This window comes from Eschscholzia californica, unplaced genomic scaffold, assembly GCF_041429995.1.
Source record: "Eschscholzia californica isolate CP2 unplaced genomic scaffold, dmEscCali1.0.p SCAF_2, whole genome shotgun sequence".
NCBI classification, from domain to species: Eukaryota; Viridiplantae; Streptophyta; class Magnoliopsida; order Ranunculales; family Papaveraceae; genus Eschscholzia; species Eschscholzia californica.
In genome coordinates, this window is record NW_028238309.1 from 45564783 (window position 1) to 45635541 (window position 70759).

A 70759-nucleotide genomic window follows, 5' to 3' on the forward strand; every position below is an offset into this window, starting at 1 on the left:
CTTTTCCTCTCTTTTTTTCATTCATACTTTTTAGGGTTGTCAGTCTCAAATTGTTAAATCACAGTGAAGTTGTTTCCCTGTTGGATGATAATATAACTCAAATGATGGGGCCTAATTTAAGGATTAGGTTAATCCCACTATTTAGTTTTCTGTTACACTGTCGGACTTGGACAACAAAAATTTTTATTATTGTGACCTAAAATTAGTTAGTACTATTCAATTATAGAACTTTTATCATTTTTATTTATATAACAAACGGAAATGCTAAGTTCACAGCAAAATTCGACAAAATTTTTGTCGAAATGATGTGGCAATCAGTCTCTTTTGAAAGTTTGACTGAATCTTAATAGTTAAAACATGAACGGCTCATAAAGAGAACGATCCAGATTCAGTCAAACTTTGAAAGGAATCTTGTCACGTCATTTTGACAAAAAAAGTACATCAAATTTTTTTGTGAACCTAGCGTCTCCGTATTATAAATCTTATGCGTCAAGTATCCATTGTTAAGTTTTTACTACCGAATATCTTTCCACTTATTTAACAATTTCTCATGGTAAACTCTGCACTTATAAAGTTAAGCAACTCCTAACGCAACTATGTACTATTCTCTTCTTAAATCTTTCTATATAAGGTGTTTTCAATGCGAAAGAAAGCAATAGAGAGAATTGAGTCTCCAATTTCGGATGCAAAATTTCTTCTTCTCTCCTCTCTTTTCTTCATTTTGTCTGTATTCTATCTTTCTAAAACAAGAGTCAATTTATCTTTAATATTCGTAGATATTTATCAAGTCAATTTTTATACTGTGATTTTATTTTCATGATTATAAATGTTGATGTGAGACAAATTTAGTAGAATTTTGTAGTAGAACGATAGCGTGTGTTCAGATCAAGATCGAGTACCAGTTGTTGTTTCACCGGTGGATACAGATCAAGTAGTTGATCGAGCATCGAGAACAAAGCCTTTTCGAGAGACACCACTTAGCTCAAATCAAGATCCAAAGCTAGATATTTAATGAGAGCTCCTACGTAACATAATCAATAAATTACGCCGTGCAACGGTGCAAGAGGACAAGCTATACTCTAGTAACTTCTACAATTCAGCATGACCAACTTTAACAGTTTACAACTATAATTGAAATGCATAGAAGCAAATTCTATCATGTTGTTCTTCCTCATGATCGTTTTTTATTGTCATTGTCATACCACTTTGGGACCTTGAAGATGATGAGTTAGTGGTTGTTGTTTTTTATTTGGTTTAGGTATTATTGCTTTGTCCATAGGATGCCTCTTCAAATTGCTTTTGCTTTACTTTCTCTGGTAGTGCTGGTGTTTAGTATGTGCTGCTACCAATTGAGCTTATCTATCATGTACAATGTTACCTATGCCGATGTTATCAGATATTGAGGTATAGATGCATTAATATTGATTCTATATAATAATTTCTAGAGGATTATTTCAACAAAAAGGAAAAAATTTGTTGAGGACCAATGGCAAGGTGAGTTTCTTCTCCCACTATGTGCCAATACATTTTTCCCCATATTATGTGAAAACAATTCCTTTTCCCACTACCAATAATGAGATTGTAGCTAAAGGATGAATATGAAGCATAGGATGTAGCAAATATATTCGTGAGAGAGTTTAGCCTAACTTCCAATTGCAGTTTGTCATTCTCTTAAACTTCCGATGAAAATCTTTTGAAATTCTTTTTTATAAGAATCTATTGCAACTTAGGAATTTGCTCGAGAAGACTGTCACGCCAAAAAATGATGCAATCGTCAACAAACAAAAATGTTTTATGACTACATTGGGATAACAAGTCGAAAAACGTCCAAAGGAGGTTGAAAAAGTTGTAGAACTGAGATGTCAAATCTAACGTGTTTGCTTGGAACATGTCAAACGGGATACTTAAGAAAAAAATCTAAAAGTTCTAGTTGTCAAAGTGTCAATTAAAATTCTCTTTCTTAAGTGGCAATACTCTAAATTTTTTGTGTCTCCAGTAATTTGATAAAATGATACTTCGAAAACTCAAGAAGATGTTCTAATTGAGTCTTTATAACAAGGTAGGGGCTAAAGACGCCCATCAGTTTACACGCAATACCTCTTCAAATTTTGGTTGTAAGTGCACCTACAACAATCTTACTTGACGCCTTTAGCCCTCCCCTTGCAATAAATACCCCAACATTTTTTTTTGATGAAAGAAATACCCCAACATTATTATTGAGTGTTTCATCCGAGAAATTATTTTTAACAAAAATTCTAAAAATTGCAAGTGACATTCTAAGTTTTAGAGATTCAGTCTGTGACCCATGGAATGCTTTCAGTGTATATGCCCGAGAATTTATTTTTGAATTCGCGTATTTCGTTTTAATAAAGGACACAATATTAATTCATTTAGCTTCCCTTTTTTGCTTAATAAAAGAGAGGAAAATTATAAGACCCAAAATTCGGGTCAGAATATCAAATGAAGTCCAACCCAGAATAATAATGCAAAAAAAATCTAAAAGTTGAAATTACAAAACATTTTTGCAAATTTCTGAACAAAACACAGTTTGTTCTCAACAATTTTTGTATTTGCTCTCAATAATTTTGTATTGTATGAACAAATTTGTTTTTGTTCACACATAATTATATATGTTGTCACAGTTTCAAAAGTGTTGTCAACAGTTTCAAAAGTGTTGCCAACAGTTTCAAAAGTGTTGCCAACAGTTTAAAAATTGAGTTTTTTTTACATTATTATTCCCGAGTGGGTTTTTTTTTCGTATTTGGGCCCAAATCTTAGAGTTTTCTTATATAATTTCTTAATGAAATAAAGAGAGAACAGGCCACAATTTTAAATCTATTCCAAAGGATGAATTTCCTCAAGACACTCATGCAAAAAAACAATGTAGAAATTGCCAGAACTGGGAAGTCAAACTTGATATTTTTTCATAGAACATTTTCAATGGGGCACTTAGAAAAATCTCTAATAATCCTAATTATAGGTGTCAATCAAGATTTTCTTTCCTATGTGCCAAAAATTGTGGGCATCCAATAAAGATCTCTAAAATAACTTTATTTGATATACGTATCACTCCCAAATTTAACGAAAAAAAAAACAGTTAAAAAAGACAGTTTCTTGTTTAAATTTAAGTTAATGAAAATGACATTTCTTGTTTAAATATACGTATCCCTCCCAAATAAGCGCCCATGATTTCGAAATATCCCAAGGAAATCACAATTGATGGTATTCTTATTTTCCTGCACTGCAACAGAGTAATTCAAACATAAAACCCCAAAAAAAAAAATCAAAATTTTGAACTGTTTACAAATGTATATAGTAATCAAGCACGCACAATCGAAACAAACCCAACCAGAATCTGTAACAATTTCGTCACCTTTTCAGACATTATAGAATGCGATAACAGTATAAAAGGAAGTGGTAAAAACTAAAAGAAATTTCTATTTTCTAACAAACTGTGCATGATTTGCTTACCAAATCGAACCCACCAGTTCCTCGACATTTAGCAGTTTAAGTTCAGGAATGTACAGCAGACCCGGTTGATTAGTTTCGTAAAAGAGCCATTCTGTAACGAAGATCCGAACACCTGATAAAATTTACATGGTTCAGTCTTTAAGAGAAATAAAAACCTCAGAAGTCATAAATGGAGATGTGATTCCATGAAAAAAGTCCAAAGACCATATTTCTGATCACTGCCTGAATTATGGGTTTTAACAGGAACTGCCAATGTTTCCTGACAAGGGAGATTTCTCCTTTAAACTGTTATCTATCACAGTTTCCGAGTTCGTGGAATTGTTTTCATCATCAACCAATGGCCTCATCCAGATCTTCACACGTCCTTCTCGACAAACAGTGAGAACGGAGTCTTGACTAAAAATCAAGCCAGAGAGAGGATCAGTATGAGCTCGATGCACGACTAAAGGGGAGAGCTTCGGCACATTCCGGATGCTTGGGGAAGGTTGGAGAGTTCCCACTGGACAAATGTTGTCCCAGTGAGAAGATTGACTTCCAGTACTAAAAGTGGGGGATCCACCAAGTGGATTTCGACGAAGTGGTGCAACTATCTCATCCATTACCAAGTCCCATAAAAGCAACTGTGTGTCCTGTTGAGGAACAGATAAAGAAACAATCAGATGTTGCAGGAAAGCATAATCCGTACCACTGATTCAAGAACTTAATTGTTGTTTCTACATGAATCTACTCTTTAGTTGTCAAGATCAATTAATCGTCAAAGAAATGGAAGGGATGCAACTTTCTTTCTAACTATATCAAATAATATTACTTTTCTGAGGAGAAATTGTGTTATCTTTCCGGTTTCGATAATGGGAGCTCAAGTGGAAACAGGAAATTAACCAAAGATGGACATAAACTCGTCAACTATGTACTCCTGTTCTTAAGTTCTCTCCAGTTTTCACGAGAGACATAAGATTCTGAATAGAGGATCAAATCTTAGCTCTCAATATACCATAGCTACATTCTTTTCACTGTGGAGATGCTATGAGTATGACTAATGTCACCTTTCTTCTTTGTAGACCTCGTATAAATAACATAAAGAGGTATCTCAAATTTGTTCGAGTACATCCATCTCTTTGATCCTTCCAATGAAAGATACATTTGGTGGAAACTAACATAACAAGTAAACATCTTTAAAAAAACGGGAGAGAAGGCTATGAAAGCGTTTTATGTCATAACGAAACAGGCCCCGGAGAGACGAAAGAAATAAAGAGACAAGTTCGATGAACCAGGTCTCAACTAAACCAAGGAATATATAAAGTTTTAGATTCTTCCTCTACATCCTCTTCAGAGGTGTTTTGATCATGGGCATACAACTAGATGCATATTACATCTTATATTACACAGTTAGATCTGAATTGGTTGATCGGGAGCGGCAAACGAATGGAATATATAACTTGGAGGCATTACTTGACACAATCTACAAGCTTGGAAACATAACAAGAAAGTAGAGAAGTAATAAATACCTGACCAACAGAACCAAACCGATACATATTTTCCCCTGTATCATCTGAACTTGGTGGTGACCAATAAGAGTCAAATGCAACTCCACTAACCTGCCACCAACCCTCTCTCAGATTCAATAAATGATATTGTGAATGAACTAAAATGCATCAGAATGAACTTTCTTACCCATGATCCATGACCCTCGCCCCATGCAACTACTTTACGTTCATCCATACTCCATACAAGTACTAGATCGTCTTCTCCTCCAGCTAAAATATATTTTCCATCCATGCTGAGAAAATAGAAATTTGAGATTGGGACAGTTATTTTTAATTACGCTATCAGTTTTGAAAATAATATGGGGACTCCATTATGATCTGAACTTCTTGATGTTTTATATTACCTCCAAGCGCAACATAGTAGAGCACCATAATAGCTTTTGCCACCACAGATCAGCTGTTCTTTCGAGTAGTCAAACACCCGTAAATAACCTATAAAGAAATTGAAATAAATATCATCTGTGAATTAACAATTAATAAGATGTACTAGTACAGCCGTACAGGCATAACGTCCACGGGTATAAGATCAATGTTGTACCATCTCTACCAACGGTAGCCAAATAAGTCCCATCTTTCGAGAAGGCTATAGAATTAATTGAACCTTGACAAATATGCCATCTAGCAATTGGATTACTCTGCACATAAATCATGAAAAGTCAACCACCTAATGGTAGGACAAAGCCTCCAATTTAAACAGCATATGCTCCTCTAACTTACAAAGTAAAATCTGCAATTTACGTAACAGAACATCTAAGGCATAAATAACATCTAAAATTGATTAATATCATCAGAAAGTCGATGTAATGATACAACAAGATGTAAATTATATCAAAATTGATCAATATCATCCTAAAAATTCCACCTTTCAATATTATGACCAATACAATATTTGGCTTGTGTTGATGCAACTTGTAGGACACCATAAAAATCTCGTACGCGATAAACAAGCAGAAGAGTTCAATCGAGCAAAGGAGTTTTACATATCAATTAGGTCATTGTGCATTACCTTACTGGACCGTGTGTGCGCAACAGAAAACTGAGTTTGATCCTTGATAACGGGGAATGCTGTATCAGCAGAACCATCCTTGCTCTAAAACAAAGAAATACCAAATATGACCAAGGCCTATTTTTTCGGCACAAGATGTTATAAAAGGAAGGAAAAACGTGTCTAACTATTTGAGTCTTACCTTTTCATATATATACAAGTTCCCATCGGCATGCGCAACAACAAAGGTACCATCACCTTCAGGCACCCATGCAACACTAGTGCATCGACTGTTGCAACAACTAGTCAGTTGCATTCTGAAGGCTAGCAACTGAATATAAAAACCAAAAGTACAGACTAGTAAAGATATCTAGACATTTCCAGTGTTGTAACTAGTAGCTAATTTTGTATATCATTAACACGTTATCGGTTTACATCTTTTCGGGATAATGGTACATTTAAGGGAATAATAACACAACAAATCAACCATAAAAGAGTAAATGAATTCTAAAACACATAGAAGCGCAAAGGTTTGATAAGAATATAAACATGGAAGCAGTAGCGAGAGAAATAAGAATCACCTGTTATTAACTAAACCATCTTTATTGTAATGATGTGCACCTATAAGCCTCTTCCCAAAATCTTGCAGCTGTTGTCGTAATGATACAGAGTAAACTAGAAAACACAAGACAGAACAAACCGAACTTATATGAATCAAATTCCTCAAAAAAATACATCAAAATTCAATTGTAGGGGATTTACTTACCATCTCCGGAGTACATTCCGATAAGCAAATCATGCCCATCTCTAGCTTCAGGATCAAACGCATGGCACATGGGATTCGAATTCCCGAAATGTACAGCTTTTATAGGATCCTACAGCCAAAAACTAAACTTCTTAATAACAATTTTCATCAACCGAAATTCATAATCTTTTTGTAACAAACTTTGTTGAATTAACCTTATCTTGGGAATTGAGATCACTAACGAAAATAGTATCTCCAACATTGAAAATCAAATAGGTTCCTTTTCCATCAAAATTTGAAATAATGGGAGAGTTAGTTGTTGATGAAGCACCAAATGAACCAATCCTACCAGTTCCAGAAACAGCTTTACTTGACCCATTATTTCCCCCAACAAAACTAAGCGTACGGCTTCCACTTCCTGTACCTAAGAATTTAGATGCTACTAATCTAACACTATTACTAGCATTATAACTACTAGAAGTTGGGGCAGGTTGAGATTGTGCTGGTTTCTCTTTCAGATGAGCTAGGGTTAACTGATAATCAAATAAAGGAATTAAAATTAGGTAATCAGAATTAATAATACTCTGGTGTCAATTGAACAATATAAAGGGTAATAATTTTTGTATTACCTGAGTTATGGATTTGCTGTTGTTATAATGAATGAAACTAGAAGGATGGGTTTTTTCGAATTGGAGTTTATACCTTCCTTCTGCTGTTTTGAAATAGGTTTTCAAACCTGGTAATTGAGGGTTTGTAGAAGATGAAGAAGACATCATCCCGTTGCTGTTGCTATTGTAGTTGTTGTTGTTAATCATAACGAAGATGACAGGTGCAACCGAACATAAGAACAAAACCTAATTCTCTCTATCTCTCTCTCTATAGCCCTGATGTTTCTATGGATGAGAAATGAAAATTAAGGTTTTGTGAAAAGGGTGATTGAGTTTGTCACTGTAGAATTCGTCAGGTTGACAATCGAAGATTAGGGTTTTTTTTTTTTTTGTTTTAGGTAAGAGAGTTGGAAGAGGAGAAGGAAGATTTCTGTTTCTCTCTGATGAGTTTTTATTTGGGTTGGGGGTTCGTTCGTTCGTCTGGTTAACTACTTTTCCTTCTTTTTCGTGTTCTTACTTTTTTTTCTCAATCCAGGAAATAATTGTAGCTAAAACGGAAACACACAAGATATACTAATTTGATTAAAAAAAAATCAACATCCTTAAATATATAATTTAAGGTCAAATTATGACATTTAATTTGATTTTAAGATGCTTATCCACACTTTAGATTATGATATTGCCTAATGTGCATCCCTCTCTTTATGACCTAATCAGATTTCATTATTATATAATCCCAGTCAGATTGTGTGACACTCTCCTGTCTGGTTTAAAAAACGTCTCAGGTTTGGGCTATAAGTATATACTCAAACTTAATAGGTGTTAGAAGTTTTTTTACTGGTCTCATCAAGTTTTTGCCACGACTAATATTATGTATTTTTGGGTTAGTGTATCTAAAAACATGGACAATATTAGTAAGAGTTAGGGCTTGAGGGGATACACATAGATTTAGAGATGAGGATGCCGCTGCTCTAAGGGCAATTGTTGTAGTCCCACATTACTTAGGTGATACTGATAGCAACCAAGGCGAGGCCTTATACGCTCTATAACTAAGGCGGGGGCAATATCAATAGCAACCAAGGTTTGTGACTTCAATCACACTCACCGCCTCCAAAAGACTGGCGTGATGAAGAAATCATCCTCCTTAAAAAAATAAAAAATCTAATCTAATATAACGCCTGAGACGATAAGTACAAGTTTCCCATAACAAAGGAGATAAGAATGTAAGAAAAACGAGGGTTACAATAACAGGCTCAGAGGGAAACATTCACAGAAAAATGTGAAAAAGAAACAAAACTGTGAATATCAAGAACAGGTTTAAGAGATCAAATTTAAAGCCTCTTGTTCAGTGACAAACTTTTCCAAGAACGAAGCAAAAAAATCTTTTGTTTAGATAACCCACTAATGGAAGTGAAAATGAAATCTATATAATCAATTCTTACATTATGCTGGCAAATGAGGCAATGATTTCTGAAGAAAACTGCTGTTACAGTAAGATAAAAGCCTAATCTAGTAACCTCTGTTATCGGTAGCCGATCATCAATTGCCTGATACTCTGATAATAGTCAGAGGCGGATAGGGTTTTATTTCTTTGCACCTCTGCCACCATTGAAGATAATACTATACTTCTCTGTTTTCTACTCAGTTCTCTATCAGTTTGTTATAGTCTCACCCATTCATTGGGATCAAAAATTGAATCCGCCAAATCCTCCGCCAGGGAAGCCTCCATCGAAGTGGAAAGTATACTGTTGTCCACCGCCACCAAAGGGGTTGAAACCACCGCCACCACCACCCATTCCCATGTCTTCCATATCTTCACCTCTATCAAATCTCACCCGTTTCTCCTCATCCCCAAGTACCTGTTCATAAGGAGATACCAACATCGACAGGTTATTTACTTATTTCCAAGATCAGAAGATTATATTTCTAAATGAAACTCAACACTTTAAAATAATAGTCTATTATGATAAAATCAGCCGTAAAAGTTAAAATTATGCTGACGGAGGAGACAATGAATCACGAAAATTAAAAGATAATCTAACAGAATTGAATCAGACCTCATATGCAGCAGCAATCTCTCGGAACTTCTCTTCTGCTTCTTCTCTATTATCGACATTTTTATCTGGGTGCCACTGTAAGGCAAGCTTTTTGTAAGCACGCTTAATCTCTGATATAGATGCATGCTTGGAAATTCCTAGAATCTTGTACCAGTCTTTGCGCTTGCTCATCTTTAATGCTTTCTCAGCCTTCATCAGTGCTTCCCGAATATTCATATCCTGAACATTCAACAGAGTTTAGAACAATCACATGGAAGAGAGTTTATGTATAGTTAAGATTAAGGAAATCACAAGAAGGTATAAGATTTATGACAAACCTGAGGGGACTTTTGGGCGGCTGCTTTCAGATCTTCAACAGCTCCCTCCCAATCTTCTGTCAAAAGCTTCGCTTCACCTCTCTAAAAGATAAATTATCCCACCCTTTTAGAAATCAACATTATTATGAAAACCAAATAGTAAGTTAAGATCTAAGAATCTAAAGTGTTAAATGTCATTTGGTTGAATCAAAGCTAATGTAATTTAAATGTACATTCTCAAGGTAGTAATAATAGAAAGGTAACTTGCAAATTTGTTGGACTTAGCAATAAAGGATTGTCCAGATAAATTTAAACTTTAGACCACATGGGCATGTTAGCTTTGATCTCAGATAAGTGGAAGACTGTGAGTGCAAATCATACTAGACAAGCTCTGAATTGAGCAAGTAGAAGCGAGGGCTAACCTGAGCTAAAGCTTCTATTAACTCTTCATCAATCTTAAGTGCTTCAGTGCAACTATCCAATGCCTCTTTCCCACGGCCGAGCTTGACCAACACTTTACATAGGCCAAGATGAAGATGCACATTATAAGCTATGTGGTTGGGGTCCATCTTTAGAGCTGCTTTAAAGTCCTCCACTGCCATTCGCAGCTTACCCTTCCCCGCATTATCTTCTGCCTGTAAGTTACATGCTGATTTAGACATCTAGGTCAAGTTGTATGATACTATTTCCTCAAATGATTATTCTTATTCATAATTTCACCTATACATGAATTCCCGTGGAACTTACACTCTTTGTCTTTTTCAATAGATTTTTCAAAGCAAAATATGCTTTCTTGAGTTCACTGTGTTCCGGGTCTAGCCTTAGACCTTTCTGATAATGCCTGAAGATGATATAAACAACATTACAACCTTAACAAAATAAGATTGATGGTAAAACGGGGAGTAACCATAGCAAATATGATTAGAAGATGATTGCAATACCTTAAGGAAACATCATGATCTGCAAGATAATAGTATGCACGTCCACGGACCAATAGCGCTTCCAGATTGTTCTCATCTTCTTTAAGTATAAATCCAGTCTCTGAGATGGCTCCAGCATAGTCTTTTAATTCTACCAACAGTTTCACTTTTAGCAGTTTAGCCTGCAACAAGTAGAGTTTGGAATTGGGATTACTGCATATGAAAGGGTCAACTGATTCAGCAAACACGAAATTGCCATGAGCAAATAGTACCTTCATGCACGAAGATGAGAAAACAAGAACTACTTTATCAACATATTCCAAAGCTTTGGCAAATTCCTTTGAATCAAAAAGATTGAGTGATGTGGATAAGGCAGTTTGAGCTTGCACCAATTGAGAAAGTTCCTTCTCTGCAGCAGGATTTCCTGGTTTCAGCTCCAGATACTTTTTGTAGTTTTCCTCAGATTCATCATATCTACATCATCCAAAAATCGCCTGAATCAAATAATTTTTCAATCAGAAATTTAAAAATGTGGGATATATCACTCTGTTCTTAATGACTACTACCAAGTGGGAAATTGTGGTATTCTAGTTTGAGATTTAAAGGAAAATCAGTGATGCGTACTTAAGCTAGTAAGTCGTGGGTTAGTTGCAACTTGCAACTACTTAGTTAGGTTGAGAATAGATAGAGCAGGTTACATTACTGCATGGAGTTATTTGTTAGGTTGCATGTTTAAGTTACTTACCATTAAGTTAAGGGGTGCATTAAGTTAGTAGGTATGTTTGTTTAGTTATTATTGAACAATGTGAAGAGGGTAGAGCATATTATCCAGATAGTCTATTCTTCTTGTCTCTAGTCTCCGTTTCTTCTCCATCCTGATTTTTCCCATAATAACCAGTTCTCTAGTTCCAGGCTTCAATCACATAAAAGTGGTGTTTTTCAAATGACACAAATTATGTCATCGAGGTGCTATATAATTCAATGAAGCTAACCCATTGTCCACTCATTTCATTTCTAGCATAGTAGTACACACTAGTTGCAAACACAGCCCATTGGTTTTGTTAAGTCTACAAGGTATCCAAAAATAGCGAAATGATGGTCATTTTTGCTAAAGTAGCAGCACATTAAAAGTCATACTATCACAAGACTGATAAGTTAATCTAGATTAGCATGTATAGACAGGTATTGGATGATCTACTCGCTAAATTTTTTTTAACTAACCATAGTAACATTTTATCACGTTATACTTAAGTTCTGATTATGATTTTACATGTAATTGTTTCACTTGTTTCAGGAATGGAAAATGCTGTTCAAGAAGTTAAAATAAATAATATCATTTTTATAGAAAAAGAAACCTGCACAACTGACGGAGAATGGATGCTCGACGTAAATATGCTTCTGAGAGAGTTGGATCTGCCTCCAGAGCACTATTGAGATCATTTAGTGCCTCACTGTAACGTTTCAATTGTACATTTTCCGCAACTCTCTTAAACAAGTCTGCATCAAATAAACATTATAGCTCATGAAGGGGATCAAATTGATATCTACATAAGTACCACAAAATTAAAATATCAAGTTTCATTTAACTCTACTTTCTTCACCTTTGATACCACTATAACACCCCGTGCCCTGAAAAAGGGCACCAGAGGCGTCCTGGCAATTCACACACGAGACTAAAATCCGGCAGAGTCTCGTCTGTAAATCGAACTGGACACATTCTATCTAAATGTGATATAAGTTTACTTGTTTCAACAACATTCAACCTGAATCAGCTTAGTGCAGATTAAAATAACCACCAACCCTAAATTCCTACCCATTTTAGGAAAGTATAATGAAATTCTTCAGCTAAATTAGCTCAATATTGGGGACCCAAACTACACCACAATCTACTTCCCGTAATCAAGAGTAAAACTAGGTCAAAATCAGATTTTTTTTTTTTTTTTTTTTTTATTTATTCCTGCGGATCCAGATTTCTCAAAATGGAACCAAATTTATAAAACTAAATCACAAAACTGTTAATTCTAAAAAGAATTCAGTCTTCGAATCTGAAGGAAAACCATAGAATAATGCATTTGATGCTGAAGCAATTAAAATAACAGAAAATTAATGGAGGCTAGATCACTGAGGATTGTTAAGATGGATAGGTTTACCTTGACTAGAAACTAAAGGTTGACAGAGGAAGAAGATGAGTACATGATAAATGAGAACCCTCGGATTGAAGAGATCCATTGCCGAAGAACAGCAACCTTCTCACCAAATTCGTAGTATGTTACAAGACAATATCACAATAGAGAGAGAGAAAATGTGAAGGAATTCGATTTTAGAGAGAGAGAGAGAGAAAAAGAGAGATGGTCGAGTTTAGAGAGAGAGGAATTCGATTTTGGGGGTACTCATACTCACGAGTTGGGCGAGTTAAGTAGTTCCACGTTGATTTAACAAATAGGAGATAGCCATGTGGCAGGGTTGGTTGTCCAATGTTTACGTATACCATTTTCCAACGTGGGTTAAAGAAACCTACAGGTTTGAGTCATACTGAGAAAAGGAGGGAAGAAAGAATATATATAAGCACCATTTTTTTAACAAAAAGAATATATAAGCACCACCGTTTTACAAAGAACTCCTTAATTCCGCCTGTTCACTTACAAAATTGGAAAGAAATACTAAAAATAACAGCTTTCAAAACTTTCTTCCTCTCCGTTTTTTTTTCCGGTCATCGTTGAGATTGAACCCTCGCCAGTTCTGGCGAGGGTTCTCCTCTCCCTCTTTCTTCTATGTTTTATTCTCTTCTTGAGCAAAATCAACTTCCACTGAGTAGGGTCTGTTGCAGTTATCTCTATTTCTCCCATTTCATCAAACCCTAGAGAGAGAGACGAGGGTTGAATCCGGTCGACTTATTCTCTCAATCCACCGGTTTCATCTCTAAATCCCAAACCATTTATCACAAATTTACATTTAGTGAGAGAGAGACTGGATTGTACTCCAAAGATTTGGATCTTGGTTCATCTCATACAACCGATTTTGCTATTCAAACAATCAATCATGGTTTATCTCATACAACCGATTTTTCCATTCAAAGAATCGATCACGGTTCATCTCATACAACCAATTTTTCTATTCAAACAATCGATCATGGTTCATCTCATACAACCGATTTTGCTTTTCAACAATCGATCATGATTAGGTGTTAACAGGAAGGGGGTGGTGGTGGTGGTGATGGTGGTGGTGGTGTGGCGACTGCGGCGGTTTTCCGGCGACGCGGCGGTTATACGGTAACGGCGACGGTTATCCGGCAACAAGGCGATTTTCTCCGGTGATGACGGCGGTTTTCCGGCGACAATGGCAGTTTTCCAGCGAAAACAAATGGGGTGGAAATTTAGTATTTTCTTAATTTGTATTTTCAATTATTATTGCTGTACTTTGTCGACCTTTAGGGTCTTTTCATTCACGACCTTTAGGGTCTTTTCATTCTCGACCTTTAGGGTCTTTTTATCGAGTCGGTGTCTAGTCCAATTTCTTTCTCTTCATGAGGTACTTTGCATTTAAAGGTATGTAACTCTCATTAAGTTTTCAGAGGAGAGAAATAAGAATTATCATCCATGTAAATTGTGATTTTTATCACTTATGAAATGAAATGTTTCGCTTGGATTCAAAAAAAAAAAAAAAAAAAAGACTTACAAAATTGGCAGGTCAGTGTTTTGGGGAAGGGAAATTTTATAGCCAATGCCCTATATTGTTATAGGCAATGTTGACAAAGGCAATCCCTAATTTAGGGATAGGCAATGTAGGTTGAGGCAATGCTCCTACCTATGGATAAGTTATCCGCCGGAAATACGTGAAGTTGCCGGCCGATAATTCTGACCGGCAACATTGGAAAATTTTTTTCTCTCTTCCTCTTTGATTGTGTTGAACAGTTTCTACTTTTTGGTGGATTAGATTGAAAATTATATTCTTTTTACCTGTTTAGTCAAGGTGAGATTTGAAGTTATTTGATGATTTGCTCTTGGTTAATGGAATTTGCAGATAAAGAGTTAGAGAGAGAAAATAGGTGAACATCTATCCATGAGGTATTGGTGTTATGAGTGTTCCCAAGTGGTGAATCCAGCAATGGGGTTAGAGATCAAATGTCCATCTTGTGATGGTGGTTTTGTTGAAGAAATGGGTAATACAAATGATGAAGATATAGATCTGGGTAATGACAGAGCTCTCTCACTCTTTGGGTTAGGATCTTGCTTGGAATGTTGGGTATTAGTTCTAGACGCCGTAGATCCAGAAGAGATGATGATGATGATGATGATGATGATGATGATGATGATGAAGAACAAGAGGAAGAAGTAGAAATATTAGGAGAAGCAACCAAACTAAAGAGAGATCTTAGAATGGTTCGACGAAGAAGGAGAAGCTCAGGTGGAAGAAGAAGAGAGAAGATAAAGAAATACAGATGGTTTTTTTTAACTTACCGTCGTCGGCCGGAAATTGTCGTCGGTTGGCACTACCTTGGCCGGAGAAGAAGGGGAGGCATTGCTTCTAACAAAATGTAGTCAATTTGATTTGAATAAATCTTGAAGGCAACATACATTGCCTCTAACAACTGTGGGCATTGCCTATAAAATCACCCTTTGGGGAAATATGCGAAGTTTCTAAGACAATAAGTTTTGAGTGGGAACAATTTTTTTTTGTTTCTTCCAAACGTCGCCCTTTCAATTGTTATTCTTTCTTCTTCTCCTCTCACCTCAACTAGAACTCAGTCAACCTCCACCGAATTCCGACGACTTCCGCCATTAATGTCGGCGATCACCATCAACAAAGTTATTTCTTCTCTCTCCTCTCTCCCTCTCTCACTATCTCACGAAAGTTCCGGCGAAGGGGATCTCCCTTCGCCGGAACTCGTATGGTTTCCAGACGAAGGGTTCCGACCGGAACTGTAACAAAGAAAGAAGGATAAGAAAAGAAGGGAGAGGGAAAGAAGTGAGAAAGAGAGAGAGAGGCAGATAGAGGAGAGAGGAGAGAGGAGAAGAGAGAAAGAGAGAGAGAGAGAGAGAGAGAGAGAGAGAGAGAGAGAGAGAAGAGAGAGCGAGAGAGAAACGACCATTACCGACCGGCACCTTCATTCCGGCGACTCGGGGGGGAGTATTTGATTTGAGTTTTTTTGGTTTTCACCGTCTTCCCCGGAAACTTTTCTGTTTTTTCCAAAACGGTGGCCATTGGTACTCAGGTGTTCTTTGGAAACACGAAAAATTAAAGTAATTTACCTTGTAGTAAAACAAAAATTTGCTTCTAAAAAACAAGACAATAAAATAAAGTTAGTTCGGCAAGACACTTACTTAGAAGTCATTAAGTGGTTAATGTTGTAATGGTAATAATATTGTCCACTTCTTTTTTATCTTCATGGCATTTGATTATCATATAATTATATATCATCCATTAAGTGAAGCTATATTTTATTATAACATCCCAAAGATCAAACTAACCCTCCTGGAGAAAAATAAAAATATAGTTTTACTATAAGCATTATAAGCATCAAAATAACGTATAAATATTGTTTTATCTATATAGGTAACCCACAATGTGTAGTCACACTATGGCGTGTCATATCTCTCGTGACACCTATTGCTCTTCGTGCTTCTTGAGTTGGATCTCAAATTTTGACTTTCATTTTCTCAGCTTCAATCAGAAACAGAAAATCTTCATTTCCATAGGTGTTGAACATATCGTCATTCAATGCATGTTTTCTGATAAAATTATGTAGTGCACGCAGTGTTATAACTATGTTTCTATACTTTCGAAGACTTCGTGACATCATCTTTAAAATTGGGAATCAAGATTTCAGTACACAAAAGCATCTTTCAATAACATTATGTAATGATGAATTTGCGTACTTTAACTGCTCTCTAGCATATCGAGGTACTCTACTACTTCCTCTATAATCATTAAGACGTTATCTTTCTCCCTTGTATATGCTAAGAAACCAGTTGTGTTGAAGTATCCCGAATCAACCAGATAATATTTGGGTTATTTCCCTAATGGCCCCCAACTTTGTGACCAGCTTCCCGCCTGGCCCCCTACTTTACGAGAAATACCCATATGGCCCCCTTCCGTTATAACACCGTCACTCTCTCTCCTCCATCATGTTTTCTCTCTCTGCCAAATCACGCCACATCATCTGTTACGCCACCTCATCACCTTCTCCGACAGAGGTCGCCGGCCGGCCAAATTTCCGGCCGGCGACCTTCAAATATTAAAAAAAAAATATATATATTTTCTCTCTCCTCTCTCTCTCTAGAATTTTTTTTTCCTCACCCTCTCTCTCTCTCTAAAACTCCGGTGAAGGGGTTTCCCTTCGCCGGAGCAAGGTCTGTTCGTGAACAGAACAGCAAGGTCTGTTCGTGAACAGAACAGCAAGGTCTGTTCGTGAACAGAACAGCAAGGTCTGTTCGTGAACAGAACAGCAAGGTCTGTTCGTGAACAGAACAGCAAGGTCTGTTCGTGAACAGAACAGCAAGGTCTGTTCGTGAACAGAACAGCAAGGTCTGTTCGTGAACAGAACATACCTTGCCACGCCTGTTCGTGAACAGTTAATACCTTCAAGGTCGGTTCGTGAACAGAACAGACCTTCAAGGTCGGTTCGTGAACATAACAGATCTGTTCAAGGTCGGTTCGTGAACAGAACAGATTTGTTCACGAACAGACCTAGCTCCGACGAAGGGAAACCCCTTCGCCGGAGTTTTAGAGAGAGAGAGAGGGTGAGAAAAAAAAAGATTTTTTTTTTAATATTTGAAGGTCGCCGGCCGGAAATTTGGCCGGCCGACGACCTCTGCCGGAGAAGGTGATGAAGTGGTGTAACAGATGATGTGGCGTGAGTTGGCAGAGAGAGAAAACATGATGGAGGAGAGAGAGTGACGGTGTTATAACGGAAGGGGGTCATATGGGTATTTCTCGTAAAGTAGGGGGCCAAGCGGGAAGCTGGTCACAAAGTTGTGGGCCATTAGGGAAATAACCCACAATATTTTCTTGTTTAATGATAATCAATTAGAAACTACATAAATATATAAGAAGACATTGCTGATTAATTTAAATTTACCGGTAAGATGATGGGAAAACTTCATTCTTTGATCAGTAATTGTTTTCCTAAACACTCTTGAATCATTGGTCGTGCATTCCCAGCCAGCAACGACATGCGTAAAACATATATCAAATCACATGCACACATGACGCTTTGGGTAGGTAAAGTTTTTCTACCCCAGTATGGTATTTGTGCTTTACTAGCTGGCACTGATGCACTCACATATGTCTCGTCAATTGCACTAATACGATTCTAAAAAAAACAATTTGTCATTAGTATCTAATACTCATAAAACTCATACACATTGTTATATAAGAGATTACCTTAAACCAAGGCCAATACTTCGACACCTTTGTTCCTGATGTGAGGATGTATATTTTGGAAGCAGGATGCACGATAACATATTTCACAAAAACTTACAAATGTCGTTTGTAAGTTTCTTGAGAGGGTTGAAACTTATCTGCAACATTTCGATTGCATTCATTATGTCCCATCGGATATAAGAATATACATAACTGTTCTGCAACACTAACATAACGAGTATCTCTTAAGAGATCATGAAATTTAAGAGCGTCACACAAATCATACAATACATTCGTTTTAATCCTACAAATCATGCAAATTGCTGCCATGATCGACTGGTTTTTTCCTTCTTCTTGTATTTGAGATCGGTCTAAAATCGTCAGATGTACACTTCGATAACAATATTCCAAGACTAAAACCCTTCTTCGCGGGCACTAGATTTGGCTTGCCACAAAGAAGACGAACATCCCTTCTTTTTAAAAAAGAAGGTCATTGGTGTTCTTGAGACCAAATCTGGTCTAGTCCATTATTTATCCATAGAGGACCTTAATGGATGTCCAAAGAAAGAGAGAAAAGATAGATAGAGAAAGTTTGAGGTGATTTTTTTAAAATTTTAATAGACTTGTTATTTGGAGATGTTTTTAAAGAACAAGGTGGTCGATTGTTATTTATTTAAATTTTTGAAATTTGTTATAGGTATCTGGTTGAAAGAGAAAGAAAATAGAGAGGGGAAAGAAATAAAATGGATGTTATTAAAAATATTATAAATTTTAAAAAAATATTAAGAACCTCCTTTAATGGAGGCCCTTTAAAGCTAGAAAGAATAGAATAAGAAGACGATCACGGAGGTAAAGATGAATTATGAATATATACAAAGACAATAGGGACTAAACTAGAAATAAGATAGGAAAAAAGACAAAATGGTAATAGTGGGAAGTTACAATTTAACTTTTTAGTCATGCATAGAAAAACACTAATGGTGTGTTTGGTTGCAGGATTCCTAAGTAGGATTCCTATCAAAAGTGGAATTTGGTAGGAATTATGAATCCTAGGACTCTTGAATCCTAAGGATTCCTAATTCCAAAATTTGTATTTGACCAAAATCCCACCATACCCCCTAGGATTTGCTAGGATTTTGGATTAATGAACCTAAATTTCAAACTTAAAATAAACAAAAAAAATATTTCCTTCTATAAAATCATTATTTTTTTCAAAATCATTATTTTTTTTAAAAATTATATTTTTTCTAAAGACGTTTAAAAATACTCAAATAATAATAAATCATAGGATTCTTAGTTGCCAAACAAACCAAAAAATATTACTTGGATTCATGAATCCCAAGGACTCGTGAATCCGCGGATTCATGATTTCGCCATCCAAACACACCATAAAAAGGGTCATCTCGGTGTTTCTCCTACTTTAGGCGGTCACACAAGAAACTGACTCAACTTTAGGGGCGCCAATTGGGAAACAAACCATAAGATCAATAGAGTTGGCCTTTAAAAAGTCACTTCAATGTTAAACTTATTAAGTTGGATCTCTAAGATGATGTGGCGGTAGTTAAAGATGTTGGGATTTTTCATCATTTATAAACATGAATCAAACATATTATCAAGTCTAAACAATGAAAACATTGCAGGAGTCATATTTGATGAATAGAGAGATGAAACTTAAATAAGTTATTTACTTGAATCATTCGAAGTCATGATGATGATGATGAAGTAAATTCTTCTAAACCTAGAGAGATCTCTTTTGTAACTTTGTCTGAACGAGAAGAGAACAAAATCAGAGTCGTGTCTCTCTGGTTCAGGAATTTGTCTATTTATTCACGAGAACTTCCAATCAGTTATTGGAAGTTACCAAACTTATTACTATTGGAAGTTCCCAAAATTATTACTAAAGAGCCTATCATTCTTTAGTAATAATACTTAAGGGCTTTCCACAATACATATCTACAATATGCCCCCCACACAATGTAGCTAATATTAAATAGGTCTATATGATAATTAATTAGACCACTAAGGACCCTTGATCGAAATAACCAATGTATTATATATTATAAGTCTCCATATTAAGTCCACATAATCATTAGTGTTGAAAAATACTAACAAAATAACCATGTTTGAACTTACAAGATGAAACTTACAAATAAGGTGTCTTCTCGAACTATGTTTAATTTTCAAACTTATCGTTTTTACTATTTAAACCAATAGAAATCAAACCCTCTGTATCTTTATAACTAATTATTTTTTTAATAAAATAACAATGTCATATAAGTAAGCATAATTACTGTTGATTTTTGCAGTGGAGATACAAAATAATATGATTCATGGAAGAGTATATATAAAAACTCTTTTATTTTTATGGAATTATTTTGATACCAAATACAACCGTAGCTTATTATAGTTGATGGGGCTGGATTTAAGATCACGTTTAGATAATTTCCGTTTTCTTTAATATGACCATCTTATTAGGAGCATCTTCAATTCAATACTAAAAAAAAAACTCAAATTGTACTGTGTGTCAAGTTTCGATTATAATTCTATTTCTTATATGACACTCTTGAGATTCTCAATTCAAATAGCATCTCCAATGCAACACTCTAAAAACTTACACATTACTTAGTTGTCAATGCAACACTCTAAAAACTTACACATTACTTAGTTGTCATTTCCTAGATGTGTAGTTTTCGTATATAATATTGAGAAGACAATTGTGATCATCACACAAAATCTCAAATATTGAATTTCGTCTAGAGACACCTTAGAGTATCTTCAATGCAACACTAGTGCCACATATGGTTTTTAGAGTTTTCCCTTAAAAACTCTCTCACTCAATTTGGATCTCTAATATGATGTGACGGTAGTTAAATAGAGATCAGAAAATTAGGCCAAATACCCAATTTTAAACTATTTTTAGTTTAAGACCCAAAATTTGTTTTTGCTAAAAACTCAAATATTTGTAATTTATTTGGTTAGAAACCCTATATTTTTTGTAAAGGGGTCGCAAGATGTTGCGAAGTTGTTGCGGGCTTTGCCAAGATATTGTAAGGTGTTGCAAGGCGCTCCAAAGCTGTTGTACATCGGTTGCAAAGTTGTTGCAAGGAGCTCCAAAGTTGTCGCAAGGCATTGCAAGGCGCTCCAAAGTTGTCGCAAGGCGTTGCAAAGTTGTCGCAAAATGTTGCAAAGTTGTCGCAAGGCGTTCCAAAGCTGTCGCAAAGTGTTGCAAAATAAAAAAAAAGTACTCAAGGAGCTGAAGACTAAAAAAAAGTGACTGGTCTTTTTTAACCAAATTCCAAATTTTTAAGGAGTTTTGGCCAAATTTCCCACATTAAAAATTTAGGCTTTGGTTAAAAGGATTTTTTAACTTTTTATAGGCTTCAGCTCCCTGTGGCATTTTTATAAATTATCGAACAGAGTAAAAAGATGAAACCGACCTTATTGGCCAAAACACAATAGTTTGCATTGCTTTGCAATCTGGTTTGCAAAACTTTGCAACTTCGTTGCAAATATTTTTTTGAAAAATAATCACAACATATTCACATGTTTGGTTAAATCTTTTTAATAGGCGTCGAAGATGACCGAAACATTAAAATAAAAAATATGCAACTTTGATGTTTCTTTTGAAATGTTGGTGTTCCCGCTTAATCATCCGAAATCAAAGAAGGATCAAACTGGTTATCATTGAATACTTAATACAAATTTGTAATTTATCAAAATGTAACACACATGGTGTACATAAATGAGTTCCTTTGCATTGAAGGTTATACAATTGTGTCTAAGAGTAATTTAATTTCCATCTAAGTTGCAAAATGATTCCAAAGCTGTTGATGACTTTCCAATGAGTTTGTAGTGATATGTGAATTGGTTGGTAGAGCCCTCCAGTGACTTTTGCAGAGCTTTGCAATAACTAGTAAAGTATTTTCTATCTAATTCGAAAAAGGTTTCCAAAGCTTTGCAAGAGCTTGCAACAAGTTTGCAGTGCTTTGCGATGAGTTTGGACTACTTTGCAATGAGTTTGCACTGCTTTGCATTGAGTCTGAGTGTTTTGCAATGCTTGCAACAAGTTTGAAGTGCTTTGCACTACTTTGCAATGAGTTTGCACTGCTTTGCAATAGCTATAGCCACCAACATTTTGTTCAACTACCACAAAATAATTAGAAGTTCAAATTACTTTTGTATGTATAGAATTGTTAAAACAATTAAAATAATAAATCAATAAGTATATTTATACCTTGAACAGAAGATTTTGCTTTTATTTATCAATAGAAATTAAAAAAATTTCTCTCTAGAATTTTATTGAAAAAACTAGTTGAAAACCCCAAAAATTCAAGGTCCGACAACCAATAAAGAGATTCAAACAACCGATACAGAGAGTCAAACACCTAAACCTAAAATAAATTGATGATTTGATGGTAAAAAATCGACGCAATCTTCACTTTCTCTCTGAACTACGCTTGGAAGGAGAACTCAAAATTCCAATCTTAATTTTTCTGTAATTTTGGGTTAAAGAAGGGGTATTTTCGGTATTGAAAATTTGTGTGCGTTTAAAATTGTTCTTCGGGTGCATTTCTAAACTCTCTATTGTGCCTAGAAGGACAAAAAGTTACTTTGTCTTTTCAAAGAAAAAACATAATATTCAGACCAATAGAAATCAAGTCTTCATATATCTTCAAAATAAATAAAAATCTCTTTACAAAATTATCATGCCGCATAAGTAAAAAAAACAACTTTAGACTTTTGTTAGAGACGTACAAAAAATAGAGAATCTATATCTTGTCACAGAGGAATGAGAATCTCAATTCAGATTTGACAAATAAGACTAATTGATTTTTTTTTAGAGTTTTGCATTGGAGGTGCTCTAAGAATCAAATGACACCTCATAATCTTAAGACTCAAATTGAATTTTGTATTGTAGCCCGATAAATTTTTTGTAAAAGAACTATAAAAAAATCCTAGAATAGAAGGAGAGATTTCAATTTGAGTCTTGCATTGGATATGGTCCAAGGGATGGGGTATGATAATACTCTCATGCTTACATATTAGAATCTAACTCGTATGTATGTCCATAGAATATGTTCAATTAGATTTCACATAAAAATGTAATTGGATAAGTTTTACCTTCTTGTTTGCCTTTCTTCTTCATGTTAAACTCCTAAAATTATCCACACAAAAATAATAACAAAACTCAAAAATAGGCGCAAAACATGCGCATAAATCAATGTCATTACAAAGTTGAAATCACATGCACAAATCTAATATAATTGAAAATATCGTAACAAATACACATATAAGTGATAATGTGATATCATAGATGATGTATATACTTAGTTCTGTACAAATAGAAAATGTATTGAATGACTACACATTCACATTATCAAGTAAAATTTTATTACATACCAAGTTCTCGATCCAAATTAAATAACACACCCACTTGGTAGATTTCAAAATTCCAAACCCCGTATCCTTGTCTTAGTTCATCATATGCTAATATGTCATGAAGAGTAAGGTCAAATTTATAATTGTTGAGAATTACTTATAGGGATAACATATGAAAACAAATAATTTGCATATCCAGTTCATCAACTTTGTTATTGATCAGGCCAGAGCACAGAGGTACATTTACACACCAAATAAACCACATATTGATACGCATGAGGCGTCAAATAGAACTAAATGAAATTACACGAAATTACAGATATTCAGATCTTAAACCTAAAGAATAAAACACTGATAAACAGAGTCTCCTCGAAGCCCAAATGAAAATCAAAGATTTTTGTGTCAGTCCACGGTCTATTTTAAAAATAACTTTTAGTGAATTTCATAACGTATTCAGTCTAGTATGTAAATCATACGTATTACAATTACAAACATGGAACTCCACCCCATACCAATAAATCATTTATTAATATGTAACGTAGTGAATTTTATATTAGAATGTTTTCTAGCTAGCATGGGCGATCTACGCAATTTTCTAGGACAGTTCATATAAACCTAATCAACTACTTTTTTTTTTTCGATATTCTGACATATATATATATATTATTATTAATTTGAACTTTAAAATAAGAAATGCAGTACATTATCACGAGAGGAGATTCTAGATAAAATACATTTCTCCCTTTTAAAAAAAAAAAGAAAAAAAAACAGAATAATAACAAAACAGCAAAAACAAATAAAGAACTAGAGTCATACCAACCAAGACTTAAATCCCAATCGTTGATTGTTGACTGTTGCCGTTTCTTTTAGAAGTTGACCATTGGTCAGCGGAATCAAGACTGAGAAATACCCACCAACTAAATATTCTTTTTTCTTTTTTTCACTGCATGACCTACCTCCTTTGCCACCCGTGAGCTCTCTCTCTCTCTATCTTGTCTTTCTTATGATCAGTTTCATCATCATTGTTTTGTACAAAGACAAGATGATGATAATGTACGACCTAGTCAGATGACTTGGAAGTGATAAGACACATTCATCTTTTTGCTGAAATAATAAGATTCGAACTCTAGTATATCTTCTGTATACTGGCAGATGTTACCACTCAGCTAAAGTGACTTGTTTATAATCATCAATGACTTCCGCTATTATATCGATTCAACTGATGATGATGATCCATAGATGTAGTACTCGCCATTGAAGCAGCAAATTTCACTAGCTCGTGTGGTGACAATGAAGGATGATTATTATTAGGACGATGATGATAACTTCCATTGTTATTGAGTTGTACTCCTACTCCAAGAAAATCTCTTGTTAAACTATGATCAACCATACCCGATGGGTTTTGATCTGTACTTGGATGAAGTTTCTTCTGTTTATTCAATAATGAAGATTGACTTTCTTGATCACCAGGAACTACTCCAGTAGACATTATCAAATGTTCAAGATTGTTTTGATCTGTATCGTTTAACGAACTTAAATTCATCAACCCATTAAACATACCATTTGGATTCATCAATTGGTTTAAGTTCTGATGGTCATGATTTCTAGTCTGGGAATTGAAACAAGTTGTATCTGAAGAAGATGAACTTATAACTGCTCCAGCAAATCCGCCGATAAATGAAGGACTACTTCTTGTAGCTCCTAATTGAGCTGCTTTTTGTAGAAGTGCGGTAGCCGACATATGATGAATAGCAGATGATGATGTTGTTGTTGGTGATGTCTGGTTTTGATTTGAATATAAAGAAGGGAAACTAGTTTCCACCATTAATCCTGCTTCTTTACCATTACTGTTCTTGTTGTTGTTGTTGATGTTATCTTCTTCCTTGTTTAATCCTTGTGACGAATTCGATAAAGAAAGATTAATACCTGTTGATCCTTCAATACATCTGTTCATCCATTGTGTCGAAATACATCCAGGGTAATCAACCATTGATGCGGAGGAACCGAACAAGTTATTCGCGGAAGCCATTTGTGAAAACTGATCATGTGGAAACCCTCCTCCATTTGATGATTTTGATGCTAAAAATGAATCAGGACTAACAACATTAACCATTTGATCCATGGGTGTGTTAAGTTGGGTATTGGATTGATGATTTAGCCATAGTGACAATCTAGGTTTTGTTTCTTCGGTATGATTATGAATATCAAGCGGGTTCATTAATCCGTTTGGATTCGTATAATCCGATCTAACATTAATCGGACAAAATTGAGAACCATTTTCTAAATCTAGCCCTTGTCCATTGTTCATTGCATGTAAGAAACCGCCTGATTCATGAGGGCTAACTATCCTTCTAGCACTGTCGGTAATGAGGGGAGAATGACCTGTTCTAAAACTCAAATTATTTTTCGATAACATTGTTGGATTGAATCTCGCACTTTCTTCTGCTAAAGCATCACAAAACGCTCTATGGGTGATAAAGCTATCCTTCCTGCTCAAATCAAACAAAATATTTATAATTATACAAGTAATAATCTTCATATAGAAAAGAAAATAAACAACCTCCTCTAAAATCACTTGAGATATTATACATTCATGCATTTTCTAAAGTTCACTAACTTAGATTGCATTTAATTTGAGATCTATATAGAAAAAGGAACAAAAAGGTAGTTCATGAAACCCTAGATATATAGCAAGCTAGGTAGCTAGCTAGTACATGAGCATTTATTACTTTCATAACGTAAATTATTAAAACCTAAAAGTGGCAATAGAGGGATCTAAAGAAAGAGAGAAAGTGAGAAAAAAAATTGAGAGAGAAGATAATCAAACCTAGAGAAGAGTGTCCCACAATCACATTTATACTCTTTAGTACCACAAATTTTAGAGTGAGCTTTCCAATCAGATTGAACTGCATATTTCTTTGAACATTTTTCACATTTCCATTTCTTTTCTCCATGTTTTCTACTAAAATGTTTCTTAACTCCTGTTAGGTCACCTAAAGCTCTTGATGGATCATGATGAACACAATTTTTCTCTGGACAAATATAAACTTTCTTTCTAATCTCTTTACTTGATCTTTGTTTAAGCTTCCATGGTAAATTATGACCTCTTCTATGAAGTTGTAAATTTTGATCTCTTTGAAAACCCTTGTTACAAATCTCACATAAGAATCTATTTGTTGCCATAAGTGATTTTGGTGATAAAGCTATAACTTCAGCATCTGGATCTGCTTCGAGAAACGAGAGAGAAAAGCGAGAGCTAGGGTTAGAGAGTTATAGCGAGAGAGAAGTTATATGATTGATTAATCATCAAGTGCATGTGATTATACATACCTGGTGTTCCTGGTAGATTTCTCTTCTTCTTAACAACAGGATTACCTTGATCAGAATTAGGGTTTGGATGAGATGAATTTTTTTCTTGATTAGGAAACCCTCTTAGAGAAGAAGGAACGGAAACTGGAAATCCGTCACCAGGTCCAGACATCATCATCTACCTATCTACATCATCATCAAAATTCATTTCTTGAATTAGTTACAATTTAAACAAGACTTTGGGTAGATACCAAACTACACAACAAAATTTAACCTAATTAAACAAAACAAAGACATATACATGAATTTAAACACACAAAAAGAAAGAAAATATTACAAACAGATAAATCCAGTATCATATATTATGATGTTTCGATCCTGCCAAAAAACCCAAAGTCGAAAAACTACATATATCAAAATATAAAACCCTAGCTAGAGCTAGAACTAGAAGATCTTGTAAATAGTGAGAGAGATTTTGTTTACCTTTGTTTGAATCTCAGGAGAAGAACAAACAACTACTACAAACCAATACTCAGAAAAGCTTAAAAGGAATATTTCTTCAGTTCTCTTATCTCTTTCTCTCTCTCTAAAACTCTCTCTCTAGTCTCTACCTTCTTCCTTATCTTTCACGGCTTTGTCAAAGTCGGTCAGCCATAGATAACTATTCTTACATGGTCCACCACCTCACCTCATTGCTGTCTCTCTAACTTTCACTCTCTCTCTCTCTCTACACTTGTAATTTAACTAGTGAAAGGTACTTACTGCACAGAATTGTCTTATATGTTGTCTGGTTTTCTTTTTCCTCCCCTAGGGTTAGGTTTATTTTGAATTTTTAAATTTTGAAAAGTTTTGGAGAAAAAGGAGATATTTTTTGTTGAATTTTGGAGTAATAATGAAAAGTTACTTACCTTTTTACCTCTACTCTATCAATGATTAATTTCATAATTACTTTGTAATAAGATACTGTTTTCACAATTAATCATGCAATCCAGCCAAAGGATAGATAAGAATCCATGCAGTAGATTTAGAGAGAGAAAGGAGAGAGAGTAGAGTAGAGAGAGAGAAAGATATTCTTCTCATCTCATCATGTGGGCTTTTTACCAGACTCTGACTAGGGTGAATCCGTGATACCATGGCTGCTGACGTGTGTGGGACCCACTATACTGCCACGGTGCTTTTCAGACAATCAGCTGTACAAGATAGGTGGCAGTAAAACAGTGTTACCGTTACATTTGATGACGATTTTTTTGTTACCTATAAACAACCGTGATGGTATGTATGCCTTCCATTAATCACCTCTAGGTAGGGATGGGAAAACGGTCCACGAGTCCGAATTCGTCAACAAACCACCCATGCTCGATGTGTCCGTGAGTGTTCGGTGTTCGGTGTCCGATACAGGCAATACCTGTTCGGACCGTCAAGTTTAGTTGGACGGGCACAGACAAAAGGTTCTAAGCGGTCTTTCGTCCGTATAAGTCCGACCGATTGGTATTTTCGACTTATTTAGACATTTTCATCATATATAGATAGTTATAATAAATAAATATAATTGACATTTTGACTACACACTTACACGTATGTGCATGGAAAGAATACGTTTCTTATTTATAAAGCTTTATATCTCTTTCATCTCAAAGAGTTTACAATGTGGACTTTGTTACCGTTACAAAATAAGTTTTCGTATCCACATTTTAATCCCACATCAGTAGTGATAACGAAAAAAGTGGTTGAGGATTCTCAAAAAGAGTTGAGGGAGAGACCACTCTTGATTAGGCTATGTTTATGGGCTTTGCTTGGGTTAAATCCTAATGAGTATCTTTCGTGGGCACTCACGCAAAAAAAAATATGCCCGAGTCCGACCGGTCAGGTACCCGAATTGCCTGATAATTTAGGTGGGCACAAACAGGCAACAAACCAACCAAATTTTGTCAAGTGCTCGCCCGATTCGACTAGATGTCTGAGCGGACAAATTCTCGTTCCGCCCGGACCGGAAGAGTAAGTGACTGCGGACTACCCGTCCGGTCCGTTTTTCATCCCCAGTCACCTCGCCTTATTTTAAAAAAAAAATAAACTAAGCTTTTGTATAATTGGTCCTGACGCTTAATAGTTTGTCCAAACTCTCAGTCTGAAATTCGGTCGGAATATAAATAGGAGCGGTTAAAGGCAACTGACAAAGTTGATACTCGCGTCGGGTGTCTATTCGCGTCAGATTCGGCCTGGGTTAGGCGCCCGACCCCCTTGCCTTGTTTTTTCTCGTATCGTGTCTTCTCCTACTTATCATTATTATAACGCTATCTGGTAATAACCTTGATTCTGAATCCACCATCATCAATCACAACGAAGAGTTGGAGAGAGAAATAACTTTGATTCCAAACTGATGATGCATAATGGTCATCCATTGACTATCGTCAATAAGTCAAGAAAAGACCAAAAGCCCAACGGATCAACCCGTCTCAAGGCAACATGACCGATGAGCCCCCAAAAGGTCTGTCACCTAAGCCCAGAATCGGGAGGTCGACAAGATCATTTTAAGAGCTCCAGTCCTGTCCTGCCACAAATACAACCAGGTCTGCCTTGGGATTCGCGAGAAGTATATGGGGGTGGGGGGTCCACGTAAGCAAGACCAATGTCTTAAGTCCTGAACATGAGAAGGCAGAAGCACGTCACACGCTTACCGATTCAATCCCGAATCTTCTCAAAGATCTTAGTCGATGAAGATCTTAAGTATTTAAGTAACTTGGGATTCAAGAGTCTCGAAGGAGGAAACAACTCATAGAGAATCTATAACTCAAAAGATATCTAGCAAGGATCCTTGAACACATGAACTTGTAGATATCCAAGATACGAGATAAAATCAAAGATGAAACTTTATATCCCCAAACTATCAAACAGTAGTCTAAATCCTGAACGGTGGATCTCAACCGCCTGCATCTCACCTTCTATCACGGTTGGTCCAAAACAACCTATAAAAGGGCACCAAATCACCCCCGAAGTGGGTCAGTTCACTACATTGAATCCAAGGTCATTCAATACTCAATACTTTAACTGCAAAATGCAATCTGTCTGTCTCGAGTGTCGTAGAGGTTTCCGAACCCTTTACAGGTTTTCTCCACAAGTTCTCAATAGCAGAATCGGAAATCATAGAAGCAGAATCATCCATCCAAACGAGATCCATCATCGAGTCTTTCATCTCTGACTGATTCCAAGATTGTCATTTTTTGAAATCAACACGAATCCTTGATCCAAAACTACAATTAAAATGCCCTCGCACTGGTCTAGTCCGGAGTCTGAGACTTTACTTTGGGTTTCGGACGGGTCGACATGTGTCCATTTTACCCGATTGCCAATAAGTGTTTGGGGTTAAAGGAGTGACCTTAGCCAATCTCCTCCCCTAGTGTTAACAATCTTTTGACGGGGCGCTAGTAGTCGGACCTTCTCCAAATTCCGTCTCTTTTATCAAGAGAGTACAATACTGAAGCCAAATGTGAGTGTCCGCACCAATTTCCAACTTGATTTCAATCAGGATTTTTTTGCTAGACAAACATTAGGGAGATGCTAGAGTGCCCAATTTTTTGGGCATTTCAATGCCCAACTGATGTGGAATCACTAAAAGACAAGGTTTTTTCAAAGTTTGACTACGGTGGGGACCGCTTTTATTTCTAAATGAGGAAATATGTCACCCTCTAAGTACCAATTTCTAAGTCACTCTATCATTTCCCCAAACATTATTTTTCTCCCAATATATAGTTGGACCTCCTCAAATTTATTTTTGTTCAATCTTAATAGAATTTTTTGATGAAAAGCCCAAATTTTGGGCCCAAATACAAAAAAAAACCCAATAGGGATTATTAACCCACCAAAAACCCAAAAATCAATTAATATCTCAAATCAAACCCAAATACACATCCCTATGCTCAATCCGGACCCAACTCGTATCTCTAAGACCTAATATTTTCTTCTAATCCCTCTTTTGCCCTCCTATATATATCCAACAACTCTCCCCCTTTATAAGAAATCATATCTTTCTCTCTCCAAAATATCTCTCTTCCAGAAATCAAATATCTTTCTCTCTCCATAATCTGTTTTCACTTTCTCTCTCTACCATATTAAAACCGAACCTCACCGACCATCATCTTCTTCAATCATCATCTTCATCTCTCTACAGTCATCATCTTCTTCAATCATCATCTTCATCTCTCTACAGTTGTCATTCTTCAACCCTCTTCATTACCTCTTTCTCTCTCTAAAATTTTTTTCCAGATTTCTCTCTCTACAATAACCTAAACCCTCTTCAAGAACATTCATTATCTTCCTTTATTTTCAATCATCTTCAATCATCATCTTCAGTCATCATCTTTTTCGTTTGAGCGACCTTCATCATCTTCTTCGTTTGAGCAACCTTCATCATCTTTTATCTTCAATCATCATCTTCTTTAATGGATGTTAAAAAAAACTTCAAATCTGGTTTTAGAGAGATGTTTTCATGGTGTTTTCATAGTTTTGTAGAGAGTTAAATATATAGATTTGTAGATCTACTTATTTGAAGCTCCATTGGTGAGGTTGTTCTTGGTTTTAGGGTATTTTCATGGTGTTTTCATTGTTGTTCCGTACAGATTTGTTAATATTAGCAACCACTTCTCGTTTTGTAAGCAACACTTTACAGTTTGTCTAAACATTTTACGGGATGTGTTAACACTATTCCGTACAGTTATGTTAACAGTAGCAACTGGTTCTCGTTTTATTAAAAACACTTTACAATTTGTATTAACATTTTAAAGGATGTGTGAACATTTTGAAAAATGTTCACCACAATTTTGTATTAAAGATGTTCAGATCAGTCTAACGTTTTCTAAGCATTTTAAGCAGTGTCCAAACATTTGTTAAATTGCAAAGCAGAATTCAATTTAAAATACCTACACTTCTTCGCTGATGAGAGAACTTTTGATTTTGAAACGGACATACTCCGTCGTTGTGTAACATTTCCGAATATATTCTGAAATGGATGAAGATTAGGTAACTTGCATGCTACATTATACATAATGCTCGGGACACTACTAATAATGCGAAAACATTATACTTAATGCTAGACCACAATCAATAATGAGAGGACATTTCAAAAATCTGATGCCACTGTTTTCCCCAAATTTTATCTTTTTTCACAGAACCTTATGTCATTTCGTATGCATTCTTAAACATTATGCAAAATGTTTAGGAATGCATCTTGCCTTGGTCTGTGATTCAGTCACCTTTAATATTTTTTTGCCTTTTTTTATTAGGCCCTGCAGTTGTTGTCTCTTCACTAGCCCTCTTTCTAGAGCTAGCTCTTTGTACCACCTATTGTCTTGCTGCCGCTGCTTCTCTTTTTTAAATGTTTTGCACAAAATATTTCTACACAACTCAAAATATCAAAAACATATCAATTTTTACTCATTAATAACCACAAAATCCATCAACACCCCACTAAATGTTAAAACATAACCAAATTATCTGCCTCATTGACCAATAACATCACTGTAATAATCAAGTAAAACTCCCAAAAATCATAAACAAAGTACTAAATGTCTCAACATAACATAACTCCAATTTCTGGAACACAACCCAAATTATTAAAACAACCCATTCATTTCATCAACATTCCAGAGAACAAAAACTGGACTACAAATGCTTCCAAATTGTCCCTTGCTACCTTGTGAACTGCTTTCAAATTACATTTGTAATTTAAATAATTTTTCTTCTTTTGCTCCCTTGACTCTGTACGTTGAGCCTCCACCATCTGCTCTTCCGATTTGGATGTCGCAGATCGATGCTTCAAACACACAGTAATAGATATGCTAGATCATTCAGCAAAATGTTCCAACACGACTACAAATGCTACAACATTGTAAGATGATGCCAATGGTTTTCAGAACTTTTCACAAAACCCTAGGAATAAGAGTAGGAATAAGTGAAGCAATATTTTACAGAATGACAACACACTAGCAATTAAGCCAAAACATTATACGAAATGCGAGAATACAAACAAAACTGAGAGGATAAACTCCAAAATGTCTCGAAATTATGTAAAATGCTTAAAAATGGTTTGAAATATTTAAAAAATATATTACCTTTGTCTGTGATAATGTCACATTCATCATTTTCTTGCCTTTTTTACTAGGCCCAGCGGTGGTTGGCTCTTCACTACCTTTTATATGTTTTCTGCACAAATTGAAATGTTTGTAAGATACCCCCACATGTTTGAAACAAACCAAAAATATTTCTACACAACCCAAAATGTTACATCATATCAAGTTTCATGGGTAAAAACCACTAAATGCATCAACACCCAACCAAATTTTTTATAAAAAAATAAAATGTCTCCAATATTTACCAAGAACAGAACCCAAAATGTCTCAACATAACCCTAATTTCTTTAACAGAACCTAGAATTCTAAAACAAACCATTCATTTCAGAAACCTAATTTGCTAATCACAACCCAAACTGTAACAACAAACTCATAATTTCATCAACAAACCTAACCTAAAAACTTGATGAAGAACCATAAACCCCAAAATTACCTTCTGTGAAGATGCATGATTCCGAAATCAAAAACAAAATCCATAAATGTTTTATCACAAACCAAAATATTTTCAGTAATCACGAAGAACAACAACTTAAGAGCAAGTTAAACCCCAAAAATCAGAATCAAAGTACTAAAGGTGTGAAACGAAACCCTAATTTTTTTGAAAACAACCCAAAATGTCAAAACAAACTCATAATTTCACCACCAAAAATCCTAAAACTTGACCAAGATCAGAGATGGGAAGAAGATTTTGAGGAAGAACATAGTCGTATCTGTGTGTTAAAGCATTCATCAAAATGTTCGAACACTACTCTAAATGCTAGAACAATGCCAAAAATGGCGGATCATCTTGCAATGTGTACAGACAATAAGCTGATGCTAATGGTTTTCATAACTTTTCACAAAACCCTAGGAATAAGGGTAGGAACAAGTTAAGCAACATTTTACAGAATGGCAACACAGTAGAAATTATGCCAAAACATTATACGAAATGCGAGACCACAAACAATAATGAAAGGACATTCTCACAGATGTGTATAGAATATCATACCTTTGTCTGTGATGAAGTCACATTCATCATTTTCTTGTCTTTTTTGCTAGGCCCAGCTGTGGTTGGCTCTTCACTAGCCCTCTTTCTAGGGCTAGCTCAAAGTACTAAATGTGTGAAACGAAACCCTAATTTTTTGAAAATAACACAAAATGTTATAACAAACCCATAATTTCATCAGCAAACCTAACCTAAAAACTTGATGAAGAACCATAAACTCCAAAATTACCTTCTGTGAAGATGCATGCTTCCGAAATTAAAAATAAAATCTATAAATGTTTCATCACAAACCAAAATGTCGACAACAATCACGAAGAACAACAACTTAATAGCAAGTTAAACCCCAAAAATCAAGATCAAAGTACTAAATGTGTGAAACGAAACCCTAATTTTTTGAAAATAACACAAAATGTTACAACAAACCCATAATTTCATCAGCAAACCTAACCTAAAAACTTGATGAAGAACCACAAACCCCAAAATTACCTTCTGTGAAGATGCATGCTTCCGAAATCAAAAACAAAATCCATAAATGGTTTATCACAAACCAAAATGTCGACAACGATCACGAAGAACAACAACTTACGAGCAAGTTAAACCCCAAAAATCAAGATCAAAGTACTAAATGTGTGAAACGAAACCCTAATTTTTTGAAAATAACCCAAAATGTTAAAACAAACTCATCACAAACTGTAGAGCAACTTAACCCTAAAACTTTTTTGAAAAAAAAACCCAAAATGTTTTATCACAAACTATAGATCAGACTACTGAACTTGAAATAATAAACCCTAATTGTTTGAAAACACCCCCAAATTTTCGAACACCCCTAAAACTGTACCAACAACCAAAGATCTGAAACAAGAAACCCCAAAAATGTTCTAACAATCCTAATAATTTACCAACAACAGAGAGAGGATCAAGAGTTAGAGGAAGAACAGAGACGTACCTGTGTTTGAAAGAAAGCGAAATAGAGAGAGAAGCACAAGATTCGTTGAAAGAGAGCGAAATAGAGAGATAAATTAGTAGATCAAGTTGCTTAAATAGCTTTTCTAGAGAGAGAATCGCCGGTAACGTTTCGATTCTAGGGGTTAATGGCCGAAATCGTTTCGCTTCAAAAAGAGATAGAGAGAGAGACGGGGAGGCAGCTTTGAATGAATGAAGATAGGAATCGTTGGATCGAGATAGAGAGGAGAGATAGAGAGAAATTGTTTGAATGAAGAGAGAGAGATGGAGTGGGTTTGTGTCTAATCAAGAAGGATGTGAATGAAGAGAGAGAGCGCGGTGACCGAGAGAGAAAGAGAGAGGCTGGTCAGTCTCGGGTCAAATCAAGTCAGGGAGGGGAAGAGGGGAGGCTGTTTGGGCGGGAAATGAGTGAGGGATAAGAGAGGGAACAATTTCTTTTGGAGGGATAGAGAGGTAATCTAACATTTTGGGTTTTTTTGAAATATAATTCCCTATTGAGTTGGATTTCCTATTCGGGCTCCTTTTTTGGGCTTTAGATTTATCCTCTCATCTTAATAATGGACTATATAATTGAAAGCCAAATTAGACGGACTTGTAGGCCCTTTAAGCATATACTTTTTTCTCTTATCAATTATTACCTATTTGACCCGTGTTATCCATCACTTCATCCATTTTTTGTTTTTTTTTTTTGTTGAAACAGTTCCTCTAATATTAAGAAATTAAAACATTCTTACAATACATATTAACAAGAAAACAGGGAATATTATGCCAAGTCTTCGTTCTATTCTTTAACCTAGTCCATTTCGCTAGCTTGTCTGCAGGAGCGTTGTATTTCCTGATCGTGTGTTTGAATTGCACCTTTTGCAGCCTCTTTTTTACTTCATGAATTTTTTGGATGTGAATTTTGGATTGCCATTGAATTCCTTGCCTGCCATTCTTTATGTTATTGATGATATTGATGTTGTCACTCTCGATGATGATGTCGTTATATTTTTTTGCTTCTGCCCATAACAGTCCATTCAGGATAGCTATGGCTTCACTTTCCTCACTGGTTCGACTTCTAATAGTAGTTGCGTGGGCTTCTATGAATTTCGAGTTCGAATCATGTATTATTAAACTGGTACCTGTTATAGATTCAACATTTATAAAGGAAGCGTCTACATTTATTTTTAAGCAGGACTGTTCTGGGGGTTGCCATCTATTTTGAAGGATAGATTTATTGTTTTTCAGCGGGGGAATTGTTTTCGGAAAGTTTTTAATCATGGTTATGATAGTAGTAATAGAGTTGATTTCATGTTGAAAGCAGTGGTCACATCTGGTTTTCCATATTATCCATAAGATGGTAGCATAGTGAATGTTACTTTCCGTTTTACCTTTGTTCGAAGCATTCTCCCAAGAGAAGATCCAGTCTGTCACTGAAGTAATATTGATGGAGATGATATTGAAGTAGAACCACACGTTTCTAGCTAAAGGGCAATGTAAAAGAGCATGTTCTATAGATTCAATTTCGTTGCAGTTGGGGCAATTCAGATTATTGTCAATATATTGACCTATTCTCGCTCTCACCGGAAGAGCTTTGGAGCAAATTTTCCAGATGAAAATTTGTATTCTAGGCACAGTAGGGATAGACCAAATAAACTTCCAGTTGGGCGACAGGGGCATAGGGGAGTTCATGCTGGTACAAAGATGATTATACATAGATTTAACCGTGAACTTACCTGAATCTGTAAGGATCCATTTCTTCTAATCTTCACCATCTTCATTAATAGGGATAGCTTTGATAAGGTTCTTGGTAGCATCGTCAAAGTTGTTATTCAGCATGTCCTCGTTCCATTCATTATTCGAGATCAGTTGAGAGACCTTTGTAAGATTAGATTGATAATTATTGCTCGGAGGGTTGCTGAGAGAGGGGATCCACTTGTCTTCCCATATATTAATCTTATCTCCATTGTGAACTTCCCATGTGGTTAACTCTTCAATATTATTTAGGTGTTTTCTGATGGTTTTCCATTGCCAAGAGTGATGAGATTTAGCAGGGCCAGGGTTCTCCGTGTGCGGGAAATATTTAGCTTTTAAGAATTGGACCCACATGGCTTGAGGTTCAGCTTTGATTCTCCATGCTAACTTACTTAACATAGATATGTTATCGAGTTCGGGGCGATGAATACCAAGACCACCCATGTGCTTAGGGAGACAAATAGCAGACCAAGATTTGGTGCATATACCTCTAGACTTACCCCACCAGAACGACTTTTGGACAGTCGAAATGCATTTGCTTGTGCCTTTGGGAATTGCAAAGCATTGCATTTGGTATCGGGGTACGGCCGCAGCTATTGTCGAAATGACAACAGTGCGCCCAGCTTGGGAAAGGAACGAGTGGTTCCATTTCTCTAGTTTGTTCTTGATTTGATGGATGATGTCATTGAAAACCTTCTTCTTCTGAGCTCCAATGAAAAGTTGCGCTCCCAGGTATTTCTCAGAGGTGAAGGCATATTTAACTTTGAGAGAGCGCATGATGATCCGCTTGAATTTAGGGTGCGAGTTCTTGGAGTAAAAAATATTGGATTTGTTATAGTTGATCATTTGACCGGAGGAGTCACAAAAGGTTTTAAGGGTGGCTTTGAGGGTGTGAATGTTGTCGAGCGAATTCCTGCCAAAGATGATGCAATCATCCGTAAAGAGGAGATGAGAGATGACTAGGTTAGGGTTGTTGGTGGGGAAACCTTTGAACTTGGAGTATATTTTGTGAAGATACTACAAAATATCTTTGTTTGTCTAGAAAAATGATAGTTCAGGGCATCTTTGAGTTAAACTTAAATTGTAATGCTTTTCTCTCCATAATGTTTTTTTGAATTAAACTTATACTTTTTACTATTCTAAGAGTTGTTGGTTTTTTCTCACTAATGTTACCTCAAACTTAACAATGCAATAGTTGATTATTTGTATCAAACTCACTTCTTTGCTATTTAACACGAGAGAGTGAAACTCCTAGTGGCAGCTTTGGCTTTTGTGCCACAAAAATCTTATGTGAATTCATGTAGGAGTGGCACCTAAGTTGGACCACATCTAAAATGGTAAACTATACGGTATCAAAATTTTATTTATATGCACAGGCGTGTGATCGAGAGAGAGTCACCACAGTATTTCTTTAAAGTTATTTTTATCATAGACAACTGCACTAGAAAATGAAAAATAATATATCTAATTTATTCTTCATCTTGCTAACTATTTCTTAAATTTTTGTTGTAAATGTTATTCCTAAAAAACTGTTTGTGTTTAGTTTGGATATTGTTATGGAGATAGCGTGATAGACCCTTTTTTTTTGTTGAACTATGATAGACCTTATTTTCGTCCTAGCCTTCTTAGGTAATATGGTAACATGGATATTATCCTATTCATTCGATTATTTATCTATCTATTGATGTTAAATTTCAACTCATTCACCCGTTGGAACGACAGAAATCAAGATAAGTTTGCTTCTTTTGGCAGAAACTGGCAAGTATATATTTCATGACAAGTTTATTTGAAGCTTTTAGGACTTCTTGGTTTTAAATCTCTCAGACTTATATTTTCATAATCAACGTGAAACTACAAATGGAACTAGGATTTGAAGTCAGACAAGGTTAGCCTAAAGAGGCTAGAAATAAAGTATTTAAAATCATGATGAATGCACAATTTTTTCTTTTTTTGCAAATACACAATTTTTTTTTTTGTTGCAAATGCACAATTAGAATATGTATGTATCATGCAAGAAAGAGAGAGAGGGAGGGAGAGAGAAAGAGATGTGTGGTCGAAAGTAGTGGTGGTGGCCGGAAGTTGTGGTGGTAGAGAAGAAGTGAAGACTAGATGACCGCAAACAATAAAATAATTTTTTGGGCTAAAAAATAAATTTGTTCCCTAAGTTAATCTTAATTGAATAAGTCTTTATTCTCCAGAAAATTTTCTACCATGTCCCAAATCCAGCAGCCAATAGACAGTATCACGTTTCATCAAAAATCGAACATGATATAGTATAAAAAGGTTTGGTCTTTCGTACCGAAATTTTAGGTCCTCATATTAAAGCTACTTGAGTCATGTTTTGTTAAGTTATATAATATAATTCAACGTTCGAAAGTCAAGACTCTTACAATTTTATCTTAACAAAAGAAAAAAGAACTCTTATAATTTATCTTCTCCACTTCAAATATTTTATTTTACTGTCATAAACTTTACAGGATCGATCGGTATCATGTTGCACGTTCTTTCTAGGAAAAATAATTCAAATATGGGGAAGTAACATAGACACCACATATCTATTCTGCAGAGGCTCCGAGCTTTATTAGTTGGTTCAAACTTGTTTGGAGTTCTTTCAAATTACCAAGATGCAGAACGAAGAAGGACAAAACATGGATCTTTACATCCCAAGGAAATGCTCTGCAACAAATAGGCTGATTACCTCAAAGGATCATGCTTCAGTCCAGCTGAATATTGGACATTTGGATGAGAATGGTATCTATACTGGCCAATTCTCCACTTTTGCCCTCTGTGGGTTCGTCCGTGCCCAGGGAGATGCTGACAGTGCAATTGATAGGTTGTGGCAGAAGCAGAAAGCAGAAGTTGGACAACAGTAAGTTTTATATAGATGGTCTTCGACACATCTATGGGTTTTGCAATTTGTAGCAAGTTTACATTTGAAATGTAGAAGACATAAGCAATGAAAGATTCTAATCTTGTTAGGGTTTCAAAATTAAGCAATGACAGTTAAAACAAAAAAAAAAAAAAAAAACATAGACACCACATGGGATGTTTATTTATTATTTCTTTTGAAAGGGTAGGGCCATGACCTCACTAGAAAGGGAAATTGGTCCCACTTCGGAACTGCATGTCCCTAAGATGTCCATATCTCATCTATTCTCGTGCACTTGGTCTTCTCTTACATCATGTGAACCTCTTCCCCGTCGAGTCATGTTTATCTCCTCAAAGGGTCCATCACCCGGCAAGGGGTAGAAATAAAGTTGGGAAGACGGTTTATTGGCATCACTCTAGTTACCCATAGTCATGAGTGTCAAGATTGACACTATTTGGCCAATAGCCTTTGGTTAGACTTTAGAGTGGCAAGAGGCTTCGTTATTTAGACCGCGATATTAAGACTATACTTCCAAAATGAAAATGTGTATAGTATTGACCTCCACTTTGAAATTTTCCGTTAAATATTATTAAAAAGGATCCGTGTGTATATAGACCAAAATAATGTTCAAAAAGGTAGGGTCCAATCTTGTCAAAAAATAGATTTTTAGTCCTTTTGCTCTTGGGTCTAAAAACCCATACTATCTATAAAACAATCCCATTCGTGTCCCAAAATTTTCACGGGATTTTAAATTGTGGGGCCGGACCGAAAATTCCAACAACTTAATTAACCGTGAATTTGGGATAAATTATAGGAAACAAAATCAAAACTTTCCCAAAACGAAACGTTTCCAAAAATCCTAACCTAAATCTTCGAAACGCCATTACCAGAAACTAATCAAACGCTGAAAAGAAGGAAATCAAATATAGGAGTGATTTGGGGAATTTATTAGCAAAAAACAAATACTCCCTCCGTCCCAAATTAAGAGTCCCATTTTAAAAACGTAACTTTTTTTCATAGCTTTTACTTTTCCGTTTTTACCCATATTAATTTTTAACATGTTTTTTTGAATTCAAAAGAATTAGCGCTATATATAAGATTAGTTTCCATAAACACAAATTATTCTTATCTCTTTCTAAAAGATTACCAAAATACGAATTGTTTTAATTAAGTAATAAATACATTATATATTGTCAACACGGGTATAATTAGAAAATCTATGGATTTTATATGATAAAAGAGGAATGAGACTCTTAATTTGGGACAGACGAAAAAGGAATACGGGACTCTTAATTTGGGACGGAGGGAGTAGAAACAAATCATAATTTCTCTCTCCTCTAAACAGATTTGTAAATTAAATTTATTTTCTCTCTCTAAACTTTCAGATTTGGAAAGAGTATATTTTCTGATATCAATTTAGCGTGATTTAGGGGTTAATATACAAAACGTATATGTCACTTTCTCTCACTTAATTTTCAGATTTGGAAATAATATATTTTTCTGGGAACATTACAACAACATTTGTTTTTGTTTTTACTCATACATAAATACACATCGAATACAAATTATGAAACAAATACGTAAATTATTTGTTATTTATGACGAGGAAACCAACATTTGTCATGTATATAACGTAATTTATCAACTGTACGTGTGTCATGTTCAATAAATTACACATAATTTCTTTTACATTACACATCGTTTACATTATATTACAAAAAAATCGTTTACACTATATTGTCGTAGAGCATATGTAGTCTTGAGCAGGACAAACAACATTTACACCATATTGTCGAAGAGCATATCCAAATGCTTTTGCACCACCAAGAAACAAATGACCATCTTCAGTAGGAAATTCCATAAGTAACAACAAAACTACAAAAAGAAAACATATACATTTGTCAATAAAACATATAATTTACTAGAAACGACATGTATAATGGAATAAATTATGCATACTGTTTGTTAAACTTCATAATGTGTTAGGAGACAAACATAACTTTAGTTTGAATCACAAGGCCACTGTTATGTGAAAAAATATGTATAATGTGCAATCAATTACATATAATTTTTGGAACATTTATTGTATTATAAACAACAACTGTTTTGGGGAAAAAGTACGCGTAATGTTGAATAAATTATATATAATTTATGCAGATTTATAAGATGTTTTTTGATATTATTTATAAAATATGTATAATTTGTAACAAAATACATATATTTTACATTCTGTTATAAAAACATCCTATAGAAGATGTTTGCGTTATGTATGTGTTATGTTCAGTAAACGTTATGTAATGTCGTAAAAATTAATATCGTTTACATTCTGTTACAACCAAATCGTACTAGATCTTCTCTGGATAAAAAATGATATGTAATTTATTGTAAACGATCCATAATTTATTTTAAATTATATATCGTTTGCATTCAGTTATAACAAATCGTTCGATATCTTCACTGCATCAAAATTGTACGGAAACGTTGATGAAGATTTGAAAAAATGATCTAAAAATCAAAATCTGTAACCTAAAACTACTAAAAAGTAACAAAATACATAGAGACAAACACTTTTTAATCGAATAAAATGAATTGTAAAGACGGATTTAACATTAACATCATAAAATCGGTTATGAATCTTAGAGAGAGAAAATACTAAATAATGATAAAGATTTGATTAGATGATAAAAAGAGAAATTTGATTATAATGAAATTCATGAACAAAGTTAAAGATGAAGATGAAAAACATTAAACAGAATAGAAGAAACTAAAACCTTTAACATTACCTGAAAAGCAATATTAAATCTGAATCAAAATCTGTTTCAATGGAATGAAAAATGACTTTTGTAATGTGTTTTACCTGATAGACGACGAAGAAGATGATTTCAGTTGGTCTAATGAAGAAGAAACAAGATTTCTGAGATTATTGGATGATTATCAAACGGTTACTTTGTTTAGAGAGAGAGAAAAAATAAGCAAGTTTTGGTTACAAAAGATAATAAAGATCACGGTTACTTTGTTTAGAAACGTGATTGGAGAGAGAAAGCTGAGAGATAAAAATGGAAAAAGATATTTGGATTTTAGAATGTAAATCAGATTTTATATATAAAGAAGGTTAGTATAGGTATTATAAATTAATATGTATTATAGGGTTTTGTGTTTTCTCTCTAGATGACACCAAATGGACTAGATATCCATTTGTATTATTTTTTTGGTTTTGAAACCCTTTATAAGATTAAAGAGGACTAAATGTCTTATTAAGACTCATTTTTTTGGCTATAAATCCAAAAATTCTTTAAAAGGTTCATGTGTCAACCACATGCGTGACTTATGACAAATATATCCTTCACAAAATATTTAGGTTTACTTGCACATTGATCTCTAGCTAATTAGAAATTTTAGGACTACAACCCCAAAATTATGTACGAAATTTACTCCCGTTCTAGATTTTTCAGTCAGACATCAATAAAGTGGGTCGTGTGTGAACCATATCCATGAGTTTTTTTTATATTATAAGTGACAAATCTAAAACTAACGAAGGACTAGACTTTGTATTCAAACGATTATATATTTGAGATCTTCTCTAATCTCTCTAATCAACCAGACTTACTGGACGACAAGATATAGGGGTAAACTTTTTTTATAATATGCAATTTGAGATCTTAGATTCTTATGCTGTCAGATTAGAATGACTTTTATCACAAAACTATCTCTGAACACCTATGAAAATAAGAGTAATACGAAACCTCACACAAACAACTTGATTGGTATTTGACAAAAAAAATTGAGAATGAGAGTCAACCCTAAACATATTTTTGTTTCGGATGTAGTCCTATTATCAATATATAGTTGGGGGTCAATTTCAAAGCACTTGAATATTTGTAAAGGGTACTTTCGTCACAAGTCACACATGTGGTTGGCATGCGAACCATTTAACTGATATTTAAGGGAAAAATTGAAAATGGTGGTTAACGCTATTCATGTTATCATTTTAGGGGTGTATTCCTAATATCGCTAATAATAAAGGGTCAATATCTAAATAACCTTAAGTGGTTTAGTCTTCCACTTTAGAGGTCAAAGATTCGAGGAACGTTGATCAACAAAAAAAGAAAGATTGACTCTATTCTCTCCCTAAAAAAATAAGAACGTTAAATCTCCCAAAAACACAAGTCCGTAAGCACTTCTTTGTTAGACAATCTATTATGAGGTGGATGCATTTATTATAAAGAGTCTCAATAGAGACACTCTAAAATTAGAGTGTATTCTTGAAGTTTTTAAGTGCCACCTACTCACACTCCTAAATTTTAAACCAATAGAAATTCTTGTTTTTTGACTACTTTTTCCTGTTGAATTTAAGAGTGACGTGTATATTAGGGAGAGGTATTATGAAGATGTTCATGGCAGACAAAAAGAAATTTAGAGTATCTCAATATTTCCACGTAAGAAAGAGAATCTTCATTGACACTTGACAACTAGAATATTTAGAGTTTTTCTTAGAGTGACCCAATGGAAATACTCTTAGAGGGTACAAACCGCTCATCATCTTAAGGTCATCCGTTAAACAGTCAAGTGATAGCAGTCCAGGGTCTGCCAATGGGACCTTAAATCAACGATATTGATGGTGTTGGGTTCGACTCCTACCTTTACATATTTCATTTCTATTTCTTGGTAATATCTCAAACACCAAATGGTTTGAGGATTTTGCTATTGTAGTTTGATAACTTAGTTTTTTTTTGTTGAAATTTCAGATAACTTGGTTAACATAATATTTAAAAAAAAATAACACATTAGAGTTTATAAATCTTATTTCTCGCTCGCAGATCTTGTCTCTACTTCTAGAATTTCCATCTCTTACTCTCTCTAACACACTAAATATTTCCCTCTTTCTCTCATTATCCATTTCCCATGAAAAAGAATTGTCTCTGTTTTCTGATAGAAATAATTAGTTTTTCCACCTAATTTTTTCACTAGAGAGGCAAAATAATTTTTATTCTAAGAGTTTATCTAATTTTTTTCTCTTAAGTTCTAAAAGAATGTGCTTTTAAGAAAGAGTTATCTCCTTTTTAGCCCCCTATTTTGTGACCAGCTTCCTTCTTGGCCCTTTATTTTTCATAATTCAAATTTGACCCCTATTTTCAAGTAAATGTCGTAACTACCCTTCCTAATTTCAAAATAAAAATATCAAAAAAATATATAAAAATATTTAAAAAAGAGAAAGTTTTCCGGGTAGCTATGGAATTTACTGCAAAATATGTGAGATAGAAATATCTCTTTTTTTAATATTTTATTTAGAAATTAGGAAGGGTAGTTATGACATTTACTTAAAAACATGGGGCTAAATTTGAATTTATTAAAAATAGGAGGCCAAAAAGGAAGCTGGTCACAAAGTAGGGCGCCAAAAAAGAAATAACTCTTTAAGAAACAAAACCTTTATAACGAAAGAAGCTTTAACACATGAAAAAAACTATAAAAACTTTATTGAGAGAATATGTGAGGCCAATCATATGGGTACTTCATATATATTGAATTGGGGAATTTGGCCAAAACTCCCTAAGAAATTATGACTTTGGTTAAAAAGGATTGATCAAAGTTTTTTAGGCTTCACCTCCCTGATGGCAATTATGTAATTTTCAATTTCAGTAAAAAAAACCAACCTAACCCTAGTCTAAGAAAATACCTTGCAAACACCTTGCACTGCCTTGCAAACACCTTGCACTGCCTTGCAAAGCCTTGCAAACACCTTGCAAACACCTTGCAGAGCCTTGCAAACACCTTACATGGTTTTTGCAAACACCTTGGATAGCCTTGCAAACAAATTGCAGAGCCTTGCGACACCTTGCAGAGCCTTGCAAAAACTTTGCAGAGCCTTGCGAACACCTTGCATGACTTTTGCAAATACCTTGCACAACCTTGCGAACACCTTGCAAAGCTTTGCAAATACCTTGCAGAGCCTTGCAAACACCTTGCAGAGCCTTGCAAAGCTTTGCAAATACCTTGCAGAGCCTTGCAAACACCTTGCAGAGCCTTGCAAACACCTTGCAGTGCCATGCAAATGGTTTGCAAATTAGTTTTTGAATTGATTTAACATGAAATTTGTTACAAATTATTATATTTTGTCTAATAGAATGTTGTATCGAAAAACTAGCTAAAACCCCTACAAATTCATAATAGTCATTTTATAAGCTCTAGCACCATCATTTTACATTTCTTCGAAAAACTTCCAAAGCTTTCATGAAATTCTCAATTTGAACATAAATACCAATTATGATTGTCCAAGAAAAAATATTTCTCATAGGCATTTCATCTAACAACTTTATAGCTATTTCAACCAATCTAAGTCTTGTATAACCAACTAACGTTGCATTTCAAGCAACAACATCTCTTTCAAGCATTTTATCAAACACATTGCTTGCATCAACTATACTTTCACAACTTCCATATAAATCCAACAAATAAGTTTGAACATAAACATCAAAACTAACAAATTGTCATCCATCATTCATAACTCAATGAAAATAAAGCAATGAAGAAGTTGAATTATACCTTGAAACACTATCAATTTCTCCTTCCATTGAAAGTATATAAAACTTTCTCTCTCTAGAATTTAGAACCAAAAACTAAATCAAACCCCTTAAAAGCCTCTTCAAACAACAAGCAAATAGATTAAATCACCAAAACCTAAAAACATCAACCTATCTTATAACCAAAATCGATTCAAACCCTAGAAATTTTAATCGGCGTCGACAATCCAACTCGGTTCGGTCAATGAGAAAAACTCAAATTCCTGATTTATTAGTTAGATTATTACTAGGTATTTCTAATTGAATGAAGGGTATTTTTGACTCTTAAAAAGTTGGTGCCTTTAAAAATGTCCTTCAAGCCTATTTTTATAACTTACTTGGGGCCTAGCTAGTTAAAAAGATGGGTTGTCTTTTTAACAAAAAAATACTAGAAATTGGGCCTCCGGCCCAATTTCCTGTATTGAATTTGCATTCGCTACAATTTAATGTTATTCTTTTTTATATCCAACTGATCTTAAAATTTTATTTAATATTTTCTGTGTAAAAAATATGGAACTCTCATATTTTGCACGAAATGGTTATAGTTGAGATTTGGAATCAGACCCCTTAATTGTCACCCACGACCTTGTGCGGACCATCGAAACGAATTATAAAGACCATGATATATAACGAACCCTGAAGTCATGAGAAAACTATCTTTGCATTATTTAATAGAGGTCTTCAGTATAGGGAGAACGCACCCTAATTAGTATAAGGCATGCATTGGTATATGGTGATGATGTTTAAATTTGACTTTTATGGAACAAAATATGCAAGAACTCAGAAACCTCTTCCACGACCAAGTCAGTAGGTAGTTTTTGCAGTTTACAAACTAAAATTCGAAGTCTGAGTTTAGAGATTGAACCTTGTATTGTTGATTAGGGTGAATTTGTAGCTTTATAGAGGCTCGGTTGGTTGACTGTTGATAAGCGATTAAAATGAGGCGGTGCGGATCCACCGACTTAGAAACCTTTTCTTATTTGCACATACTTCGTTATTTGGTAGATCTTCTTCCCGATCTAGATAATTTGTTAAAAGTTTCCCGACGCGTATTCTTTCCGCTCACGTTACTTAGATACTATGGTTCCATGGACTGCTCAGCCCCATACCTAAGGTTACGATAAGGCTTAGACTGGTTAAATCAGGACTTGGATTCTCCTTCCCGTGCCTTTGGGCCAAACAAGCTTAATGGTCAAGAAATTTTTTGCTGACCTCCTTTATTGTTTCAAGACACGAAGGGGATTTAAGATCAGGGCTGGCCTGATTAGTTTTAGAAGTAGAGTTGGGTTTGAGGCGCCTTAAAAACACGTGCCGACCTCCCTATTTTAGGCTTAGATGACAGAGCTCCACGAACTCACTTCCCAAGTGACTTAGACATAGGTAGATCAACTTGGTTTTTGGTCTTTCATTGACTTATTGAGTCAGTCAATTTATGACCAATATTTGGGTCATCATGAGTCCTACCACTCCATAGTTGACAAAATGGAGACTAAGGAGTAGACAAACTTTGTATCGTTATCCTGTTCAGAATAAATAATTTTAGACAATTATTAAATTCAAGTTAAGGTGCATAGCCAAGGATGGAATCTGAGCCCGTCTATATCGTTTTGCTTAGAAAATAACTTTTTTAGGGTTGTTCTCCCATGGTTGTTGGCGCGTGTTTCCAAACGGTAGAAATTTTAAATGTCATCTTCGTGATCCCCATACCTGTCGGTCACTATACCTTTTGCTTTTCTTCTTCTCACGTTTTTGCCACGCGTTTCCCTTTAGTGTAATTTCCCAAATGGCCCCTAGTTTATGACATGCTTCTTGCTTGGCCTCCTACTTTATCGAAAAATACCCATATGACCACTTTTTGTAGTTTTCAATACATTGACTTAAAAGTCATATTTTATCTTTCTTAAACTACATACCCCCTTTTGTTTCTTCCTTCTTTATTTCTAATCGAGTCTTTTGTCTTTATTTCTTCACATTTTACACCTATTTTCTTCTTTATATTCATCTTTTTCTCTTGATCTCCATTAATTGAGTTCTTTTTCTTTCTCTCCATCTTTCGAAGAAGACACTTCTGTTAATGAAGGTCCTCCAAAAATTTTAAAATCATTTTTTTAATAAAAAAATAAAAAGAGGTCCCTGTAGTCCGTTAAAGGCCTTACCAAGTATGGACCCAGATAAAATTAGTTCTTCAGATCTGCTTTTCATTTTGAAACTCCATGGGTTTTTTTTCTTTTTGCTAAAATAGTCCTTTTACCTCTGTCTTCCTCGTCATCACTTAACCGCCAACACCATCACCATCACTTTATCTCTTTCTCTTATAAATTTGACTGAACTTCAACTTGCAATTTTATCATAGTTGGTTCGACTCCAACAATGACGATGAGATCACGGTCAACAGACTTTCTCTCTCTAGATCTTCATCAGATGTTGTTAGATTTTATTTTCCTGAGCTATCACCAAGTATTAATGGTACAGGTCTAGATGATTGAGCGATGAAAAGAAATTCATTCAATCAAAATAAGATTTGAAATTTGTTGGATTTCATGACTATTTTGGAGTTTTTTTTGTGAACCAAAGGAAGAAAATCATCAACCAAGGGTATTCAGAAGGGTTTGAATTTCTTTACATTGGAATACTTTGGTTCGATTACAGTTTACAAAGCAACAGATTTGTGCAAAATTTAAGGAACTTTTAAAAGTTTAGGTTAAATTTTGTTTCAATTGGGTAAAGGTAAGGATATGTTATTTTGGTTTTTTGCAACTGGTTCAATTTTGGCAACTGGCTTAATGTTGGCAACAATAAAGTTGAGAAATAGTTGGTTTGAAACTACGTTGGAGATTCATGATGTAGCGCCATGAACTATTGAAGGAAGCTATGCTAAACTCTAGAGGTGCCTAATCTTGTTTCTTGATGCCAGTGAAGCAAATGATACATTGGCGAACTTCTGCTATGGCCAATGCTTTCTGCTGGATATGATTGAGAGGTGTAAGATATTTTTCGGGGTATATCCTCTCGTTCTTGGTACCAAACTTGGAACATATTCACAGTAGAATAACTTCCAGGATATCTTATTTCTCTCCGAGAGTTAGGTTCCTTCCTTGAATGTGACTCTAGTCGTTCTTTGGGTGTACCTTCATCTGGGCGCGCTGTCATTCCCCCGACCATTGGTAGGAGTTAAGGGTATTAAGATAAAGAGAGTGTGTGTAATGAGTAAATGTATTTGAGAGTATTTGAGAGTGTTGTTGAGGTTATAATTGTAATTGAGTCTATCCTTGATTTAGTATAAATACAACTCAATCCCTACATTGTATTTATACTAACATTTCCCTCCATCTCAGTCCTCTTCTTCATCTTCACCTCCCTTCTCTTCTCCATCTCAGTCCTCTTCTTCTTCCTTGACAACCTTTCCCTCCCTCACAAACATATCTCATCTTGTCTCCATTAGACTTGATAATACCAACTATCTTCTTTGGAGGAGTCAACTACTACCAATCCTTCACTCACAGGATTTATTTAAGTTTGTTAATGGCACTTTTCCACCACCACCTGAAACTATTCCTTCTCCTGATTCTTCAACTCCTCTTCCTAACCCAGACTTTGTTTATTGGTATAGGGTGGATCAAATGTTATTGTCTTGGCTGAATGCCACACTTACAGAACCAGTTCTCTCTCAGGTTCTTGGTCTCACTTCATCTAGAGCTGTCTGGGATGCTCTTGAAAGATCTTTCTCCTCTCTCAACTCAGCCAGGCTGATGAATCTTAAACTGCAGCTTCAAACAACAAAGAAAGGAAACCTCTCTGTCTCTGATTATCTCCTTCGAATCAAAACCATATCAGATTCCTTAGTTGCTATTGGACATCCTGTTTCAAATGATGAACTTGTGCTTCTTGTTCTCGCTGGTCTAGGACCAGACTTTGAAGGCCTAATTACTTCTATCACAACTCGTACCATTCCCCCATCTTACTCTGAGCTCAACTCTCTCCTTCTCACTCATGAATGTCGCCTTCAAATGCTTAACTCCAACACCCCCCAACCCACAGCTCTTTACTCTTCTGTTCAACCCCCTATTCAACCCTCTGTTCAACCCTCTGTTCGTTCCTATAATTCTTCTTACTCTCGAAACAATAGAGGCAGAGGCTCAAATAGGTTTGGGGGTCGTGGGAGACACTCGAACAGAGGAGGTTACTCTCGTACCTCTGTTCTTGGTCCTCCTCCAGATCGAGTTCCATTAACTTGTCAATACTGTGGTCGTATTGGACACTCTGCTCGTCAATGCTATCACCTTCTTCGTCCTCAAGAACTCAATCAATCATTTGCTGCACTTGGAATCGATTCCATTAATGCTGATCCTCACTGGTATGTGGACTCAGGTGCAACCTCTCACATTGCTGCAGATACTGTTTCATTGGCTTATCGTTCGGAATCGATTCCACCAGAAAGTGTTATGGTGGGGAATGGTCAATCAGCCTCTGTTAGTGGAGTTGGTAACGTTCTTCTTCCCTTTACTAATGTTGTTCTTAAGAATACTCTGTTTGTTCCAACATTTAAGAAAAATCTCATTTCCATCTCTCGTCTCCTTCATGATCTAAACTGTCTTGTGGTTTTTCATAAACATGGTTTCTTTGTTCAGGATCTTCTCACAAAGAAGATACTTCTCGCCGGCACGATTAGTGATGGCTTCTTTCGTCTTTCTCCTGCTTCAGCTTCAAAGTCACCTCAATCTTTCTTTGCTCAATCACTAACTCCTGGTTCCAAAGCATCTCCAGAGATTTGGCATCGTCGTTTAGCTCATGTTAATCTTCAAAGTTTCAAGCATCTAGTTAATCAAAACCTTTTACCATTAAGTAGTACTGCAATCAAAGATTTTAAATGTGTTGACTGTATTTCAGGGAAACATCATCGTTTTCCCTTTTATCCTGTAACTCATTTATCATCTAATCCTAATGAACTTATTCATTCTGATCTATGGGGGCCTTCACCTGAAATTTCTAACAGTGGTTTTCGATTTGTCCTTTTGTTTATTGATGACTTTACTCGTTATACATGGCTTTACTTTCTCCATCACAAATCAGAAGTTTCGAATGTTTTTAAACAATTCAAAACAATGGTGGAAAAACAATTCAACTATCCCATTAAAATATTTCAATCCGATGGTGGAGGGGAATATATAAATCATGATTTGTCCAATTTTCTCTCTCAATATGGAATTATTCATCGTTGCACTTGTCCTCACACCCCTCAACAGAACGGGGTGGCAGAGAGAAAGATTCGTCATCTTGTTGAGACTGGGATTTCTCTCTTACATCAAGCCTCTGTTCCACTCAAATTCTGGCCTGATGCCTTTCAAACAGCCATCTTCACTATAAATCGATTACCATCTTCTGTGCTTAATGGTCTATCACCTTTTGAAAAGCTGTTCAATTCAAAACCAGATTACACACTACTTCGATCTTTCGGATGTCGTTGTTATCCCCTTCTTTCTCCATATCGATCGAATAAACTTGATTCGAAGTCTAAACCGTGCATTTTTATTGGTTACAGTACTCAACACAAGGGGTATCGATGTTTAGATGAGAAATCATCTCGTGTTTACATCTCACGGAATGTAATTTTCGATGAGCTCTGTTTCCCCTTTGCTTCTTCTTCCCCAATTTCGAATTTGATAAACCCTAATTTTCCAACTCCTGTTTCCCTCTCTTGGTCTATTGCCTCGTCTCCTTTTAATCCAACCGTTCACTCCTTTACATCTCCATCGTTGGATCCTTCTGGACCACGTCTTAATCGGACCGTTCATGATATTTCATCTCAACCGTTCCTTGTTTCTGGACCACGCGTTTCTCCTCCACCATCCAACTCAGCAGTGGTCCTCACAAACTGCCAACGTACAGGTGTGAGTCCACGCGACCCGCCTCTTCCTCATTCTCCTACTGATTCATTAATACCGTCAGACTCTGTGGTCCCTCATCTGCACCATCGTCCTCCTTTGTCTCCCACCACTTCGCCTGTTACTCCTTCTGTTTCTCATATCTCAGCGGAAACAGAGGTTGTTCCCTCTGATCAACCAGTTCAACCACCACCTCCATTACCTCTACCCTCCACTACCACCACTTCTAAACATCCAATGATCACTCGAAGCAGAGATGGCACTCGAAAACCGAAAATTTTAATAACCACTACCTCTGATTGTGGGAGCAAAGACGACAGCCTATTTGAACCCTCTACCTTTACTCAAGCACTTAAGTATCCTCATTGGCAACAGGCCATGACTGAAGAAATTAAAGCCCTACAGAAGAACGATACATGGGTACTTGTTCCAAGAGATCCCTCTATGAACCTAGTCGACTGTAAATGGATTTATAAAGTGAAACAGAGAGCAGATGGTTCAATAGAGCGCTATAAGGCTAGATTAGTGGCTCGAGGATTTACACAGCAACATGGTGTTGATTATGAGGAAACGTACAGTCCAGTTGTTCGTCCTGCTACCATTCGAGCTGTTCTTTCTTTGGCTGTTTCAGGTAATTGGTCCATTCGTCAATTAGACGTAAAGAATGCTTTTCTAAATGGTGAGTTAAGTGAATTGGTGTTCATGAATCAACCACAAGGGTTTGTTGATTCTCAATTTCCAAATTATGTGTGCAAATTGAATAAAGCCCTTTATGGCCTTAAACAAGCACCTCGTGCTTGGCATCAAAGATTCAGCTCCTTTTTGCTCAAATTAGGATTTAAACACTCTATCTCAGATCCCTCTATGTTCTATTTTAAGACATCAAATGATCTCATTATATTGCTCTTATATGTTGATGACATTATTGTCACTAGTTCTTCATCTCTTACATTGAACTCTGTTATTCAAAAACTCAAAAATGTGTTTGATATGACGGATATGGGTGACCTCAATTTCTTCCTAGGCATGGAAGCATTTCGAACTTCAGAGTCTCTACTCCTCACACAGAAGAAGTACACTAATGATCTTCTTCAGAAGTTTGGCCTACAGAATTCAAAACCTACTACCACTCCAGTTCCAACAGGAACCAAATTGTCCAAGAATGATGGAGACCCATTACCAAATCCACATATCTTCAGAAGCTTGGTGGGAGCACTCCAATACCTCACACTCACTCGACCAGACATTGCCTATGCTGTTAATCAAGTGTCTAAGTTCATGAAATCACCAACAACAATCCATTTTTCAGCTGCCAAAAGAATTTTGAGATACTTAAAAGGTTCAGTTGATGAGGGGATATGCTTTAGAAGATCTTTGGAATCTCCCATTATTGGATTTTCAGATGCAGACTGGGCTGGTTCTCCGTATGACAGAAGATCAACATCTGGTTCCTGTGTCTTCCTTGGTCCTAACTTGATCCTTTGGGCATCAAAGACTCAATCAACTGTAGCTCGATCATCAACAGAGGCAAAATATAGAGCTGTCTCTCACACAAGTGCAGATTTAATTTGGTTACAAAACTTCTTGGCTGAGCTTGGGGTCCCTGTTTCATCTCCTCCAGTGGTGTTCTGTGACAACATTAGCACTACCTATCTTGCTGCTAATCCAATTCTGCATTCTCGAACTCGACATGCTGCTATTGACTTCCATTTTGTGAGAGAAAGGGTTAGCCAAGGTAAATTAAAAGTGCAATATACACCAAGTAGCTCTCAAATTGCTGATATCTTCACTAAAGGTCTCTCCACATCTCGGTTTAATGAATTCAAGTTCAAGCTCTCTCTCACTAATGGACGTTCGGCTTGAGGGGGGGTATTAAGATAAAGAGAGTGTGTGTAATGAGTAAATGTATTTGAGAGTATTTGAGAGTGTTGTTGAGGTTATAATTGTAATTGAGTCTATCCTTGATTTAGTATAAATACAACTCAATCCCTACATTGTAGGGTATCTTGACTCAACTTCTTTCAAAGGGCGCCTCTAGCTTCCTTTTGGACTTCAACTTCCGGTGAGGGCTCAAATGTAGCCACTCTTCCCATTCTGTATTTTTCGATCTTTTCTGTAGCGAATTAGCATATAAATTTATTTTCTGGTTGTAATTTCTTCTGTAACAGATCTTTATGAAGTGAATAAAGATATGCTATTTATTTTCTTTTGAACTTTCGATCAGTGGCTTAGACTTTACATTGCCTTTTTGAAGGTAGGTTGTTCTTTCCTTTTCTTATTGTTCTTGTAGAAGTTTCGAACTACTTTGGTTGTTGTCCTGCCAGCTTAATCCCGATTCTATTCTACCATCATGACCTTCTTCTTGATCTGTACGCTAGACCTTAAACGTGAGCCCAGTCTTTACGTTTTTACTCAACTTTATAGGTTGAAGTCCAATAAGGCAAATTTTTCTTGGTACTATCCAAAATGACGTACTTTTATTTCTACTTCAACCGTCTAGAAAGATTATAAAGGAAAGTTTTTTTTTTCGTCGGTTACAGAGATGCCAATCAAGATTTGGGATATCTTCCTGCTACTCTAATTTTGATGTCGATGAAGTTCCCTAACGCTCTCGTGGGCCAAATGACATAGCCAATCTTGAGAGGATTTAGATTTTTTTAAAGTATCAAGGAGTTACTCCTTCTGCCTATTTTGATTGCGATACTCGTAGCGGCAAGCATGATTCTTTTCGCTCCAGGTAATGTGTGTTTCTAGGAGCACCTCCATTACTTAAGGTACTCTAGATTGGAAATCTTTTGTAATCCCTTAAGCGACCTCCATAACTTTAGTGACCGATTTATCACAGTCTTTAAGAATTATGTTTAAGGTACTCTAGATTGGAAACCTTTTGTAATCCCTTAAGGCCAATATGGTTGGGCTTGGAAAGCTCTTACAAATGGTACCATTAGACTATTCGCTATCAAACATCAATCCGACCCATATTCCTATAAACTTCCAGATCCCAACAGTCAACAAAACTTGCAGTCACATGTGACATATCGAACTCTCGAGGACCATATTCATCACCACGAACCACCCATACAACAATCTCAAATCATTTCTCCTAGCATGATAAGTTAACTTTCTCACCAATTCCCTCATACACAGCCAAAGCAGCCTAGAGCAACAACTAAAAGACTCAAATCGAGCAAACAAAAATGTAATGGTATCAACAGGGGAATAGACAGAGCTGACTCAGGTCTACCTTTTCGTTGGTCTTTTAAGTTATGACATATCTCAAGGTGCCTAGGAGACTCGCACCGACCTCCCATGTGAAGGCTCTAGTGACAGAGTTTTTTCTGGTCCACCTCTCTTTTGGTTCAGTCAAGGTCTCGCTCATCCGTATTCAAAGATCTGACATGTGTCGTCTAGACTAATCAGTTGGCTTCTTTGACTTGTCAAGACGGGTAAATATTTGGCTCAGTAATACTAATGAGAGAAGAATATCAATCCAAATATATTTGGATTTTAATCATTTTATCATTATTTTCTCGAGAATTTCAAAAAAATCAAAACCTATGTTGCAAACACACGAGTAATAATGTGTTTTTCCATAATAATTGCCTAGAGGTCCTAGATTCCCCACTGCAGTAATGTAACTAAATATAATTAAAGTCAAGTTTTTGTATTATTCAAGTCTGGGGGACCAGTTTCAACAAAAAAAAAGTCTTTAGACACCAGAGGTAGGGTCGATGGATATTAACTAATATATAAGCTTGATCATTTCGAGCAAAAAATTTGTGATTTGATGTGGATGTTTGTGGACAAAATTCCCTGGCTTTTGGGTCTCTAGGACAATACTTTACTTTTTTTTTTAATAAGTACCTTAGTTTGATATATGAAGGTAGTAGGCATCTCTGTTGGAAATTCAAATGCCAAAAGTTATGAATTCAAAATCTCTCAAATTCAATCAGAATTCCAAAATCTGAGGAGTAGGTAGTGGTCTATGGACATTGTTATATTGTTGTAACGACCTAACTCTTCCCCATTGGTCAGCTTTAGACACCCTAAGTCCAAACTTAGAGAGTCTTGGGCTTTGTTTATGGAGAAGGTTCCATGAGCCCGTATAAAAGACACAACTACTTACTAAATTTGAACTCGCACTCACAAGCAGTTACTCTCCCAAGAATGTGAAATTATATATCGTGCCAGGAGGTGATTGTTGTTTGATGGTGGTGATGACGATGGTAGTTCTTGTGGTGAGACAATTGTGGGGTGATAATTCTCTAAAGGGGAGGTGGTAAGATGTGATAGTACGTACTACAAAACCAAAAAAAAAAGAAACACGAACACTTTGTAATATGCAGAAGTCACTAAACTCTTTTTTCTTAACAAGAGTTTTTTCTCACTTAAAATGAGCGAATAATTTTTAAACAAATAAAAGGAGTACTAAATATCTCATTTTCAACTGTTACTTGACAAACAACTGCTTGTTCAGTTGATTGTGCATCTACTCAAAAAATTTAGAAGTCACACACTCGATTCAAAATAAGATTAAGCGAGGCTTATGTCCCATAAGATAGCGTTAAGACTCTTTATATGGTTTTTAGTTTCCAACATGTCCTCAATGATGAGGTTTATAAATTTGATTCATTCCTGATGTATCCATACGAACATATAATGTCCTTTGCTGTCTCTTGCCAAGAAAAAAAAAATTGGTTGAATTTACTTGTTGCTCCCAATAATGGAGTACCTATAAAACATGACATGAGGGATAACTGGATAACTCAAAAAGCCATAACCAAAGCAGAGAGAAGAGAAGCTAAAGACCAAAAGGCCCAAGACCAAGCCCAAAGCCCAAGCCCAAGCCCATGACCAAGCCCAAGCACAATCCCAAGCACAAGCCCAAGCCCAAGCCCAATACTAGTGTGACGTGTCACAACCATTTCCCAACTCTTGGAGTAGAAATTTGAGACTCTTCACCTGAAAAGAGAAAAAAAGTGGGGAAAACCCAACTCCCGTTTAATAAGAGAGAAGAATTAGGGGGAAAGAAAGATCAATCTTCTTCTTCTTTTATAATCGGTTTGATTTTCTGCTACCCTTTAGGCGTGTGAAGTTCAAACCCAGTTTCTCAATCTCTTCTTCTTTCATTAAGAAAAAAAAACCCATATCTTCTTTTGATCTCAACCGACTTTCTTCATTCATTTCTATCCAAGGTATAACAATTGTTTGGATAATAATCACCCTTATTTTGCTTTTGTTTATATTTTGATTAATTTTGGATTCCCCCAATTTTTTTTAATTGGTTATATCTTGATTGATTTATTATGTTTTTGTATTATTTTCCTTATAATTTACTAAATTGATGTTATATTTGATGAGGGGTTTGATTGTTAATTTGAATCTACCTGTAATTTTGTGGGTTCTTCAGATTAGTTGTTAAATCCCGAATTTTGATCTTGAGATGAGGGTTTAGTTTTAGGCAAATTATGGTCCTTGTTAACTGAATATTTTGTATGGGCAGCAGCACTTAGAAATGACTGATTTCTAGGGTTTTGTTCTTTAGTTTTGTAGTTAAATTGTTAGTTTTGGTGTTTAAAGTAAGGGGTTATAGTACAAATCAGTTGGACATGGTATTTCTGTTTTTGCAGATTAGGGGTTTGGTCATAAATGGTGGCTTTGTAAACTATCAGAAATACTAATGTTCAGTTCTGCAATTGTTGTAGATCGGAACCGCTTAGTGTGGCATGTTAGATATCTTTTGATTCAAATACTGGAATTTATGGAGTTATCTTTATATATATAGGGTACCCATCTGTGAATGTTCGTGGTACACAACCTAAAATGAAATTTTGGATCGGTTAAGACTAAGTTATGAGCTTGTTCAGTTGATAGGGTTCGTTAAGGTAGTTGCGAATGCTTGGGTTTGATTACGTTTTTTCATAGTCTATGCCTATCAAGAGTCACTCGATTAGTATGTCAAGTCGGTTTCTTCTAGTTGAATAATCTATTTTGTGTTCTTTTACTTAGAATGACGATCCATAGCCAGCGTTTGCTTTTGTTCTGAATTCGAAGCTATAAACAGAACCAGCTGTTCTTCCTCTTTTGTCGGAGTAGTAAGAAGAATTTGATATTGTTCACACTCTTCTTGGTGCTGCACAATTGATTTAAATTTCAATTGCTAAAAGTTAAAACCATGCTGTTTGAATGGAACTCATAGATAAGGTTTATTTTGATTGTCATTGATATCTTAGTCGTACTGATTGCATGAAAACAATGTTCTCTTATTTGGATGAGAAACTAATCTGACTCTATGGACTAAAGTTAAACCTTTATATTTAGGCTTTGATTCAACAATTATTGTAGAATTTCCTATATGGTCTTATTTCGCTTGAACCTTATATGCAGGTAGGTTTGATCGTTTCTTCTGAACTTAAGGACGTAAAGATCATATCAAAATGGGGCATCGGCACTTGTTCAACAGATCCCATATGTTTGATATGGACCATGACCAGAACCCAAATCCTCTACATGTCGAGCATTCTTATGTGCATTTGGGTACACCCTCGAGTAAATCCCTCTATGCTCTTTTTTTTTAACTTAAATGTTTATATTGTGTAATTATTGTCAGAAAATCTTCGATTGAAATATTCTAAATGCTGATTATTGTTAAATTTCATATTTGCTAATGCATGGGCCTGGACTCATAGTATTATGAGTTTGCTCTTGAATTTGATACTCTACTTATCGACTCCCTCTCTTGTTAGTACTCGTTTGTAGTTTTCCTTTGATTTTCTCTAATTTCTTCTTCCTAATGTATTTCAGCCAGGACAGGAGCTGCAGATAACAGTTCATCCATTCTTCCTGCCGAAACTATGCCCATCGGGGGAATAAATTTTACCTCTCAAAGGCGAAATTCAGATGAGTATTCTTCATCAAGTATCGACACAGAATCCTTCAACAGGAGTTCCACACGAAGGCTTAACGAGTATCATTCACCAAGTATCGGCATGGACTTATCACATTATCAAGCGACAACTCCAGGCCCAAGCTGTGACCTAATATTGCATCCTGAAGCTGTGGAAAGTTCCTCGACTAACCCACCAAATTTTCCCGATCAACCTTCTTCTAGTCATTATAGATTTGTAAATAATGGAGCCAGTGGTAGTGCTAATCCTACAATTGGTAATGTAAGGGGTTCATGCAAAAGGAAAAGACCATTCGGTTCCGAGGTTACTGAGAGAGGCAGTACTAGCAGACACAATAACAGTCTGAATACTGATGTTTCATTATCTTCTGAGTTGCAGCTAGAGAAGCCTCAGCTTTGGGATCCCATGAATGCTGCTTCGAGATATAGAGGAAGTAGTCTATCTATTCCCGGGGAAGGTTCTCATAGTAATGTTAGAAGCCGACCAATACTTGACTTGGAACTGAACCTACCTCGCGCTCATGTACCAAACATCACCTCGCATCATTTCCATTCAATTTCCCAGAATGACGTAGTTGACTTGGACTTGAGCGTGAACGCATCAAGCTTCCCCTCACGCATTGTTCATTCAACAGGATTAGACCACATTAACACACTTGACCTGGATTTGAACATACCTCGGGCTCGTGAATCAAACATACCATCATCACATCATAGCCATTCAACTGCCAGACCTATGGACAATAACGACATTGTTGACTTTTCTGGTGTTAATTCTACTGCAACACCTCATGATTGGGACTATATTCCTTTTTCTCCTGCTTCTAGTGAGAGAATTCTAGCTTCAGGTTAGTTTTTAAAATTCATGTACTAATAGTGCGTAGCTTTTGGAGTGGTTCAAATATACTATGACAAGAAATTAAAAATCTTCAATCTGAGGTTCTTAGTGAATACTGAAGATACTATAAAGCTTAAATTTACTTTCCTATGTTTGACAACAATTGGCTTGTTTGATGGTATGGTCACCCCCTCTAGTTGTAGTAGTTATTCAAGAACTTCGGTTAGACTCGTGGTTTAGTTTGGAGGTATCTCTTCGCTTTTCTACATTGTGCTTGGTTAGGACACCTATTGTCGATCAGAATTTAGTAAAGAATGAATCTAACTTAGAATTTTCATTAGGTTTGAAAGTGTTTGGACGAAATTATCCATATCACTTTTCAGATTTTATTTGTATCAGAGCATAATTTAGCAAACAAGGCGATGTTGTCAGGGTTATTTCAATTGTTTTGTATATATTTCTTTATGAAACGAGTTTCATTTCTGTCCTAAGAGACTTTTGTGTAAAAGGTGCAGATACCAGTGACTTTAGACGCGGCGGAAACCACTTTCTAGGAGAAAGTAGTAGTTCTAGTGATTCTATGGATATAGGTCGCTATATCCATGACCTCACTTCGAGCAGAACTCCTGTTGTTTCTCGACCATACCTTCCGAGTCCTCCTATGCAATCTCTAAGAGGACGTAATAGCTATGGCCAAAGAACAACGCCTGCTTATAGAGCAGCTTCGTCTAGTCGCCCACACACGGGTTCTTTCCACACTCATGAGGATAGTATTCCTCACTCCATGACGGAAATTTATCCTAGACATTTGAGGCCACTGGCTGTTACCGGTTGGCGTAGAAGTGACCGGAGCGAAAGATCAGGGTTTTCTAATCAAAGATTTCTCTCACCTCCTGATGTGGTAGATACCCAAGATCGAATTTTATATGAGGTACATTAATTCCCTTCTCGGAAATGAAAATCTGGATTTCTGTACTTCATTAGTGCTATCGAAGTTACCAGTATGCAGTAATTATGTTTTCTCTTTGATTCGACTGATATGAAGAAAAATGTTCTGTGCTCGCTTAACAGGGCATTATGTTTGATCGTTCGGGTATGTATGCTTCAAGAAATTTGGTTGATCAGCACAGAGACATGAGGCTAGACATAGACAACATGACTTACGAGGTAATCAAATGGATCAATATTTCTAATTTCGTCTTATGGGTAACTTGTAGCTCTCGATAGTAATAAGTTGATGGATTAATTGCAGGAGCTACTTGATCTCGGAGAAAGGATTGGGACTGTCAATACAGGCTTGTCTGAAGATTCAATCTCGAAGTGTTTGATAGAGACGATATGTTGCTCTTATGATCAAAGCCAAGACAAGGAAGAAAACTGTGCAATATGCCTGGTAAAAAGATCAACTAAACCCCTAAACAATATCAAAACTGTGAATCGTTCTTGAAATTTTTAATGTACTAGCCAACTTATTTGTATTCGGATTGTATATTTGCAGGAAGAGTACAAAGACAAGGAGGTGGTCGGTAAACTGATAAAATGTGGCCATGATTATCATGTCGAATGCATCAAAAAATGGTTGTCAATGAAGAATTCATGCCCCATCTGCAAGGGTCCTGCTTTGAAAGAGAAATAGGGCTCCTCTCTCCTTCCTCTCTATATATATCTACTTTTGTGATGGCTTCTCAATTCATTTCTTGTAAATATAATCTGATACACCTCTCTGAGGAGACACTCTTCTTTAACAAATAATTTATAAAGGGGGTTAGGTTTTTGTTTCATGTAAACCAATTGTATATGAATCGAAATCAGTATTATTTTTAGGGTTATATCCCTCTCTTCTAGGTCAATCTTACAACTTGTGGTGGGTCTGTAACTCTTTTTATGCTTAGTGTTTCTGCCCTTTATCTCCCTTTGGGTTTAAGTTCTACTCAAGTACAGCTAAAATAGAGAGAGATATAAGAAAGAAGAAAATAATAGTTCCATAATGGTCACTCTTTACATAAAATTTATGGAAACTGTGGTGTTTTTTAACAATCTTCCCCAAATTTAACAAAGGGGGAAATTCGTACTATCTCACATTCAACGGCGGGCCTCCTACCGACTTCTACCAATCTCTCGGCCGTGACTTCATCGGTCCGCCTGTTATGGATACAGAGGGCTTATACGTATAAACGAAACAATCTTTCTTTATCTCTTGGCAAAGGAAAAATCTAGGGAACCCACTCTGATTTGGTTCCTAGGCTGATCTACATGACCAATATCAATTTCATGTTGACTGCGATTTCCACCATTTTGTGATGGAGGAGGAATATCAGACAAGCTTAATTCAGTAATATCTCTCATTTCTTCTTCTCTATCAACTATGTTTGTTCTATGATGGGACAACGAATCATCAGTCTGATACGGCATATGAGACGGTGATCCTTCGCTATCCCATTGTTCATTATCCATGTTTGATAATCTTGGAGATGTTTGGAGACTACTATCGACTTCACTTCGGTAATAACGTAACAAATGAACCGGAGATAGCCCATGGGTCGGAGTCGTGGGCCTACTTGACATTGGTGACACGGAACGCGACTGTTGATGGTTCTGTTTGACATGTTTTCTAGCTGTATGATGCCATTTCTTTAGAGCCATAGCTACTCTCTCATTAAAGATTGTTGGTTTGAAGGTTGAACCCATTTGTGTTACCAAAGCATAGAGAGGAAGTGTGACATAACTACACAATATCTGTATCAACACCCTGTTTTTCATTATAAAGAAAAAGAGAAAAAAAATCATCAAATTCTGCCAAAGTTTTGGTTGCCAAATTGTTTTTGGTTGTTTAATGGCAAGTCTCAGATAAGTACAAATATTTAGGGTTTCAACCTGCGCAATGAAGGTCAACGTCTAAAGACGGTAATCCTCTTGATAAAAGAAAGAAGTTGTTGTAACACAAACTTTAGTCTTTGACAACCCTGTACCTAGTTTTGCTACAGGCGAAGTCCAGACATACGGAGTTTTATTTCTTTCAAATGATGTGGGACTATCATACTAGAGCGGATATTTATGTGATCTTAACTTTTGATACAGAAAGTGCATGTGGGACTCTAGCACATGAGTCGCACACGGCTTCGCCACGGCCTGTTGACCCGATTGGGATGAATTAGGATATTTATCTCTTTCTTTTATTAACTTTGAATAACAAAATCAAAAGAATTGAAGAACTCACCCCATTGTGATTCGAATTATAACATCCTCCAAGTGCCGATGAAAGCAAGATCTCAAACCAAACTCATACTGAAATAACACAAATTTAGCTAGAGTTAAACCCATAGTTACTCAAACTGTTTATGAATATCGTTCGAACTTTAAAAAAGATAAAAGTTCATGTGATTTACGTACCCATGACCAAGCGAAAAAGGCTAGTTGAAAGGCATTCTGCAATATTCATAAGAAAGAAAAACACAAAATGATCACTATCAACGAAAACTGTATACATATGTATGGAAGGGTTTAACGGAATGGAAGTTACCTGAAAGAGAACGAAATGAATGAGGTAGAGGATGATACGAGGACGATTAAACCAGAAGAGATCATCAGCTGGTATAACAATAGGAACTCCCTTAACCACATCTCCTCTCTCATGTATTCTCAATCCCATTCTTGTTATTATCACTTGTAAATTTGTTCCCACCAATAGTATTATCTGCATTAAACAAATTCTCATTAATTTGTAATCACCCCTCTTAATTATATGATTCCTAAAAATCATGAGCTCACTGGCTTGAGTCTATCTCATTTGACTTTTAATAGTTTGAGGAGCCTAACTAGTTTTATTCACGAGTAAAAAAGTCATTTCATGTTATTTTAGACAACTTTATTGACAGTCTGACTTATTTTATATCTGACTCAAATGAATTAAAAAAGAACTTGAATTCGGCAACACAAACGATTAAGATGAACAAGTTTAATAAAAATAAACATTTTAAAATCTAACTCGAATCAATTAAATAAAATGTATACAACTATAAAAAGAAAATGTGAGAAATAATATAAATGTTGCTTACAATAAGTGGAATGAAGGGAAGCCATAGATAAGAATACCATCCTGCCATGAGAGAAAGCTAGAGTTAAAAGACTATAATAATAATATATATATATATATATATATATATATATATATATATATATATATATATTAAGAAAGAACTAGTAATGCCAAAGGGTGAATAATTTCATCATAAATTTATGAATCAATTTTACTTACCATGGGTATTGAAAAGTAGAAACAACACAGCAAAGAACCAGATTGGTGGACTGATCCCCACAACCACTTTGAAATCTTCTTCAAGTGATCTATTGATATATTTCTGAAAATTAAAATTGATTGAACTCTGAGGTGCTAAATGCGCCTGAAATAAAATAAAATAAATAAAAATCATTACAATAATTCATATTTAAAAAAGAAAGTCAAGGTTTAAATCTTTCTTTCTGGTAGATTAGTCAAAATTCGACTTAGACGAGAAAAAAACAGAAGAAAAAGTATCTCAAAGGAGAGCTTACCATAATGAAACCATGTCGCAATGTCAAATAATCAACTTTAGGGACAGATCTAACGAACTGTCTGAAAAAACATACCTGATATAACACATATCGAAACACAATCATTACTATTTTCAAAAACATTTTATTTCAAAAGCAACAAAACTAATTCCCTTTTAGCGGCAGTGACAAAAAAAAGTCAAAAACGTAATAATCCTTCTAATCACTTTGGGTCAGTTTCCTTATAATTTAATAGTATGACGACTTTTACTTGATAGAAATTAATATTTCAGTTCTATATTGACCAAACTTTCTTGTTTTTTTTTTCTTATGATATAATTTGGACTCTGAAAAAGACACGTATATAGACGAAAATTATTTTCATTGTTGTCTCAGGTACATGTTATAGGATTTCAATTGTTGACTAAAGTGTTCATGTTATCGGAAATCAAAAATATCATTTTCTTTTTTATGGATGACGAAAGAAATCAATTAATTAATTTTATTGTTATGCTTACAATCCAAATGAGAATTGGTGATTTGCTCCAAAAATTCAAGTGTCTTCTTCCAAATGAAGTATCCCTTGCAAACCTAAACCTCTCTGGATCTGCATTTTTCATTTAAATAAACGTTAATAAATGTCGATTGTTACGATAATTATTTTTGTTAGTTAACTTATTAGTATCAAATCAAGTACCATGTGTGAATTGATATTCGATAGTCTTCGTTTCTTTCTCCCATGACTTCCAACTTCTCATCTGCGCGCAATACAATCGACTTCATGTAGTTAGGGGGAGATTTTTAGAGAGAAATAGAGAGAGAGTTTTATGTAAGCATACATACCTTTGCCCTACCTAGAGCCATGGTCATGATACAGTAAAGAACATGAGAAACGGCTAAGACGAAGATGAAGATGTGTAGTTGATGTATACCTTCCGATGATATGAATGGTACCTTACCCTAACCATATCATAAAGAACACAATAAATTTTATTACTAATCAAAACTTCATTCAACATAACTTTAATTATCTGAAAACATATAAATGGTCATTCTAACTTAACAGAGTACATGTTAAGTCATAAATTCTTTTGTACCGCTATCATTATTGATTGTCTTTCAATGCTGTTTTTTACCATTAAGATACAATATTACAATTTCAAACAATTAAAACGTACCTTAGCTGCGCAATTATCAGCTCCGGCAGCTCCAGCTAAACCACGACGAAGATTAGGGTGGGAACTAGTATCTTCATAAACATATGATAGAAGTCTTCGATCAAGAGTAGCTGTTAAATCTTCCGACTTATCAGTTAGTTTTGCTTCTTCTTTTTTGCTACAAGGATGCCAAGTATCTGCAACTTTTTTTGGTATACAAATCTTTGAAATAGGCCCTTGTCCTACTGTTAGTAGTAATGATATAAACCCTAGCAACATCAACTCTGCATGGCACAAAATTAAGAGAGCCCCAAATAAAAAGTTAGAACAACATAAAATATGAAATATATGATGATTGTCACCACAATCTCTTAAAAAAATGCAAAAATATTGTAAATAATGATAATGGGTACCTGATTTGATCTTCTCAAGTGCTTCATTGAGTGCTCTCTTGTTCTTTTTTGTTAACCACTACATACATAAACCCAAAATTTCAAGATTAATTAACAAGAAAAGTGAAGTAATAGATTAAACCCATTTTAGTACTTATTAGTTCACTAATTAGAGACCTAAGTATACAAATAGATATTTGTACCTTCCCAATGAGGTGGAGAATATGTTCAATGATAATGGAAATCACAACCAAAGCAAAACAAACAACTGCAACTGCCCATGTTGGTGTTTCTTCCAAAGAACGACCCGACCCACCGCCTCCGGCCATCGATTCTTCACTAAGTTAGTTAATTTCTCACAACCCCTTTATCAGTTCTCTTAATTAATAGTCTTTTTAGTTCTTCAACTAATAAGAGAAGTTAACTAGGAGTTTACACTGAGAAAATGACAAAAACCTCAATCCAACAACGTATAGAGAGAGGGAAAGAGAAAGTTAAGCTAGAGAAGATAGAGAGAAATGGGCAATAAATAGAAAAGAGATTTTAGGTGGATAAAGAAAGCTAGGGGAAGAGGAAGAAGGCAAAAGGAAACTCATTGTAAAGAGAAGACTTTTGACTTTTTGATAGGGACGTATTCAAAGAAACTCACGGATGAACGCGTACGCAATGGTTTTCCGTTATTGGCCAATAATCCAAATAGGTCTTTCATGAGACCATATATAGGTTAAAATTTTCATTTGACTTTGTTATCTTTCTCTCTCTAAAAAAAAGTTATTGCTCCATGATTCTAGAGATAGAGAGAGAGAAAGTAAGAACAAGTTGATTCATCTTTTTACTCCTACAAGTCCACCTTCTCTTTATTTTAGGTATGATGGCAACTACCAATTTTGAGACAAAAACTAGATTGACATTGATGATTAGGTGTTCTTTCTTTGTTTTATAAACGTCACTATTTCATGTTCATGAGTTGTCTTTAGACTCTCCAAGATTTGTCTTATTCTTTTGACGGCTAAGCAAGTGGTCTGCGCCAAAATAATTTGATCTTATGGATTTTTGAGTGAGAGGTCCAAAAAATGGAGAGTAAATAAGCATTACCCCCAGTCCCAAAAAAAAATTAGAACCCAGTCCAAATTGTCAGGACAGCTCACAGTTTTCTGGTTTTTATTTTATTTATCCCTCTTTTACCCCTCCACGGGAAAGTTCTGTGTTTTCTGACAATCTGACGGACGACAGCGAAGCAATTAATTCCCCGTACATGACGTCATGTCAGAGAAACATTCAGATTTTCTGAAAATTCAAAAATGGCGTCATTTTTTGACGAAATTTCAGCCAATTTTTTTGGATCCCTCCCATTATATTTTGTTTCAACTCCTTTCTTCTTATTTATACATCCAAAAATCTTCTTCATCATTCTTATTTTGTTTTTCACATTTTATCTTCTTCATTTCTTTCAATCTCTAAAAACATAAATTTTCTTTTCTTTCTCTCTCTAAAAGTTTTATTTTCTTATTTTTGGATGTTCGTCATTCTTTTTTGTTTCACATTTTATTTTCTTCATCTCTTTCAATCTCTAAAAACATCAATTTTCTGTTCTTACTCTCTCTAAAAGTTTTATGTTCTCATTTTTGGGTGTTCATCATTCTTATTTTGTTTCACATTTTATCTTCTTCATCTCTTTCAATCTCTAAAAACATTAAAGTTTTCTGTCTTTCTCTCTCTAAAAGTTTTATGTTCTTATTTTCTTCTTCATCACTCTTATTTGTTTCACATTTTATCTTCTTCATCTCTAAAAACATCAAAGTACATAACCAAATGTCCAGTGCACAGAACCATTTCTGGTACAGGAGAAAATTCCCAGTTCAAAAGTTTCCAGTACTAAACCAAATGGCCAGTACATAGAACAATTCCCGGTGCACAAGAAAATTCCCCAGTACAGAAATGTCTAGTACATAACCAAATGGCGTGTACACAGAATAATTCCCGGTACACAAGAAAATTCCCACTACAAAAATTTCTAGTACATAACCAAATGGCCCAAAATCATTCTTTATCAGGCCCAAAAGGAATTCTATTACAACTATGATTCCTTAAGTATTAGGATTGTATTTTAGATAACTATCATGGAGTTTTAATCTCTCCCTACTCTTACCTTGTAAACCTATATATATACATACCCATACACATTGTAAACATAAGTTGTAGTGTTAATAAACAAAGGTATTTACCTATCTCTCTCTCTCTCTCTCACACGATCAACATCTCATCTTCATCATCTCTTGGTTTTTCATCCGAGAAGCCTCGCGATCAACTCTCGGCTTCAACCGAGTTCTCTAGCTATCACTCTCGGTCTCACCCAAAAGCTTCCATTATTACTCTCGGTTGCACACGAGAGCTCCTACTGTCCCTCTCGGTTTCACCGAGATCAATCTCCCTTCATCTTCCTCGACTTCATTCGAGTTGATTATCCAGAAATTTTTACCTCTTCACATGGTATAAGAGCCAATTTTTTTAACCATGACTACTCCCGAAACTTCGGAGACTACTCAAGTTCACTCTACTACTAATGGTGGACCGTTTGACGTTCATCATTCGGATTCCCCCACCACCATTCTCATTACACCACTTCTAACCGGTGATAACTACTCCACATATTCACGAGGTATGATTAAAGCCTTAAGAGCTAAAGGCAAACTAGGATTCGTTGATGGTAGCATCGAAACACCCACCGATCCTAATGAATTAAATCAATGGGGACGATGTAACGATCTCGTTTCTAGTTGGCTTATCAATTCAGTTGATCCACCTCTCCGATCATCCATCTTATACGATGAAACCGCCTACGATATATGGAAGAATCTGTTTGATCGATTCCATCAAACCAATGCTCCTAAAATATTTCAATTGAAAAGAACTATTTCTTGTCTCAAACAAGAAAATTTGGACGTTTCTTACGTACTTTACACATCTTAAGGCTCTTCAAGATGAACTCAATTCCTTGCTAATCACTGAGCCTTGTATATGTGGTCATGGTCGTTCCTTGGTTGAAAGAACCAACCAAGATAGAGCTATGAAATTTCTTCAAGGTCTTAATGACCGGTTCTCATCTATTCATTTTGTTGATTGAACCCTTCCCATCGATTCTTCGAATCCATTCACTTATTAAACAAGAAGAGGTTCAACAAAATCTCATTACTCCCATGAATGTTGACTCCAATACTGCTGCCTTTGCCGTTGGTTCCAACAATTATACTCAAAACCGTTTCAACGGTTCCGATAGACAACGTTTTAAACGTCCTCGACCCTTTTGCGAAAATTGCAAAATTTACGGACATGATGTTTCTTCCTGCTACAAAATGCATGGGTATCCACCCAATTATGGTCAACGAGGAAGGACCCGTACACGTCAAGACTGCCTCCGTTTTGGACCACAATGGTTCGGTTTTGGACCACAACGAATCAGGGGTGCCTGCAGCAACCTCTTTTACTAATGAACAATATCAAGGTATATTGGCACTTTTGGACCGATAGGCAACCAACCACCAATCATTCTAACGGCACCAACAAAGATCCTCTTGTCAACCTAACCGGTAAGTACACTTCTTCTTTTCATCCTCCATGGGTCATTGATTCGGGAGCCGCTAAACATATTTGTTTCAATCTTTCACGATTTTCTACTTATTCCCTTGCACCACCGGATTTATATGTCCGATACCGGATAGTTCCCGAGTCAAGGTTGATCACATTGGTACCATCTATTTTACAAATAGATTTTACTTACAAGATGTTCTTCATATTCCATCTTTTCAATTCAATCTCATATCTATATCTCGATATCTAATTCACTTCGTTGCACCGTCCTATTTGACCGTAATTTGTGTCTTTTTCAGGACCGAACAACGAGGACGGAGATTGGGCATGGTAGTCTTCATGATGACCTTTACTTCCTTCGCACGGAGCGTCCCATCCTTTCGGTTTCAAGTTTAGATAGTTCTAGTCATGAGTCTTTTTCTTTATGGCATTCACGTTTAGGCCATCAGTCTTTTACTCGTTTTCAGTATTTTAATTCCAAACTTTCATGTTTGAATTTTAAATTTTTATCGAATAAATTACCGTGTGATATTTGTCCACTATCTAAACAATCTCGTTTACCTTTTCCCTTTCGTACTTCTTCCTCTTCTCATATATTTGAGTTAGTACATGCGGACGTATGGGGACCTTTTCCGGTCCCATCCACCTCCGGGTATAGATATTTTCTAACCCTTGTCGACGATTTTTCACGTTGTACTTGAATTTTTCTTATGGGGTCTAAATCGGACTCTACCAAATTAATCATCAATTTTTTCAATTATGTTTCCACGCAATGCAATTGCAATATCAAAATATTACGATCGGACAATGGTTCCGAATTCATGAATTCATATTTACAAAAGTAGTTCATTGACAAAGGAATTGTACACCGACGTAGTTGTACTTATACACCCCAACAAAACGGGGTGGTTGAACGGAAGCATCGCCACATTCTTGAGGTGGCCCGTTCCTTGCGACTTCAAGCAAATCTTTCTCCCTCCTTTTGGGAAGAATGTGTTTTAACCGCCGTTTATTTAATAAACAAGTTACCTACACCCATCTTGGATGGCAAATCTCCTCATGAAATAATACTCGGTTCTCCTCCGAATCTTTCCCACCTTCGTTTTTTGGATGTCTTTGTTATGCCCGAATTCCTTTGGTCAAAACAAAGATGGATGCTCGTTCTTCCGCTGCCATCTTCCTTGGTTATCCTAGTGGACAAAAAGGATACCGTATTTACGACATCACCACACGACGTATTTTTATTTCAAGAAATGTCAAGTTTGTCGAAACTCGTTTTCCGATGTCATCTTCCCCTCCGGAAAAACCAACTTCTAAACGTCCGTCGCCATATCTATCCATCGACGATAACGATACCTTTGCCTTCCCGGCGATAGATTCCACACGGACCGTCCCGTCGACGGACAACAGCGACCTCCCTGACGAAGCTGCTGTTCCTGTCGCATCTGGACAGGATACCGGGGTAAGGGGTGCCTTCAGACACCCCTGCTGGACCAGCTTCGGGTCCACAGACATCCTTCACCCCTTCGGGGGGTGCCTACAGAAATCGCTGACGA

General features: G+C 35.7%; 6 protein-coding genes and 1 pseudogene across 17 annotated transcripts; 2 read left to right on the forward strand and 5 right to left on the reverse strand.

Annotated features, from left to right (window-relative positions):
• Positions 1-3189: 3189 nt before the first annotated feature.
• Positions 3190-8057, reverse strand: LOC147558300 (putative catabolite repression protein creC). The gene is made up of 11 exons (XM_086659926.1): positions 7375-8057; positions 6961-7278; positions 6767-6875; positions 6582-6675; positions 6203-6290; positions 6022-6105; positions 5554-5650; positions 5360-5447; positions 5143-5248; positions 4977-5066; positions 3190-4100 (listed from the first exon to the last, which is right to left on the reverse strand). The coding sequence occupies exons 1-11, from the start codon at positions 7558-7560 to the stop codon at positions 3708-3710; spliced, it is 1653 nt and encodes a 550-aa protein (XP_086516052.1). The 5' UTR covers positions 7561-8057; the 3' UTR covers positions 3190-3707.
• A 599-nt stretch (positions 8058-8656) lies between these two features.
• Positions 8657-13026, reverse strand: P58IPK (DnaJ P58IPK-like protein). The gene is made up of 9 exons (XM_086659927.1): positions 12777-13026; positions 11982-12123; positions 10899-11100; positions 10648-10808; positions 10454-10547; positions 10129-10341; positions 9728-9808; positions 9411-9629; positions 8657-9212 (listed from the first exon to the last, which is right to left on the reverse strand). Exons 1-9 carry the CDS (start codon positions 12853-12855, stop codon positions 9039-9041), a joined length of 1365 nt encoding a protein of 454 aa, XP_086516053.1. The 5' UTR covers positions 12856-13026; the 3' UTR covers positions 8657-9038.
• Positions 13027-16261: 3235 nt separating this feature from the next.
• Positions 16262-18318, reverse strand: LOC147558302 (uncharacterized; annotated as a pseudogene).
• Positions 18319-24030: 5712 nt separating this feature from the next.
• Positions 24031-27766, reverse strand: LOC147558303 (zinc finger protein JACKDAW-like). 4 transcript variants are annotated; one of them, XM_086659930.1, is made up of 4 exons: positions 27160-27766; positions 26698-26862; positions 26195-26591; positions 24031-25856 (listed from the first exon to the last, which is right to left on the reverse strand). In XM_086659930.1, the coding sequence occupies exons 2-4, from the start codon at positions 26852-26854 to the stop codon at positions 24557-24559; spliced, it is 1854 nt and encodes a 617-aa protein (XP_086516056.1). In that variant the 5' UTR covers positions 26855-26862; positions 27160-27766; the 3' UTR covers positions 24031-24556. The 4 variants fall into 4 exon arrangements, with proteins under 4 accessions (XP_086516056.1, XP_086516054.1, XP_086516057.1 ...); XM_086659928.1 differs by having other exon boundaries at positions 26195-26594; positions 27160-27764; XM_086659931.1 differs by having other exon boundaries at positions 26698-26858; positions 27160-27759.
• Positions 27767-39038: 11272 nt separating this feature from the next.
• Positions 39039-39505, forward strand: LOC147558304 (small ribosomal subunit protein eS21). The gene has a single exon (XM_086657478.1). The coding sequence runs from the start codon at positions 39108-39110 to the stop codon at positions 39354-39356; it is 249 nt and encodes an 82-aa protein (XP_086513604.1). The 5' UTR covers positions 39039-39107; the 3' UTR covers positions 39357-39505.
• Positions 39506-56554: 17049 nt separating this feature from the next.
• Positions 56555-61365, forward strand: LOC147558305 (RING/U-box superfamily protein). 8 transcript variants are annotated; one of them, XM_086659936.1, is made up of 7 exons: positions 56555-56986; positions 58183-58340; positions 58596-59546; positions 60046-60467; positions 60608-60703; positions 60789-60929; positions 61035-61365. In XM_086659936.1, the coding sequence occupies exons 2-7, from the start codon at positions 58229-58231 to the stop codon at positions 61170-61172; spliced, it is 1860 nt and encodes a 619-aa protein (XP_086516062.1). In that variant the 5' UTR covers positions 56555-56986; positions 58183-58228; the 3' UTR covers positions 61173-61365. The 8 variants fall into 8 exon arrangements, with proteins under 8 accessions (XP_086516062.1, XP_086516064.1, XP_086516060.1 ...); XM_086659938.1 differs by having other exon boundaries at positions 60052-60467; XM_086659934.1 differs by having other exon boundaries at positions 56742-56986; positions 58179-58340.
• LOC147558306 (MLO-like protein 6) lies at positions 59605-66441 on the reverse strand. 2 transcript variants are annotated; one of them, XM_086659944.1, is made up of 14 exons: positions 65819-66304; positions 65637-65694; positions 65245-65507; positions 64910-65026; positions 64764-64824; positions 64585-64673; positions 64088-64162; positions 63792-63936; positions 63592-63632; positions 63057-63230; positions 62927-62962; positions 62754-62821; positions 62221-62285; positions 59605-59660 (listed from the first exon to the last, which is right to left on the reverse strand). In XM_086659944.1, exons 1-14 carry the CDS (start codon positions 65942-65944, stop codon positions 59605-59607), a joined length of 1374 nt encoding a protein of 457 aa, XP_086516070.1. In that variant the 5' UTR covers positions 65945-66304. The 2 variants fall into 2 exon arrangements, with proteins under 2 accessions (XP_086516070.1, XP_086516069.1); XM_086659943.1 differs by lacking the exon at positions 59605-59660 and having other exon boundaries at positions 61498-62285; positions 65819-66441.
• Between the last annotated feature and the right edge of the window lie 4318 nt (positions 66442-70759).

Excerpts from the sequence above, each read along its gene's own strand:
- LOC147558300 (XM_086659926.1), bottom strand. The coding sequence starts at position 7,560 with ATGATTAACAACAACAACTACAATAGCAACAGCAACGGGATGATGTCT. Across the intron at positions 7,279-7,374 it reads ACAGCAAATCCATAACTCAG|TTAACCCTAGCTCATCTGAA; the intron begins GTAATACAAAAA and ends TTTGATTATCAG. Across the intron at positions 5,448-5,553 it reads GGCTACCGTTGGTAGAGATG|GTTATTTACGGGTGTTTGAC; the intron begins GTACAACATTGA and ends ATTTCTTTATAG.
- P58IPK (XM_086659927.1), bottom strand. The coding sequence starts at position 12,855 with ATGGATCTCTTCAATCCGAGGGTTCTCATTTATCATGTACTCATCTTC. Across the intron at positions 10,342-10,453 it reads TATTGAAAAAGACAAAGAGT|GCAGAAGATAATGCGGGGAA; the intron begins GTAAGTTCCACG and ends TGTAACTTACAG. Across the intron at positions 9,213-9,410 it reads AGATTGCTGCTGCATATGAG|GTACTTGGGGATGAGGAGAA; the intron begins GTCTGATTCAAT and ends CCTTATGAACAG.
- LOC147558303 (XM_086659928.1), bottom strand. The coding sequence starts at position 26,854 with ATGATGATGTCTGGACCTGGTGACGGATTTCCAGTTTCCGTTCCTTCT. Across the intron at positions 26,595-26,697 it reads AAATCTACCAGGAACACCAG|CAGATCCAGATGCTGAAGTT; the intron begins GTATGTATAATC and ends CGTTTCTCGAAG. Across the intron at positions 25,857-26,194 it reads TGTGGGACACTCTTCTCTAG|GAAGGATAGCTTTATCACCC; the intron begins GTTTGATTATCT and ends TGATTTGAGCAG.
- LOC147558304 (XM_086657478.1), top strand. The coding sequence starts at position 39,108 with ATGCAGAACGAAGAAGGACAAAACATGGATCTTTACATCCCAAGGAAA.
- LOC147558305 (XM_086659936.1), top strand. The coding sequence starts at position 58,229 with ATGGGGCATCGGCACTTGTTCAACAGATCCCATATGTTTGATATGGAC. Across the intron at positions 59,547-60,045 it reads TGAGAGAATTCTAGCTTCAG|GTGCAGATACCAGTGACTTT; the intron begins GTTAGTTTTTAA and ends TTTGTGTAAAAG. Across the intron at positions 60,930-61,034 it reads AAAACTGTGCAATATGCCTG|GAAGAGTACAAAGACAAGGA; the intron begins GTAAAAAGATCA and ends GTATATTTGCAG.
- LOC147558306 (XM_086659943.1), bottom strand. The coding sequence starts at position 65,944 with ATGGCCGGAGGCGGTGGGTCGGGTCGTTCTTTGGAAGAAACACCAACA. Across the intron at positions 63,231-63,591 it reads TTCCCTTCATTCCACTTATT|ATAATACTATTGGTGGGAAC; the intron begins GTAAGCAACATT and ends TGTTTAATGCAG. Across the intron at positions 62,963-63,056 it reads TTCATTTCGTTCTCTTTCAG|AATGCCTTTCAACTAGCCTT; the intron begins GTAACTTCCATT and ends TGAATATTGCAG.